Here is a 72,089-nt window from a genome sequence, read left to right on the forward strand (position 1 = left end):
CTTGAATCTCTTTCCATACTTGAGATAAGGTGAGCTCATACCTTCAATCTTTCCGTTTGTAATCTTTCTGCCTATCTAGGCGTAAGGTGTCAACAATACAAGTTCACAATCGGTAGTGTATATCATTCCAAGTGGTTGTCTCAGCTACCAAACATAGCAATTCCCATTCACAAGTTTGAAAATATTTTTCGACATATATGTATTATCGCGACAGTATATGCAAAATATTTTAAACGCAATTCAAACATAATAAATATGCCAATTTAAAATTGTCACGATATTTATTTTTCCCAAAAATAATGCTCTTTCTTAAATATTTTCCCAAAATTATGCATCTCGCATATATAATTTATTTTTCCAAAAGATGCAGCTCGTACGATCTTCTAAAAATCCACAATTCTCTCAAATAAATATCTCGTACGATTTTTTCCCAAAATATGTGTGCCGTCCAAAATTAAGATGACGCAATAATTTTACAATCATAAAAATATGTGACTCGCACGAATTTTATCACTAAATATTTTTCTTATAAAAAATTAGAAGAAAAACATAATATCTATGCATTCATCACGTAATAATAAATTTGCAGAAATAAATCAGGAGAAGAAAAATCTTATCTTTATTTTCCGCTTCTAACATGCTGTGAATTTCCGAGTGTCACCATTTTTCTATGGTGCGTTTCAGTGTTCCTCAAGTTTTTTATCCTTTTCTTTTTCCTGCTGGCCCCGCAATCTCAACATGACATGTTCATTCGTCATTCTTTTTACTCCATGGTTGCTTCCCTTTTTTTTTATTTCTCCTTGTCCGCCCGTGTATATTACCTTAACATGTCCGTCCGCGTGTGACTACAAACGCCTGATCGTTGGGTTTTCTTAAATGCCACGGGTCGCTCCATGTTAAATATTATTTTTTCGCCAAGTTTGCATGCCGCCGTTGGGTCTTGTTATTCATCATGAGACTGCCTTTGCTGCACCATATTGCACCGCCTGGACTCCGCTGAATTGTGTGTTATTGTACATCCATATAGGATATATCTGCCACGAGCCCCTTTTTTTTTCACCATCGGTAATTGACTATCGATCCCCCATTGTATGGATGAACCATAAACCCACGAGTTTTGTAATATTATTCGTCCTCCTCGAATAATAACCCCTCCTTCTAGCGCCAAATGTTGTTGGAGGAATTTCGTAACAACACGAAATCGGAGGGTTGCTGGAATATTAGAGCAATTTGTGTGTAGTTGTGAGATTAGGGTTTATGAAAAAGAGGGGCTGGACTTGGGAGGTGTCTCGATTTGTCTCGTTGTATCGGATCCCTTTGCCAAGATGTCTGCGTACCAATTTATATTGGATCAAGCCTACGCAGTTCTGTGAAATTTGGGCTTATCCCTAAGAGACTTTAGGGATAAGTTTCGTTAATGTGGTAATTACCGATTTTATCTGATTTAATCTGAGCGTTGTGATATCTTCCTGATTTGAAGAATATCGTTGAGAGATATTTTCCGTTATTGATTTATTGAGATTGATTCTTTCCTCGTTTCGGAGAGAGGATAACTTGGGGCTTAAGCAATTAATTATTAGCCGTAATTAATAATTAACAAATTACGAAATTATTAAAAAGTATTTGTCATGCCAAAACGTGGCATAACAGTATCAAATAAATTATTTTACCATTTTTTTTTATAATTTAAATATTTTATTTTTTACCGGAAATCATATTGTTGAGTTTAGATAAAAGTATCTCAAATAATATTGCCACGAAAAGTTGCGATATAATGTTAGTTTTGTTTTTTTGTTGCTAATATAAAAGAGAAAAATAAAAATTTCAAATTAGACAATAACATAAATTAATTAATGTGGTTTAATTTTATGAAGAAAATGTATAGATACCAAATTATAGCCAAATTGAAATACAATTGACACATTTAATATTATTTTATCATGCACCAAAAAGTTTCGGTTATTATTTTTACTACAACTACAAAGTAACTATCACTTGAATACAAATCGTAGTTATTATTGTTATTCACCGTGTCCATTTTATTACTTCCTCCTCTATATGCACCCTTAAATCATTAATTTTTTTCACATATGATATTATATATGATATTTTTGTGTATATATTTAGGTTTGTTGAACATTAGTAATGAATGATTAGGTAATTGTTCGAATCTGATTTTATTCATCCATGCATATTCTTCATATCATAGAATCAAATAGTTATTAAGTAAACATATAATGATTTAACAATTATAGATGAAAATGAAGTATATTTAAAACTTGGGGATTGAGTTTGAGTTGAAAGAATACTTTGTACCAAATGTTACAATAATACATTTGAGCAATCCATAGAATAGTTAAACGCAGAACAAACATGTTGTAATCCAACTTGTACTTATAATACACATATAATGTCTGTATTGTGATATAGGTATTTGATAAATACAGTTTGGAAGAAAAAATTTGAGTGTTACATCTCATGGAGGTACATATTTGTTGTTTTGTTAATTTACATGCAAAGTGTTTATCAATTAAACTGCAACAACCAAGTACGATCTGACAACATTTTATGATCTTGTAGCGGAGGATTTGGAGAAGAACAAAACAGAAAATGGGCAAGATGAAGATGTAAACGATATATTTTGCATTTGATATATTAATGTAACACCTTCATCTGTCCCAAACTTCCTTACAGGACTAAAGTCTGCCTTCTTTTTTGTTGTTGTGTGTAGATGGAAATTGAATGTTTAGATGTTACACGATTCATCACTATTCTCAATCCTTATTAAGGTAATAATAATATTATGGTACACCTATATGTACATCCAAGAAATCACTATATGTTAAACAAATGTATAAGATATCCCATAATTTAATGGCTTAGAAATATGATGATCTCGTACTATGTCAAATAAACATTTTTAAGTATTGTTGAAATAAAATATTTAAGTTATGTATAAACAAAGTAAGCTTTTATTTGGCAAAAAAAAAAGTAAGCTTTTTTTAATTTTCCTTATGTATATATATAGGAAATTTCCATGGAGACCACTATTTAATCGGAGATCACATATGTTCTACAATCAAAATACTATAAAATATATTATTTTGTGAAGTATGTTCTATGAATATCCCCAATTTATTAAAATTATATAAATATATATATATATATATATCTTAATATGTATATTTGAAGTACTAAAATATGTATATTTAACAAAAAATGTGAATTAAAAAATAATACAAAATTTTGTAGTTCACAATTTCGGTCATTATATTTTATAAAAATCAGATCATGTCAATTTTTTGCTTAAATATTTTCTCAATGATTTTGAAATTTGATTAAAATCAAAATAAGATATTTATTGATAATTACACATCGTCGTCTTTGACGATGCCTCGTATTTTGTCACTAAAAAAAGTATAATAGAGAATAAATAATAATTTTAAAAATTGGAATAATATCAAGATAAGATATATATTGATAGTTTCTCGGCATCGTCGAAAATGACGTCTCATATTCTCCAACTAAAAAGGTATGAAGAGGATATACAATAAATTTGATATTGGAATAAAATTAAAATAAAATATTTATTGAATGTTTCTCGGTTTCGTTTTCGAGATGTCTCGTATGCTATAACTAAAAGGTATAATCTACTATATACAATAATTTTGAAATTAGAATAAAATCAAAATAAGATATTAATTGACAATTTCTCGGCGACGTCTCATATTTTGTAAATAAAGAGATATAAAATAATTTGAAAATGGAGTAAAACTAAAATAAAATATTAATTAATAGTTTCTCAAATTTCTTTTCAACGCCGCCTCATTTTCTATCACTGAATATTTTAAATGTAGTGCTAGGTCCCCAAAATTGGTTTCAAAAATGAGTTTCAAAATTATGTGTCATTAGTGATGTGGTAATTTAGCCTATTCTATTTGGAAGGATTGATGTGAATGCATGAGGCTCATCTTATTTAATTATGCCATAACCAATAAACCCGTGACACATGAAATTTTGGAATGGTTTTGGGATTCAATTTTGGGTACCTAGCATTTCTAATATTATAACAAAGGATATACAATAATTTTGAAATTAGAATAAAATCAAAATAAGATATTTATTGACAGTATCTCAGCGTCGTTTTCGATGACACCTCATATTCTGCAACTAAATAGGTATAAAAGAGGATATATAATAATTTTTTAATTAAAATAATATATTAATTGATCGTTTATCTTCTTCACATTCGACGACACCTCGTATGCTATAACTAAAAAGTATAATAGAGGATATACAATAATACTGAAATTAGAATAATATAAAATTAAGATATAAGACGCCTCCTATTATGCAACTAAAAAGATTTAAAATATAAAAAGTATATTTTTTAATTTCAAAGTTATTAAATTAAAAATCTAGCATGTTGAATTCTTTTTATGTATATTTAACAAAATGTATGAATTAAAAAAGAATGTGAAACTAATGATGCACATTTTTTGTCATTATATTTTACAAAGTCATATAAATCAATTATTTGCTTAAATATATTTAAATTAGAAAAAATGCATATTTTATGAAAGAATGAATCGAAAAAAGATGTGAAATTAATGATATGGAGTTTCATTTATTATATTTTACCAAAATTAAATCATATTAGTTTTTTTCCTAAATATATTTCTGAATAATTTTAAATTAAAATTAAAATAAGATATTTTATTGGCGGTTTCTTAGTGTCGTATTCGACGACCAATCGAATTTTATAATTAAAATGGTGTAATAGAAAATATGTATATATCATAATTCGTTGCATTATATAAACAATACTCTAATATTAAAGAACATAATACAACAGAGTTACTATAATCTCGTAGTATGTCAAATAAAAAATTACAATTATAAATGAAATAAATTTTAAGTTATAAAGAAACAAAATTAGATGTTTCTCCTAATATACGTATATTCGAAGTAGAGAAATATGCATAATAATGAAAAAGTATTAGTCGGAAAGGATGTTAAAATAATTGTGCACATTATCATATGTTCAATTTTATAAAAAAATCGGATCCCATTAATTTGTTGCTTGAATTTATTTCTCAATAATTTAGAAATTTAAACCAAATCAAAATAATATTTTATTGACGGTTTCTATTCTGTAATTAAAAAGATATATTAGAGACGTCAATTTAAATTCGTCTCTACATCCTCTTCTCTTTCTCAAACTATAGGGACCTTACCCGCGCGCTAAGCGTGCTAACAAAAATTTTGTAATTTTTATTTTTCTTACAAAAAATCGATAAGAAAATATTTTTCATTTAGTTTAGTGATTTAAATTTTAATTTTATGGTAAAATTTAAGATGTGAGATTTACAGAAATAATTTAAAATGATAGAGACACGATTGTTGCGATACGCGGCGGACCAAAATTTTTGTTACAAATATATTATAAAAAATAATACCCAAGTTAAAAGCCAAAAACATGTATAAATCCCAAATTTGCTACCAAAATACCTATCCAAAATAATGAATACATGGCTTTTCCACCAAATAATTTGGCTTTCATTTCCATTTCGAGTACGACTACAAAGTAACCATCACTTCAAACATGGAGGCAAAATATATCGATTTCTTAATATATATATATATATGTATATATATATAGTATAAAAATATGTATATTTAATAAAAATATGAATTTAAAAAAGAACATAAAATTTTTGGGAACTTTTTTTATTATTACATATTATAAAAATATGATTAGATTTAATTTTTACTTATATTTCTTTCTTAGTAATTTTGAAATTTGAATAAAATCAAAATAAGATTCTTACCGAAGGTTTCTCGATTTCATGTTCGACGATACCTCATGTTCTCCAACTAAAATGAGATAATAGAGGATATAAAATAATTTTGAAATTAAAAAAAATAAAATAATAAATTTATTTAGTGAGAGTTTCTCGGCTTTGTCTTTGATTACGCCTCGTGTTCTGCAACCAAAAATATTTAATAGACGATATACAATAATTTTAAAAAACGTTTAATAAAAAGGCATGAATTAAAAAAGAATGTTTCAATTATTATTTTTATAAAAATCTGAGCAGATTAAATGTTCGATTATCTTTCTTCATCAATTATTTGAAATTGGATTAAAATTAAAATAAATTTTTTATTGACGGTTTCTCGACGGTGTCTTCGACGACGCCTCGTGTTCTGCAACTAAATATAAAAGAGTATATGCAATAATTTTGAAATCTGAATAAAATTAAAATAAGATATTTGCTCACAGTCTTTCGTCTTCGTCTTTAACGTAATCTGCAACTAAAAAGTACAATAGACGATATACAATAATTTTGGAAGAAATTATGTACATTTTTGATATATAATAAAAAAGTATGAATTAAAAAAATGTGAAATTTATGGTGCACAGTTTCGATTATTACATTTTATAGAAATCGGATAATAATAATTTTTTGCTTAAATTTCTTAGTAATAATTTTGAAACCAGAATAAAATTAAATTTTATATTGACATTTTCTGTGCGACACCTCATGTTCTGCAACTAAAAACATATAATAGATGATATACAATTATTCTGAAACTGCGAAAAAATAAAAATAAAAAACTTATTTTATTTCCTTACTTAACTAATTATTCTTTGTAACTAAAAAATAAATTGCCTTTTCTATTTTTCCTTTTTTCAAAAGTATCGTGGAAAAATAAATTTATAAATTAATACAGAAAAATTATAATTACTAATAACTAATAATATTTTCAATTAAAACACATTTAATTTTCTATTTTTCAAAAATAAAACTCCCTTCTTTTCTTAAACTAACATAAGTTTAATGCACAAAATAAAGTAGTAATATTAAAATTACTCGTAATTAATCCTATCTTTTGCATTATACTTTTTTTTATTTGTTAGGTCACACAACACTATAGAAGGGGGTTGAATATAGTGTTTATACAATAAAATCGATTTAGAACACAAGTATGTAACATTATTCAAGTTTATTCAATATAATAAGCTCTGTTACAAAGTAGGTTAAACTACTCTCTCAGTGATGAACAATATCACTAAGAGCTGCTAGGGTTACAATGAATAATCTTTCTCGTGAATGATAACACATATAGTGTAAACCCTAAGCTGTGTTTATATAGTACACAGTTACAAGATATCTTCTAATTGATATGGAATATAATTTTGTCTCATAAAATATATCAATCAGATATTATCTTCTACAAGTCTTCTAGTTGTCCAACTCTTCATGCATATCTTCTTTTATTTTAGTCCAGATCCTCTCCTGTAAATCAACTGCATTCCTTATCTGAAGTATCCGCACTTAAGTCCTGATATAAATCCCGACGGCCTTAAGTTCTGATATAAGTTCTGACTTCAGTAAGTTCTGATTTCCAGTAAGTCCTGATAATAAATTCTGAAACTAAACACAACAGATTAGACATGACATCACAAATATATCTAACAATCTCCCCCAACTTATAAATTATGAAAAATATACAAGTTAATAGATTTGATGATGTCAAAAACATTTAAGTACAAATGCAATGAGAGTTTATTTAGACAACTAACTACAACTTACACTCCTTGCAGCTTTTACCAAGTTTACTGAGTCAGTCTGAATCCAAATTGATTCTTGACAAAGTTTGATATCAGCTTATCTTTTGCATTTCTCAGGACTTGAGCTAATGTAGCCTTGACTTACTTCATTTCTTCATCTTGACTTCCAATCTGGTAGATTGCAGTCCTAAGTGCTGAGATGTGATTTCTTTCCAAACCATCACCAAGTCTGATTATTCTTGGATGAGTTGAGTCTTCATTATAGCATAGACATTTCTCCTTCAGAATAACTTCAAGTTTAGCAGAATTCTTCTTTATTGGAATTTCACTTCCATCATCTTTAACTATCTTTGGAATAAATTTTGCAACCCTTGATTTAGAGATTCCGGTTTATCCTTTATGGTCTTCATTATGAAATTTGACCATCTTCTGGTAATCTCAGACTTTATCTCCAAAAGATAATGAAAGAATTAAAGTTCTTTCAGGGATTTGTTCAGCACATCTGATTTTGACATTCTATATGTTCTTCCATCTTCAAGAAATAGAATCAGCTTTTCTTTAACATTACTCTTATCATGAGCATCCAATACCACTTGAACAGATATAACCTTGTCAAGGTGTTTCTGTGTAACTTCCTCAAGTGGTTTGTCAGTTAATAAAAATGGATCTCTGGTAATTACTTCAACTCCTGTTTTGATCTTGGCTTCTTCAGAACCTAATCCAGCTCTGTCTCTTACTTCTCTGGCTTTCAATCCAACAGCCATGAAATCAGATAGCAGTTGACTTTTCTTAGGATCTAATGGATTAACATTTTTCCATAGAAGTTTCCTCTTATCAGTAACTGTCATCTTGTTCAAATCAACTTGAGCTCTGTCAGAGGTTGATGTCTTGATGACTTGTTCAGGATTTGCAGATTCTTCCGTAGCTTCACTCTGAACAACTTGAGCTATGTCAGAGGTTGTCTTTGATTCTTCTGTCATCTTTCTTCTTTTCAGAGTTTCAACACTCTCATCTTCTGTAGAGGTATTATCATAAACTTAAACCATTTTGCACACAGGTTTCATCAGGATTTGAGTAATCTTCATCTCCTGTTTTTTTGTTGATTCATCAATCTTTCCTTTCCCTTTTTCTTTGGGATCAATTTCAACTTGTGATCTTGACTTGGGCTTTGAAGCCTCAGAAGTTGACCTTTCCTTGATCACAATGCCTTTTACCTTAGGCCTTGAGGTTTCTTTACATTAGAAGCTTTATACTTAAGATTTGTCTTCTCAGCTGCAAATCTAGCTTCTTCCTCCGTTAGAGTCTCTAAATCCATTCCAGGATTATGCTTGAGAAATAATCTTCTAGCAATCTCTTCATCAAGTGTCTGAATCTTGGGATCCTTATAGTAGACAATAGTCTCCCTTTCCTTAAGATTCAGAGTTTGTAAAAACTTCTGAGAGTCTTGACTTCCTCCTTGAATGAGAATATCAGAACATGATATCAGATTTTGATCATCAGAACTTGCTTTCAGAACTTGAGCATTCACAGCATCAGAATTTGTATTCTTCTGTGTAGAAGATCTACTAGAATCAGAATTTAGTTTCTGTGATGGAACTTTGCTGCTTTGACCTTGATCTTGACCTTTGCCCTTGCTAGGGTTTCCCTGGTCATCTTCTTTATCATCCTTCTTCTTCATTGTTTGAATAGTAGAGCATTTGGACTTAACTACCTTCTCCTCTTTTTTGGCATCATCTGGTAGGAGTAGAGAGAGAGAGAGGAAGTTCCACTGAAGATTGGATTGCATTCAGTTGAGTATGTTGAGAGGCTTGATTCTGCAGGACCTCATTCAGTTGGGCATGTTGCTTTTCTTGAATTTTTTCAATAGCCTCTACTTTTTCATGAATAGGTCTGATAAACCTGTTCTTGTCTAGCTTGAGCATCAGGTCCAACTTATCAGCATTTTCCTGTAGTTTATCAACCTTGGCATGAGTAATGGAGTGTTGACTTTGAAGACTTTTAGTATTGAGAGCTGTGACTTTAAGTTGAGCTTTGAAGTCAGAATTTGTCAACAACTCATCAGCTTTTGCAATATGATCTAATAAAACTTTTGAGCTTGGAATGAAATCAGATTCATTCACTTCTTGGTCCATTTAACTCCTCTGTGAGTTTCTTCCCATGAAACTGGAGCATCTTCTTCAATAAACTTTTTAAGCAGTGCCTCTTTTCCAAGAATCGGAGCATTTACTAGAGCACTGTCTCCAGAACTTGAAAAAATCTCATCATCTTCTGATAGTACTAAAGTGTGTGTCACTGAAGGTGATTCTGATATAACTTCATATGTTTCCACATCCAGAATTGGTGTGGTAGGAACTTCAGCATTTAGTGGAGAAACAAGTGGAGTTGTCTCCTTTGCTGGTGCTTCGAGATACAAGACAGTTGGTATGTTCAGCCTGTGAATATCAATTTCAGGGCTTAATCCTGAATCTTCAACTGTAACAGTGTCTTTGAGTGGAGAGACAGGAGGTGTGATCACTATATCTTGAACAGTGTCTTCAGCTTGAGGTGGAGGTGGAAAAGCTTCAATCACTATTGGTTCTGATGAGATCAGAGATTCCTGATCCCCTTCCCCTGCTTCTTCATATTGAGCTTGTGTAATTTCACACCTGCTCTCTTCTTCTTTGATCTTCTGGATGGTGGAGGAGTTGTTTGAGCAGCATCAGAACTTGAAGTTCTTTTCCTTTTTAAAGTACCAGAATCCTCAGCTTCATTTTCCTTCTGAGGAGTTACCTCTTCAACTACTACCTCCTTCTGAAAAAATTCTTTTTCAACTTCTAATTCTACAGGTTCTGATGTGGGAACATGTGCCTGCTCATCTTCATCTGATTCATCTCTCAGAATCAGCCTTCTCTTTCTCCTTGGTGGAGATTGAGGAACATATTTTGCTCTTGAAGGTTTGGTTCTAGATGTTGTAGCAGATTTTACAACTGGCACCTTTTGGGAAGTACCAGAGGTTGGATGATTGTGGTTGAGAAGATTGTGCTGGTTGAAAATAGGTTCTGATGGTAGGCTGTGGTTGAGAGTTGGAAGGTTGTGTTGGTGGAGGTTGAGAGGGTGCAACTTCAGGAAATTTGGGTGTATATGTGTTGGGGTCAGAGTTTACTAAGAACTGTTTTACAGAGTCAGGAATTTGAAGGGGTCTTAGTATCTCTTTCTTGTTATCAGTAGATAACAAGTCTGTGAAGGCCCTTTTAGCAAATTTAAAAGGTTGAATTGTCTCACAAAAGTTTTGAGGCTTATCAGGATAACAAAAACTATAAATGAGTTGACAAAATCTAGCAAAGTAAACAGTATTTGGGTCCTCATTCATCTTATCCCCAATAAAACCCAAAATAGCAGTAGCATAATCAAAGTGAGTTTGATTTAGAAGTGCATACCCTATTTGCTGACTCAGAATGGAATGGAATCAAAGTTGGAGCATTTGTTGGCAAAAGCTCTGGTGATGCAGTCAAAGAAGTAGCTCCACTCCCTTCTGATGTATGGCCTCTTCAGCTATCCCAGCTTGGACAGACTTCTCTCATAGCTAAGATTGGCCATCATACCCTGTAGAAGTGGTTCTTCAATTTGAGCATTGAAAGTGAAATTTTCTGGCAAGTGTAGAGCTTGTCGAACAGTTGACAAGTTAACTAGATGCTCATCTTCCCCTGTTGTGAAGATAATCCTTGGTAGAGCTGTAAACGAACCGAGCTGTTCGTTAAGCTCACCCGGTTCGTTCGAGTTCGAGCTCGATAAGCTCGTTCGATAAGCTTATCGAACTCGAGTTCGAACAACATTTCTTGTCCGATAATCTTAACGAACCTAACCAAACTTTTAAGGTGTTCGACTCGAGTTCGGTTCGTGTTCGATTTGAGTTCGGTTCGAGTTCGGTTCGAGTTCGGTTCGTTCTTTAAGCTCGAGTTCGGTTCGAAAAAATAGTATATTTATAATATTATATGTATAAATAATATATATATATTATTAATAATATATATTATATATATTTTATAATTATTTCAATTAAATATTTTATTTATAAAAAATATATAATTAATAGTTTAATATAATTTTTTACTTAAAATAATATTTAAAATTATTTTTTTAAAAAAATATAAATGATGTTCGCGAACAGTTCGTGTTCGTTCGTGTTCGGTTCGGTTCGATATGTTCGCGAACAGTTCGTGTTCGGTTCAAATATTACCGAACTCGAGTTCGGACAAGAAATTTTGTTTGATAAGCTTATCGAATAGTGTTCGGTTCGTTAAGATTTTGTCCGAGTTCGTTAAAAGTTCGTCCGAGTTTGGTTTGTTTACAGCTCTAATGCTTGGGGACCCATTTTCACCACCATAATAATATACTCCAGTCCTCCAAAACTCTAGTATTTGTGTTCCTGGGAGTAATTGTGTTTGGGTCAGAGCATACCCAATCTCACTATTAGCCAGAAAATCTTGAATAAAATGAAGATCTGATGGAGCATTATGGACGAACTTGGCTCCATTAAAGATGATGTCCTTGGGTGCCATTTCTGTAAGAAATTAAGGGAAAAGTTGTGTGTATGAAAGGTGTTTGATAAAATGCCTGTAAGAAATAGCTTCAGAGAATATTAGAGAGTGAGAGAGAATAAGAGAGATTAGAAAATAAGAATAGTAGGTAAAAGATTGTAAAATCTTTTAACTCTCTTATTTATACACTTCACGTGACAACGACTATTTTTGTGAAGCAGAACAGACTTTTTACACCTAGCAGCATGGAAACAGTCAAAACAGTAATGAGTGGGCACAGTAAACGTGCAGTAATTATTGCTCACATGCTGTTACCAAAACAAACACGCAACCCATTAACCAAATGATTATCACTGTTTTTATGTCACCTAATTATTTTCTGATAAAATATGACCGTTACAATAAATACCAAAAATAAAACATCAGAGTTTCCATCAGGATTTACATCAGAACTTGACTATTATCAGAATTTAATGGTCATCAGAACATTGTTTATGTACTCAAAAAGTGAATGACTATTTCTGTGATTCTTCACATAAATACTTACTGGTTTTTTCAGAGTTTAATCATCAGAACTTATCCTCAGAATTTATGCAAATAATACTTAACTATTTATCAGAAACAACTTAACTACCACAGTAATTTTCATCATTCATATGGAGTGATAGTGTGTGCATGTGCAAATGATCAAATAAAGATTAAAGTCTGATAAACTTCTTAGAAATAAGGCATAATTAAGACAAATGCTTAAAATCTGTCTTTAATTGTGAAGTCTATTATAGAATAAAGTTATGCAAGAGTCCACCTCAACTGTTTGTGCTCATTTTATGCATCTTTTGAAATTCTTTTCACAATGGCTTCTCAGTGTAAATGAGTTACAACTGCTATCATAATTTATGCTGTTATCAGAATATTTCTCCAGTAATCAGAGAATGTGAAAAGTCACCAAGAAAAATTTGCTTTTCTAATGCATATTACTTAATACCAGCAATGCACTTGGGTCTTCTCTCTCACATAAATTACTCTATATCTCAAAGGAGTACCTGATTTTAATTTTTTCTTTTGTTTTCTTCAGATAAGTGAGGCTTATCAAGCATGTAGTTCATCCTTAAGATTTACTGACATCAGAATTTAACAGATAAGAAGCAATAATCTAGTTTGTGACTTATTAATAAGATACACAAAGTAAATTTCACTAAGATCAAAATCAGAATTTGCTTGTGTTATTGATTTCCACATAAATAATTAATTCAAACATGGGATACATAGTTTGTTAAAGACTACTAAGTTAACATCTAACAAGATAATCATCATTGGATTGAATAGTTACAGAACATTCAAAACACTATCAGAGTATATAGAATCACATCAAATAACAATCAGTATTTAATATATTACAATTTAAGCACAGATTACATGAAGATAAGACAATCTGCAAACACTGATCATAAAGTCTGATGCATGAGAACAAAAACTAAACAGATTTTGAGAAAGAACCTGAAACCATTCCAAGTTCATTTACCAGTCTTGTAAAAGTAGCTTCACATTATGGTTTTGTGAAGATATCTGCTAGTTGTTGATCTGTTGGAACAAAATGCAATTCCACTGTACCTTCCATCACATGTTCCCTTATGAAATGGTACCTAATGCTGATGTGCTTTGTCATTGAGTGTTGAACTGGATTACCTGTCATAGCAATAACACTTTGATTATCACAGTAAATGGGTATTTTAGAAAATTCTAACCCATAGTCCAGTAGCTGATTCTTCATCCAAAGAATCTGTGCACAACAGATTCCTGCAATAATATATTCTGCTTCTGCAGTTGATGTGGAAATTGATTTCTGTTTCTTACTAAACCAAGAAACCAATCTGCCTCCAAGAAATTGGCAGCTTCCACTAGTGCTTTTCCTGTCTATTTTGCATTCTGTAAAATCTGCATCTGAGTAACCTATTAGCTTAAAATTTGATTCCCCAGGATACCATAATCCTAGATCAGCTGTACTCTTGAGGTACTTGAAAATTCTTTTCACTACTATTAGATGAGGTTCTCTTGGATCAGCCTGAAATCTTGCACAAAGACAGGTAGCATACATGATATCAGGTCTACTTGCAGTTAAATAGAGTAAAGAACCAATCATACCCCTATATTTTGTAATATCTACTGATGCTCCAGTATCTTTATCTAACTTGGTGGCAGTGGCCATGGGAGTTGTTGCAGTTGAACTGTCTTGCATTCCAAATTTCTTGAGTAAATTTCTGGTGTACTTGGATTGATTTATAAAAGTACCTTCTTCAGTTGCTTGACTTGAAGTCCCAGAAAATAGCTAAGTTCTCCCATCATACTCATTTGATATCTTGACTGCATTAGCTTGGAAAATCTTTCACAAAGCTTAGTATTTGTAGAGCCAAAAATGATATCATCAACAAATATCTGTACCAAAAGTAAGTCCTTTCCATGGTTGAGGTAGAACAAAGTTTTATCAATTGTGCCTCTGGTAAATCCACATTCTAGAAGGAATTAAGCTAAAGTCTCATACCATGCTCTTGGAGCTTGCTTAATGCCATAAAGTGCTTTGTCAAGCCTGTAGACATGATTTGGAAATTTTGGATCTACAAAGCCTGGAGGTTGTTCAACATATACCACTTCTTCCAATTCTCCATTGAGAAAAACACTTTTCACATCCATTTGAAAGACTTTAAACTTCTTCTGAGCAACATAAGCCAAAAAGATTCTTATGGCTTCCAATCTAGCAACTGGAGCAAATGTTTCATCATAGTCAATACCCTCCTGTTGAGAGTAGCCTTTAGCAACCAGCTTTGCCTTGTTTCTTGTAATTATGCCATCACTGTCAGTTTTGTTTCTGAACACTCATTTTGTGCCAACAATTGATATGTTCTTTGGTCTTGGCACTAGGGTCCAGACTTTATTTCTTTCAAATTCAATTAACTCTTCCTGCATTGCTTGTACCCAATCAGCATCTTGAAGAGCTTCATCCACTTTCTTTGGTTTAGTCTTAGATAAAAAGGAGTGATAGAGACATTCATTTCATGTTGTTGTTCTAGTTCTGACACCTGTTTCAGGATCTCCAATTATTAAGTCAGGTGTGTGTGATTTGGTCCATTTCCTTGCAGACGGAAGTTGATCTCTAGAACTGGATCCTCCCCCATGATCCATGTTATCTCCATCCGCATTTTATGATACTCCCCCTGAAGTTATGCTCTCTGAAATTTCAGAATTTAGGTTTGATCCTTCAGGACTTGAAGAATCAGAGTTTCCAGAATTATCAGAATTTGGCTTATCAGAACTTGATGAATCAGAACTTGAAGAGCCAGTGACAGGTTCTGATGCTTCTTGAGAGTCTTGAGATGTGGTATATTCATCAGCTTGCTCCCCCTGAACATGTGCATTTTCCTTTGGAGTAGTTACCACAGTTTCAATGACATCAGAACTTAACCCGTCAGAACTTACAGAATCAGGATTTAGGTCATCAGAATTTACAGAATCAGAATTTATATCTTCATTTTCAAATCTCAGCTGATCATGATCATTGAGATCTTCAAGTCCAGTAATCTTTTTATCATCAAAAGATACATTGATAGATTCCATGACTACCCTTGTTCTTAAATTGTAGACTCTGAAGGCTTTTGTGGAAAGTGGATATCCAACAAAAATTCCTTCATCAGCTTTTAGATCAAATTTTGACAGCTGTTCAGGATAAGTCTTAAGAACAAAACACTTGCATCCAAATACGTGAAAGTATTTCAGATTTGGCTTCTTTTTCTTCACCATCTTATATGGTGTTTTTCCATGCTTGTTTATGAGTGTAGCATTCTGTGTAAAATAAGTAGTCTGCATAGTTTCAGCCCAAAAATAGGTTGGTAGCTTTGCTTCATCAAGTATAGTTCCTGCAGCTTCAATAAGAGTCCTATTCTTTCTTTCTATAACTCCATTCTGCTGTGGAGTTCCAGGTACAGAAAATTCTTGCTTTATTCCAGGCTCTTTGCAGAACTCTTCTATGATTGAATTCTTAAACTCAGTGCCATTATCACTTCTTATTATTTTAACGGAATTCTTTGACCAACTTATCCAGCTGTCTGACATGATGAGTTAGAGTAGATGCAGTTTCATTCTTCTCGTGCAAGAAATACACCCAAGTGTATCTTGTGAACTCATCCACTATAACCATAGCATATTTCTTCTTTGCAATGGACATGACAATGATTGGACCAAATAGATCAACAAGCAGTAAGTGATAAGGCTCAAGAATTGAGGATTCAGTTTTGCTCTTGAATGAATATTTTCTTTGTTTTACCTTTTGACATGAGTCACAAAGACTATCAGGAGAAAATACTGATTTTGGCAGTCTTCTCACAAGATCTTTCTTTACTAGCTCATTTATGTTGTTGAATTTAAATGAGATAGTCTCTTGTGCCAATTCCAGCTTTCTTCAATTGATGCTCTGCTTAACAGACAGATTGTAGAACCATCAGAGTTTGTTAAAAGTATGGCTTCATATATATTACCATGTCTTTAACCTTTCAGAACCACTTTACATGTAGAATTACTTACAACTTCACAGTGTTCTTCAAAGAAATCCACATGATAACCTCTGTCACAGATTTGACTCACACTTAGCAGATTGTGTTTAAGTCCTGAGATAAGAGCTACTGTTTCAATGATGACATTCCCAAGATTGATATTGCCATATCCCAGAGTCTTTCCCATGTTGCCATCTCCATAAGAAACTCATGGGCCAGCTTTCTCCATAAAGTCTGATAGCAGGGCTTTATTTCCAGTTATATGTCCTGAACATCAATTGTCCAAAACCAGGATATTTTTCATGTTGCCCTGCAATCACAAAGACCACTATTGGTTAGTTTTAAGGACCCATACTTACTTGGATCCTTTGACATTTTTAAGTTTGTTAGTATTTGCAGAGGATTTAGTTTCAGAGTTTATGCTAACATGTTTTTTATCAGACTCTATATCATACTTTGCATCAGAATTTACACTAGAAGGAATTACACTAACTTTCTTTAAAGAAGGTTTTATTTCATAATAATCATAGTACAAACTATGATATTCCTTACAAGTATAAATGGAATGCCATAAACTACCACAATGAAAACAAGGATTTTGTGGTTTAAACCTAACAGACTGACTCTTAACTCCTGATCTAGGAGGTAAAGAGTTTATATCTTTATTTTTCCTACATGAAGAAGAAAGATGGTTAGAGTTTCCACAATTATAAGATTTCTTTCTAGGAGCATTAGGAACAGGCATATAATTATTCCTTTTATTCACACCTTGCTTTCCATTCCTATTTTTCCTAGCTTCCTTGACCTTGTTCACATTTCTAATCTCTTTCAGCTTATGCTTAAGCTGCTTCTTTGTCATTAAGCCATTTTTACTATAGCTGGTTTATCCTATTTTATTTTGTCAGAGGTTGACTTTCCTTTGACTTCTGTTTTAGAATCATTCATCTTTTCATATTTTGACACTTCAGTTTTTGCAACAAATTTAACAGGATTTACCTTTGGCTTTTCAGCTTTCTTGGTAAAGTTTGGTTTAGATGACACAGTTTCCCTTTCTTCTTTATCATCGAGGTAACCTAGACCTTCTTTCCAATTTCCATTTTCTAAGATTTTCTGAGTTGTTCTTCCAGAGTTAGTCCAAGTTTTGATTATCTCCTTTTCCTTTTCCAGTTCAGATTTAAGAGATTTAATCAATTTTAGCAGTTCATCTCTAACATACAAAGCCTCATCTCTTTCTTTCTGAGTTTGATGGAATATAACTAACTCTTTTTCTAAGTAGTCATTTCTGTTTCTAAGAGTAAGACTTTCAGATTTTATTCTTTCATTTTCTAAAGTCTGATCTCTAAAACTAATGAACATGGTTTTCAGATATAATCTTAGCTCAGAAATATCATCAGTATGAAAAGCAAGAGTTGAATGAGGTACCTTCAATTCAGCAGTTTCAGTACTGCTATCAACATTTGCCATCAAAGCATAGTTCACCTCTTCTTCAAAATCTGAAGTGTCTGCCCAATTTTTCTTCTTTGTGATAAGTGCCTGGCCTTTATCACCTTTTCCTTTCTTGCAGTCAGGAGATATGTGGCCTCTTTCACCACAATTGTAGCATTTGACATTTGAGTTATCTCCTCTGTCAGACTTTCCTCCTTTGCCTTCAGACTTTCTGAACCCTTTCTTTTCAGAACTTCCACCTTTCCTGGAAAACTTCTTGCCCTTTCTGAATTTCTTGTAGGCTATCTTTATGATACCCTTCACCATAAGAGCACACAGTTGTATCATCTCTGCATCAACATCCACTTCAGATAAATTTTCAGATTCTGAATCATCATCATCAAAATATGATGACTCTGAATCAAACTGTATGATGAGAGCCTTTCCTTTGCCCCTCTTTGAGACAACCACTTTCAGAGATTCCTCCTCAGCTTTAAGAGCACCTATCTTTGACTTTCTTCCGTGCATTTTTCTCCTTTGATCCATCTCAAGTTCATGAGTCTAGAGCATACCATAAATTTCATCAAGAGTAGTTTCAGTAAGGTCATAGTTGTCTCTTATGGTAGTAGACTTCAAATCCCAATTTTCAGGGAGAGCTAAAAGGAAATTTAGATTTGAATCTTCAAGATCATATTCCTTGTCCACCAGTAACAGATCATTCAAGAGTTTAACAAACCTGTCATATAAATCAGTTAATGACTCATCAGCTTTTGAGTCAAAATGCTCATACTCTTGTGTGAGTATAGTCTTCTTGTTCTTTTTGATGGCTTCAGTTCCCTGGCATCTTGTCTCCAAAGCATCCCATATTTCCTTTGCAGTCTTGCATCCAATAACCCTGTTTGACATGACATTGTCAATTGCACTATGAAGCAGATGCCTTACCCTTGCATCCTTGGCAATAGATGAGTTGTCTCTTATGGTAGTAGACTTCAAATCCCAATTTTCAGGAAGAGCTAAAAGGAAATTTAGATTTGAATCTTCAAGATCATATTCCTTGTCCACCAGTGACAGATCATTCAAGAGTTTGGCAAACCTGTCATATAAATCAGTTAATGACTCATCAGCTTTTGAGTCAAATTGCTCATACTCTTGTGTGAGTATAGTCTTCTTTTTCTTTTTGATGGCTTCAGTTCCCTGGCATCTTGTCTCCAAAGCATCCCATATTTCCTTTGCAGTCTTGCATCCAATAACCATGTTTGACATGACATTGTCAATTGCACTATGAAGTAGATGCCTTACCCTTGCATCCTTGGCAATCTGATTCATCTCTCAAAATCAGCCTTCTCTTTCTCTAATACATTCTATACTAGTTGAAAAAACAACTCTGAGTTTAAATATCTTGGTGTGAGGTGTAAATGCGATTTGCCAGCACCATGTCAAGAAGCGTGGAAAGAGGGCACACTAGATCTTGGAAGGCGATTTTTTAGGTGTTCATAATACAAGGTAACATTGAGTTTTTTTTATAATTTAAAACTTTTGAGATTGTTGAATGTGATGATTTTTCTATTTTATTGGTAGAATTCTAGTAAGAAATGTAATTTTTTCGTTTGGGCTGATCCACCCTATTCGAAAAGGGCTGGAGAGGTGATCAATGTTTTAAAGTCGAAAATGCAGAAGAAGGAAGATGCTTTGAACAATGCTGGAGTTGATGTCAATTTTTGTGAAAGAAAAATGCTTGTGTTACATGAAGAAGTGTGCAAACTTCGTCGTAAAAATGAGGAGGCAGAAGAGTTGTTAAAGAAATTGATGAGAGCAAATTGTATTTTAAAGAAGTTGTTGGCAGTTGCAGTAATATTTATATTTATATTTTGGTTGGTGATATAGGATGATTGTAGTTGTAGTTTTATTAGTGTAGTTGGAGTAGTTGGTTGTTGAAGTAGCAGTTTGTTGGTTATAATGGTGATATTAAGTGCAAGTGAATACAATATTTTGGTTTATTTTGATTGTTTTAATTTGTGAAAGGTAAAAGAAAGAAAGGGTGATTTCTGTCATTGCATAACATGAAAGATTCCTTACAAGATCATAAATTCAACACCAAAAGACAACTATGATTCCCCACTTGGAGCTTACAAAAGTAATAAAATAGGTTCCTTGACCATACAAAAGACATAAGCTAAGTTCATAGAAGCTTACAAAAGCACTTAAACTAAGCATGACTGTCACTTAGTCTAAACTTAAACTTAGACATGACTTTGATAAAAACAAATACTACTTCTTCCTTGGGGCTTTGAATGATTTGACTAGACCCTTGCTTTTCTTCCCCTTTCTCACTCTTGATGTTCCTGGAATGTCTGCATCTGGAGTGCCACTAGTTCTACCATTGTAAACCAAACCAGGTGTAGGCATTTGCAATAATAAGATAGTAAACATTAGTAATGGGCTAATAAATTACAAAACTTGATAGAAAGCTTTAAGATCTTACAAAAATAAGCCGGTTGACTTGAGTGCTTGGAGTAACATCTTCAAGTGTGCTTTGAGTGGACTGTGCAAGCCTCTGGCTTCTCCTTGGTGTGTTAGGTTTTTGACTTGAAAACATTTCCTCATTTCTCATTTCCTCCTCCATAAGCTCATCTTCCCCTGTTTCTTTTTCAATGTCATGCCTCTCCATCTCACTTGCAATTTCTTCTTCTTCTTGAGTTTTCTTCTTCTTTTTCCCTCTCTATTTTTTTTGTTGAAGGGGTCCTCTGAGTTTCTTCAGGGCATTTGGTGATGTTATGTCCCGGTTTCTTACAATTACTGTAGTGCATCACCCTGCCTTGCCTATTTAGCTTGCTTAACTTACTATTCCCACCCCTGTTAACTGATCCTTCCCAACCTTCTCTCCTTCTCTGCCTTTTAGGCCTTCCTCTCAATGTCTTCATTCTTGGAGGTGGCATAATATTATCTCCATCAACCTCTTCCCAAAAAGGCTCACCCCTTATCACTTCCAAAAAGTGAGAGTAAGCCTTCATATAAGTTTCTTTCTTAAAATAATGGGACACAAAATCAGTTGGATTAAGCCTACTTTTCTGTATAGCAGCAACAGCGTGACAACATGGTACCCCTGTTAACTCCCAGACCCTACATGAGCATGTCTGTCCTGTTAAGTTTACACAAAATCCAATCCCCCTCCACTCCACTTGAAAATTATGTCTTCCATCCCAAAGCACACTACATTCAGAACTTGCTACAACCGCATCATTTAAAATTTTATGAGTTCTAGGAAGAATAATACAATCTACATTTTGCATTGCATCTCTTTTCTGATGTAATCTTTCCATAATCTTATCATGGATATCCGTCAACATGTCAATTAAAGGCATGAATCTGGATTTCAGAATCCATGAATTAAAATACTCCAAGATGTTATTCTCGGTGCTATCTGTCTTGCAATGTGTCCAAAGAAAGCTTTAGACCATACCTATGGTTTAAACCTATTTATTATCACCCAATCCCTCTTTGATGCCTTCTCAAGATCCCTCATTGCAGCTTTAAAAGCTTCAGGATGTGTGGCATCACTAGCATCATAAAAAGCATTCCTCACAGCCTCACTTCCATGTTTCTTTCCAAGGTTGGAATATATATGCCTTGTGCAATTCCTATGCTCTATATATGGTAGAAGTTCTTTCACAGCCTTTATTATCCCCTATCAAAAAATTATCCAACAAAATAAAGATCTATAACCAACAAAAAATTATCCAACATAATAAAATAATAAAGGGACTGATGTACCTTTTGTTGGTCAGAAGTGAAGGTATATCCATAACCAGTCCCTAATCCAAGATCTTCAGCAACAAGCATTAAGAATCACTTACAGCGATCATATGATTCAGTCTCAACCACAACCATGGCAACTGGAAAAATGGAGTTATTTCCATCCCTCCCTACAGCAGATAAAAGTTGTCCCCCACATACTGTCTTCAGGAAGCTTCCATCCAAACCAATGATAGGTCTGCAACCTTCCTTCCATCCCTTTCTCAACTCTGCATAATAGACATAAAATCTTTGAAAACAAGGAGAATCTTGTTCATTCATCCTGGTTGTGGATATTTTAACAGTATTCTCCTTGTTACTCCTCAAAATCTCACCACCAAACCTCCTCAAACCAACATAGTATTTCACCATCTCTTCTGCAATCCCACTTAAAGCTCTTTTTCTAACCCTGCAACATTTGGCATCACATACTTCCACCTTCAAAACTCTCTTGAACTCCTCTTGCATTTCAGATAGCTTCTAGTTTGGATTCCTCCGTATTCTATCCCCATACAGATCTGCTAGATAATTTATCGTAACAAGGTTGTTTTTGTAGTGATAAATGCAATTATGCTCATCATGTACTGTCTTTATTTACCATCCCTTATACTCCACCATATATGATAGCCACAACCTAAAAGGGCACCCCTCAGTACATACTATATGCATCCTGTGCAAGTCATCTACACGGTATTTCAATGGTCTCCCAGTAGCAATATAATACTCCCTCACTGCATTTTTAAATTGTTTTTTACTACCAAAAATGAGTCCAGGCCTCCACTTTATGTCCTTTCCAGTTGTAGAGGGGTTAAAAGGCAACAACATTTTAAAACCAAGGTCAGGAGTAACCCCATTTTTGGCATAATATAGCTTATCATCATCTTTTACTACATCATTCACTATCTCCCTAATCTTCTTCACAGACAATTCTTTAACTTCAATTCCTTTAAAACACTTTAACTTAGGTCCAGCATATTGATATTTCAGGCAAGTCATAAAATGACCACCATAATATATTACTAGATCTTGAGGCCTGTAAAACACATGTATATCGATTTAGGGTTCATAATTATACTACCAATTAGGTAATAATGAGTACAAATTAGGGTTTCAGAATTGTAACAACTACCAATTTAGGGTTTAACCTATATATCACAATAAGATCGAAACTTACATATATAAATCACATATATATACATAGGGTAAATATGAGCATAAGATCGAAGCTTACATGATTACTAGGTTGCCTTCAATCTTCGATCACATCTGTCGTCCGTTTCGATTGATCGATCGCCCCCTTTCTCCAGTCGTATGTGTTGGTTTAGATGTAAGCAATAATAAACACTTGATTTTCTTTAGTAAATCGGGTTAATTTGATATGGGTGGTTAATTAGGAATGGGTCGGGTTATTACATCTGGCACAGATGTGGCACCGACGTGGTTAAAGTTAACGACACGCCGTTAAAGTCAATGGCAATTTAACGGACGTGAAAATAATTTGAAATCAAGTGTTACGATTGACAATATTGTATGAAACTGTTATGTGACTGAAAGTTTTTTTGGGTTGGTGACCCAAGTGAAAGTTTTCGAAAAGACAGTGATGAATTTGCCCATTTACCCTAATGAAATGTGAAAAAAATCATTATAAAATTTGGTTTCCAATATTGGAAAATTATCAATTAGCGTGATTTAATATAATTGTAAATTTTATAATACGTCGTCTTGTTATAAATTTTTGAAAAGGTATTTGAATAAAAAATGTATTATGAATATGTTTTAATTAAGTATAAATATCTAATTGTATAACAATTCAGTATCTTTTTAAATGATCTTTCTAATATTTATTAAATATTAAATTTGTATTCATTTAATTTAGTTAATTATAATATGAATGAAATGAAATCTAAAGAATTATTAAAAAGATATTTTAGGGTTGATTCCCAATATAGTGTATAGAATATTTAATTAAAAGTAGTTTGATTAGTCGAGACTTGAATATGATTAAATGGCAATTGTTCATTCATTAATTAAAATTTTATAATATTTTAAATTAATAATAGTTTAACATTTATATATGGCGATATAATTTTAACTAAATCAACTTAGTTGAAAATAATTTATAAATTAATTTATCTTTAAAAAAAATCATATATATTTATATAATAAAGGAGCAATTGCCAAAAATATCATCAAAATTAAAATAAAAAAATTGTACCTGCAGGCGATACAAAAGACACTTTTTTTCTTTTTAAATATGACTCTCAATTCATTATCTTTGAATATATTTTAGAAGATTTAATAATATTTTTTTACTAAATTATTTGTTATCTACCTTTATTGTGAGAAAACATTTTCAATCAACTTCATCTCTAAAACTTGTTTTCTAGTCTTGTATCACATATAGATCCATGGCCACAATAATTCCAATTATTAACTAAGTGAGGGTCTTTTTTTGCTCTATAAATTTTGAAACAAATTTATTAAGTGAATCTTGTCAGTTGTAAGTGCTTGTAACAACAGGTTATACCACCAGGAAATTTAATATATAAAGACAAAACGTATAAAGAATAATGCACACAGTTTGACAATTTTATATATCAGTCTGTCTAATGTAACGAGGACATAAGAACGGGCTCTGATCATAGCTGGGCAATCATCCTCAAATTTTGTATCAATACAGGATCCATCTAACAAAGTATAAAGTATATTTATAAACTTATATAACAAAAAATAAATTTTGAGTAATGTTTAATGACTAACACGATATAACTCCAATTCCTTTACTCACGTACAACAATTCCTGTATCCAACAACTTTACCCCCTGTGAATGTATAGCTTTCTTGTTACGTGATGTGGTATCCCTTGATCTGTTTTGAATACAGAGACAACATGAACACTTACAAACATACCCAGCACATCCCCAAACTATGAAAGTATTTTACAATATTGACAAATTTAGTAAAATTATTTTAAGATTTATAATTATACCCATAAAATATATGGACATATTTGGGAGAAAAAAAACTAAGGTGAAACGTATATATGTAGAATACATTAGCAAGTGATATGTAGAATAACTCTGCAAGTGTACTGTAGTTTTTGTTCCTTTTGTTGTATGTTCTCTAACGGTAGACAACGCCTCACAATCTGAGTAAAGCATTCTACGATATTGCTTTCAGCGCCACTCCTTCGCTAACCATCAAACTTCAAACCTCTATAGCTTCACACTAATATTCTGTATACACCATGACTTTGCAAGCTCCATGGTAAAGAAATTGAAACGTGCACCAGTACCTTTCTTATACATTGCATTTATGTCATGTGCCTTGACAGTGGCCACTTAAACCAATACAAGATTTAGTGCTGGCAGTGACATATAATATGTCGGTCCTGCTTGATGTTAATGTGGAAGTTATATTTAATGAGCTTATGTACATCGCCGCGCATATTAAAATTTATAGACATTACCGTATTTATGTTCAGTTAGAATCCATATAAACAGAAAAAAAATCATGTTAAGACCCTATGCAAAATGAATTACCTTAAACTATTAGTACCACCCGGATTATATAATGCTTCAAACCAGCACCTCAGGATAATATCAGAACACTGCTTTTTAATCCCACTACCCCTATCTGAGCGTACATCAGGCCATGCATGGAAGAATTTAGATAATCAGGCAGTTCTCTTGGACTTGGTTACAAAACCTCATACTTTTGAATGAAAATAAATAAACCCATATATAACCTCTTAAGTCTCCACTCGATTCCTCCAAAGTTTTTGATTTCTAAATTTCTTACCAACAAATGAAAGATAATTAAGAAAATAAATTCTTTTACCTTTAAAATTAATAAGATAAATATATGTAATCAATAAGATAAACAAAACTAAGTTATTATTGTTAAAGACATGAAACATTAAATTTTATAACAAAATTAATTATACTTTAATTTTTCTATGAAAACACCAAGAAATCACATCTCCTGTTCTGGGGTCCAAATCTTAAAATGTATTCCATGTAACAATGCCCATGTTCATGCATGAATTGCATCTATCCGACATGTCAAATAGTGGAAGAAATTATTATTTGTGAAACATCTCATGTAATATTGCTTTGTCCTTTCTATGTACCTGGGTGATTGTATACAAACTTTATAATTTTCAACTGATACAACATCAACAAATTGTCCATGAGCCATCTTGGAAGTTGTCGATATAACGGTGCACGTGCAATACAAACCTGAATAGGAATAGGCTAAATGTGTTAGGCTGTTCTCATTTTCACATGCACATATTTTAACATCAAAATATATTTTACATATTATTTTCAAAATCAGATAAAGACATAAGCTAAGAAAACATGTGTTACTTAACATAGTTGATAGTACAGAAGCACATTTACCTGGATATGAGGGATTCCGCATTTATTAAAGGAGCTAGACCACATAAAATTAGGCATCATATACTTTGCTTCCATAGTCAGCATATACAATAATATTTTTCTTTGATAATCATTATGAAATTGAATAATTGCAAGATTTTAATAAAAAAATCATGACAAAGTTACATTGCATTCAATAATTAACTTTCTTAAAATTTAAATATTCTGAAAAAATATGACGAAATAGAGTTCACGTATTATAATATTCAAATAATATACGCAATATGTGATAAGTGGATTTTATATCCACTTCGAATGCTTTATTACAAGCTTAAATTGGTGTTTTGGACTCAAGTTGTTGGTATTTTGATGTATTTTTGTGTTATTGCATTTAAGGTATCAGTTATATGAAGAAATGAGATTTTAAAGGAAATATGATGAAAAGTGATCAGCATCGGAAGCCAAGGCCATTTTCAAGTTGTAGAGAATCTCAATAGCTTCGCGTGGGCAGCTGAATCGCCTAATTCTGACGAGTAGAACTCAAGTTATGGCCAAAACAAGATTCATCAAAATTTTTTCCAGAAGCTGTCTGAGCGCCCGCCCAGGAGAGCTGAGCGGCCGCCCAGAGAGCTGAGCGCCCGCTCAGGAGAGCTGAGCGGCCAATCAGGGCGCGGCTGTCGCTGATTTCGCTGAAAAAGTCTTTTTTTAGTGGAATTTGACGATTTTAAGGGTCCAGGTCCACTAGGGGCGTATATATACTTAAAAAAAGGGTTTTCATCATCCGGGAAGATTGGGATACCAAGGGGAAGACCTAGAAGCACAGAACAACTCCGAAAAAGAAGATCTTGTTTTTAACTTGTGATTCTTTGAATTAGTTGTAACTTTGGATGCTCGTTTTCGTTCTTGTTGAACCTAGATCTCGTTTATTCATACTTTAATTATTATTCTGTTTATTAAGACCTTGTTTTATACCATGCTTCCATTGGAACCCATGGTGACGATGAGTTCGATTATGGGCTAATCATTGTCATGGGGATCTAGCAGATTTACTTATGGATTTCAATAGTTAATTTGTTTTGTTATCTTGGTGTGTGGTGATTGATTGATATCCTAGTATTGGTTGTGCTTATTCGTCTTATGTGCGTAGCTAACATATAAGATAGCGTGTTAATCTCTATTGAAGCGACAGTGAATATAGAGGTTTAGAACTTGCCATGCTAGTATAGGTTCATGTATGTGTATGCATGATTCGTAGGTAACTTTAACCGTTTTACTTGCCCCATGTAATCATTATGGATAACTTATGCTTAAACCGTTATGTTGTCAAATTCTATAGACATATAGGGACTCAATATAATTGGTGCCTATTCAGCTTCTATCACTTTTGTGGATGTCTGGTAGAATGGTACTCGTGCAACGAAAGTTGGCGTTTATCAGTTTCGTGTTATCTGATTAGTGTCATCACCATCACATGCCAAGGTTAAGAACGAAAAGGCTATTGAATGAAGTAGTAATGAAGTTAGAATCCCATGTTTGTCATATATAGTAATTCAACCCTTAATTTTTTTAGTTAATGTTATTTAGTATAATCTCTTAGTTTAATTAATACCCAATTTGTTATTTGTCTTAGCATTGAGCGATAACCATACATTGTTGCATAGGTGCATAAATTGAACTTAACCTAAACCAGTCTCTGTGGGAACGAATCTGATTTATATCTTATACTACTTGCGAACACGTATACTTGCGTGAATATTAGCGCGTGTTTTCGCCCTAACAAGTTTTTGGCGCCGCTGCCGGGGACTCGGTGTTAATTTTTAGTTTATGTGCTTGTCATCAGTGGTCGTTAAAGTTCACTGACTCGGATTCTTTTACTTTCACGGTTTATTTGTTTGCATTTCAGGTACTCATTACAATGGGAGATCCAGCAGCACGAACGAAAGCCTTGATGGATTTTTCTCAACCCAAGATCAATTACATTCAATCTAGCATTGTTCGGCCAGCTATCACAGCTAATACCTTTGAGATCAAGCCTCGCATAACTCAATGGGTGCAGAATTCAATCCAGTTTGGGGGTTCCCCAACGGAAGATCCCGATACACACATTAGGGATTTCATTGAGATATGTGACACCTTCAAGTTCAATGGTGTTTCTGAAGATGCTGTGAAGCTGAGACTGTTCCCATTCTCTCTGAGGGACAAGGCTAAGAGCTGGTTACACTCTCTACCAGCTGGTTCGGTTACTACTTGGGAAGATCTTGCTCAGAAGTTTCTTACTAAATTCTTCCCTATGGCGAAGACAACTGCATTCAGAAACGCTATTACTCAATTTGCGCAGCAAATGGGAGAATCTTTATATGAAGCTTGAGAGCGCTACAAGGAGATGCTTAGGAAGTGTCCTCATAATGGAATTCCTGATTGGATGATCATCACTTGTTTTTATAATGGGTTGGGAGCACAGTCCAGACCCATGCTCGATGCAGCAGCAGGTGGAGCATTATGGGCAAAGAGCTATAAGGAAGCTTATGATCTAATTGAATTGATGGCTGCTAATGAATATTAGTATCCAACCCAGATATGTCCACAGGTAAAGGTAGCAGGAGTTCTTGAAGTGTTTGTGAGCTGTGTGCAGGTCCGCATGTGACAGAGCAATGCGCTATATTTAGTGAATCAGCTCAGTTTGTGAGCAACTTTTAGAGATCGCAACAACCAGTTCCAGACACTTATCATCCTGACAACTGGAATCATCCTAACTTCAGCTGGAGCAACAATCAGAATGCGATGCAACAACCATTCTAGCAGTTTGGAAATAAGCTATTCAACCCTCCTGGTTTTCAACAACAATTTGCACCAAAATAACAACTCCAAATTCAACAACAAAATCATGATACTTGTCTATCTTCAAATGAAAAATCTGAATTGGAGGAGTTGAGGCTTATGTGCAAAAACCAGGCTCTTATATGCCAAAGTCAGGCTATTTCTATCAAGACTCTGGAGAACCAAATAGGGCAAATTGCTAATTCCTTATTGAATCGGCCACCAGGAATGCTTCCTAGTGATACAGAAGCCAATCCAGGCAAGAGGGAAGTTGAAGAACAGGTTAACGCCATCACCTTAAGGTCTGGAAAGGTTGCAAGCCCCCAAATTCAGCAAGACGAAGAGCCTGAAAAGTCTCAAGTTCCAGAATCTGAAGTTTTGGCTGAAGAAGATGTGCAGAAGGAAGTAGAGGTGGAACCAAGGAACATTTTCCTAAAAGGCTGCAGAAGAAAAAGCTGGATAAGTAATTTGCTAAGTTTCTGGAGGTGTTCAAGAAACTTCATATCAACATACCTTTCGCTGAAGCTCTTGAACAGATGCCTAACTATGTGAGGTTTATGAAAGGTATTCTCTCTCGGAAAGTGAAGCTCGATGACTTAGATACCGTTGCTCTAACGGAGGAATGCAGTGCTGTGCTGCAATAGAAGTTGCCTCCGAAGCTTAAAGATCCTGGAAGCTTCACTATTCCTTGCACAGTCGGAAACTTGTCATTCGACAAGTGTTTATGTGATTTAGGAGCTAGCATCAATCTGATGCCCTTATCTATCTTCAAGAAGCTTGGTCTGCCTGATCCGAAACCAACATACATGTCATTGCAACTAGCTGACCATTCCATCGCTTATTCATGAGGTATAGTGGAGGATTTCTTGGTCAAAGTGGATAAACTCTTCTTCCCTGCTGACTTTGTAATTCTTGATTTCGAGGAAGATAAGAAGATTCCCATCATCTTGGGAAGACCATTCTTGGCTACAGGCCAAACTATGATCGATGTGCAAAAAGGAGAGCTTTAGATGAAGGTTTACGATCAAAAGGTCACTTTTAATGTGTTCAAGGAAATAAAGTTACCCACAGAAAAAGAAGAGTGCTTTAAAATAGAGCGGGTCGACTCAGTTTTTGAAGATGAAGGAAGAGTAGAACAACTGCAGGTTTTGAATGCACCTCCATGGGAGAAGAAGTTGGATATGTCATTCGATTCTCTTGGGTTAGCAGAGCTGAAAATTTCTTAGGAGCATCTCGAGCCGTCTATTGAAGATGCTCCCACACTTGAGCTTCATCCACTACCAGATCACTTGAGTTATTCATTCTTAGGTGCACCCCATGATAAGGGGTTGGGATATATTTTTGATGATGTAGAGAGTGGCTGGACGGATCTTCCAATGCCTACAGAGGGTTCTTCTCATGTACCACAGTTAGTTGATAGGACTGGTGTTGGTGATGAGCAGTATAGGCGAGTGACTAGGCGTATGGAGGCCATGCATGACATTCACCATCGTTTTGCTGCAGATTTAACACATGTTTTGGGTACTATTGTTCGAGACACTGGTGGCGAGGTTAATTGGCAACCTGATCCTCCACCCGATGAGGGTGACTCTCCCGCTAATTAGTTATGCCTGAAATCCCTATTATTACCTTCAATGATGACATTGAAAATTTTAAGTTTGGGGGTGATAATGTATGGATTAGTAGTGTGTGTCCATATAGATTCATATAGATTCATATTACATGTTTAGTTGTAGTTCATTCATATTTTTGCATGATTGTTCATTTAGGACATATTTGTTTATTTTTATGTGATTTCATATAAGTTGCATTTGCATGCATATTTAGCATGATTCCTTAAGATGAACTATGATATTTGATAAGTTGATGTTGATTTCAGTGTGGTGATGACGAATAAAGGGATGTTTAAGTCTTAATGAATTGATTTGCATGCCAAAAACAAATATTTTCACAAAGTGTTATAGGGTTGCTTTTGATCTAGATCATGATCATACTTGTTTGTTGTTGAGATTTAATCACTTGGTTATATTTAAAATTTGTGATATTCTCGTAATGACGTAAAAACACTGAATCTTTTTATCTGGAGAAAAACTTGGATTTCATTGCTAGTTGTTGTAAGGCTAGGCGTCAAATGGCTAGTAGCCGGCTCATATTTTTATGAGTAGTCTAGGGTTGAATGAGATGGAGCGAAACACACTCATTCAGAAATTATTGAAAAAAAAGAAAAAAAAAGAAAGAAAAAGAAAGAAAAAGAAAGAAAAAAGTATATGTTTATGCATAATTAATCAAGAGTGAGCTCTTTAATACTCGAGTTATTAAGTTCTAAGGGACTTTGTGCCTAGTGACCTAAGGCTTTTATAGTCTGGGATCCGCTAACCTAACGCTCGCTACATGGGTATTATTACATAAGTCTTTTGGGACCTCATTCATTGCACGATCAAATAAGCATCTTTGCTATGTGTTCAATAATAGTGTGAATCCTTGTATAACTCTAGTAGAAAGAGGTGTTGTGAGTCATAATGTGTTTATTGTCTATTCTGTTTATAAACTTTTGATTGTTTCGATGATAGATAAGTTATGGTTATTGATCTAGTATCGAGAGATATATGTTAAGCATTCCATATACACACGTTTCTGGTTTGTGAGTTGGTTTGTGGGATTTATTCGAGCTCTGTTTAAAGTCATTGCATTTTTAGAGGCATTGTCTTATTCATTTGGTTATGGTTATTCTGAGGGGATCAAGTGCATTATCATTTAATTGCATTCACGTAGTTGCATTCATGCATTAGGTTTGTTTTGTAGTTTTGAGTCTGTTTATGCTTGAGGACAAGCATCGATTCAAGTTTGGGGGTGTGATAAGTGGATTTTATATCCACTTGGAATGCTTTATTACAAGCTTAAATTGGTGTTTTGGACTCAAGTTGTTTGTATTTTGATGTGTTTTTGTGTTATTGCATTTCAGGTATCAGTTATATGAAGAAATAAGATTTTAAAGGAAATGTGATGAAAAGCGATCAGAATTGGAAGCCAAGGCCATTGTCAAGTTGTAGAGAATCTCAATAGCTTCGCGTGGGCAGTTGAATCGCCTAATTCTGACGAGTAGAACTCAAGTTATGTCCAAAACAAGATTCATCGGAATTTTTTCCAGAAGCTGTCTGAGCGGCCGCCCAGGAGAGTTGAGCGACCGCCCAGAGAGCTGAGCGCCCGCTCAGGAGAGCTGAATTAGGGCGCGGCTGGTCGCTGATTTCGCTGAAAAAGTCTTTTTTGAGTGGAATTTGACGATTTTAAGGGTCCGGGTCCACTAGGGGCATATATATACTTAAAAAAAGGGTTTTCATCATCCCGGAAGATTGGGATACCAAGGAGAAGACCTAGAAGCACAGAACAGCTTCAAAAAAGAAGATCTTGTTTTCAACTTGTGATTCTTTGAATTAGTTGTAACTTTGGATGCTCGTTTTCGTTCTTGTTGAACCTAGATCTCGTTTATTCGTACTTTAATTACTATTCTATTTATTAAGACCTTGTTTTATACCATGCTTCCATTGGAACCCATGATGACGATGAGTTGGATTATGGGCTAATCGTTATCATGGGGTTCTAGCGGATTTACTTATAGATTTCAGTAGTTAATTTGCTTTGCTATCTTGGTGTGTGGTGATTGATTGATATCCTAGTATTGGTTGTGCTTATTCGTCTTATGTGCGTAGCTAACATATAAGATAGCGTGTTAATCTCTATTTAAGCGACAATGAATATAGAGGTTTAGAACTTGCCATGCCAGCATAGGTTCATGTATGTGTAGGTAACTCTAACCGTTTTACTTGCCCTATGTAATCATTATGGATAACTTATGCTTAAACTGTTATGTTGTCAAATTCTATACACATATAGGGTCTCAATATAATTGGTACCTATTCAGCTTCTATCTCTTTTATGGATGTTTGGTAGAATGGTACTCGTGCAATGAAAGTTGGTGTTTATCAGTTTCGTGTTATCTGATTAGTGTCATCACCATCACATGCTAAGGTTAAGAACGAAAAGGCTATTGAATGAAGTAGTAATGAAGTTAGAATCCCATGTTTGTCATATATAGTAATTCAACCTCAATTCTCTTAGTTAATGTTATTTAGTATAATCTCTTAGTTTAATTAAAACCCAATTTTTTATTTGTCTTAGCATTGAGCGATAACCATACATTGTTGCATAGGTGCATAAATTGAACTTAACCTAAACCAGTCTCTGTGGGAACGAATCTGATTTATATCTTATACTACTTGCGAACGCGTAGACTTGCGTGAATATTAGCGTGTGTTTTCTCCCTAACAATGTGCATATATATAACCTGGATGGTTGCAACAGTATAAATTTTCTCTTCAAATCTCACATCTATTTTCTCGAGATCTTGTAATCCCTATTGTCCACATAAGGGGAGATGTCTCTTCAAAGTGTCCATTCTATATAAAAATAATAATAAAATATCACGTAGTCATGAAACTAAAAATTGAAGATATATGTCTCACAAAACTTTAATTCCTCTTAAATAATAAGAATACAGAGTCAAAAGGCATTAAAAATACCAGAATATATATATAAAATTACGAAGTAAAGGGCCTTTTCAAGATTCTTCACCGGGCCAAGTTTTGTAATGTACCATATTAACAAAGTACTGATCTGGAACCTCTATTTCAACATGTAACATGTCCACAATAGTGCTTTAGCAACTGCTAGTGACCTATCCTCTAGAAGGGTGAGAAAACTTGATTTGGTTTTTAAAAGCAGAATCTATAAAAAATGAAGTAGTAACCTGAAGTTTGCATTGTGTGTCCTCCACCATTACAGATAATTGTACCACTGGTTTGATATTCTTATTGAGTCTAAAATCAAAATATAATAAAAGAATTTTGTTGCATACTTTGCTGAGCCAATCCTAGCAGTGTTGATTTGCTGATCAAGCTTTGTTACGCGACAATCCTAAAGACCTGAAATAAAAGAATTTTGCTGCATCTGAGCCACTGCCATTCATACATCAAAATTAACTGTCCAAAATACATACCTAGATATGTCAACATAATATGAAAAATATAATAGCATATATAAATATTGTCCAACCCGCTGAACTCTAATAAAAATGAAAGAAAATAAATACATGTGTCAAATGTTTAATCTGGACTCTAATAAAAAATTAAATTCTTGCGAGGTTGTAAAAAACCTCCTCAAAAAAATATTTGATGTTATATTCTTGCTTGATCAATTTTTTTTTAATGTATTGAGCTAACTATTTTTGAGTGCATGATGATAGATATATCAATAAAGCCTTAGAATATTAGGGTGATGTGATAGGAAGATGAGAAAACTTGATTCAGTTTCTATAAGCAGAATCTACAAAAAATGAAGTAGTTACCTGAAGTTTACATTGTGTGTCATCCACCATTGCAGATAATTGTACCACTGGTTTGATATTCTCGATGAGTCTAAAATCAAAATAAAATAAAGAATTTTGCTGCATACATTGTTGAGCCAATCCCAGCACTGCGGATTCGCTGATCTAGCATTGCTACGCGATAATCCTACAGAACCAGAAATAAGAGAAGTAAAAGAATTTTGCTGCATACTTTGTCGAGCCATAGTCATTCATACATCAAAATTCACTCTCCAAAATACATAGCCTAGATATGTCAACATAATATGATATATACAATAGCATATACAAACATTATCCAACCTGCTCAGCTCTAATAAAAATTAAAGGAAATAATCACATATGCTAAATGTTTAATCTAGACCCTAATAAAAAATTAAATTCTTGGAAGGTTGTAAAAAACTCCTAAAAAAATACTATTATATTCTTGCTTGATCAATTTTTGTTGATGTATTGAGCTAACTATTTTTCAGTACCTGATCATAGATATATCCATAAATCCTTAGAATATTACGGTGTTGTGATAATTTTGGATACCTTCTTTGTGGCGTAGTTGATGCTCCATCAGGGCCAACTCACTGCGCATATAATTTCCAATCACCACACAATCATCAAAAAACTGATATTTAGTTCTTTCCAAAATAAAAAGACAACATATGGTGGGAAAGTAGATGGAGATCATGTATATTATGAATCCAAATGCTTATACGAAAATAACATAAGTTCAAGAATCTAAATATTGAAAAAAGGATTGGCCCTCTTTTTTTCAGTAGATACATATTCCCAAACTTTCCTCTTCCAAAAGGCTTCCCAATGTCAAAATCAATAAGCGTCAACCATTTTTTCTTCGCAGATGCAACCTCATCAAACTTCAGTCTCATCAAACTTTAAATTTTAGCTAAAACCTACGAATACGAAAATATATCTATTCCCAAATTCAAATTATAAAAATGAGTCAACATCGTAAGACAACATCTACATATACACAATCAATAATCAAATAATTAAACTCAACCTTATTTTGACAAACTCTAATAATCACCTACTTCGTAAAAACACGAAAAACCATCTTTGGTTCGACTAATAATCTACAACAACATTGAAAATAAATTAGTTGAAACAATAAAAAAACCATCTAATACAAACATACATAAGATAAATTAGTTTACAAACTTATATAAGATAAATTATTTTACACTTCCTCATCCTTCATTTTAAAATCATTGTTCAAGGAAACAACCAAAATAACAAAACAGAGTTATTTAAAACCATAATCAAACAGTTGGAGCGCAAAACTTAAGTTTTTACATAATCGAAAAATTAATGAAAACAGAGATATACTTTTGAATCGTTAATGAAATAAAATGATTACCCGCTTTTCAAAAGCAGCCATCGGTAATCATCTGCGAAAATACAATTCAAAATTATGAGGATCATAGAAATAAAGAATCAAATATATGGATAAGCATATATGTGTGTACATATTACAGATTCACAGTGATATGTATGAATAATGATATCGTGATTGTAGACGTAGTCGACAGAGCATGAAATGAAAGAGACGATCGAAGGAGGAGGCTAGAGTTATACAATATTACCATATTTAGATAGAGTACAATTCAAAAAATTCAAATGTACTATTCAGTTGCTATAATCAAGGAGCAGTTTAGGTGTATAGATTGATATGTTAGGCTAGTTTCCATATGTGTTAATATTAATTTAATCCATGGATATGTGTATAATATAAAGTTTTATGTGTAAAAAAATTGGGTCATGGATCATGGGTCATGGGTAAATTAGTGGGTAAAAGTTATATGGGCAATAATAGCCTTTAAGATTATATAGATAATGACAAAAATAATATTTTTTGGGATTAAGTGACAAAAATAACAATTTTCAATATTCTGGCCATTTTTATCAATCAAATACCTATTTTCAGATTGGGTATCTCAAAAAAAAATCTTACTTTTTTTTTGTAGAAAAACATTTTTCAAAAAAAAAAAATTAGTTGAAATATTCAGTCTGAGAATGGGTATTCGGGCATATACCCAATCTGAGAAAACGTATTTCATATACCCAATCTTAGTAAGCGTATTTCAACTTTAAAAAAATAAAAAAAAATGGTTGAAATACCCAGTCTGAGAATGGGTAATGGGGCATATACCCAATCTAAGAAAGGGTACGTATTTCATCGTTATTTTTGGCCGCATTTCTCGAATTTGGTATTTTGGTCACCTATTTCAAAAAAAAGTGGTATTTTTGGCCATCATCCTGTTTTATCCATTACTATATACTACTACATTATATCTTGTGTGGGTTTTCATTAATAATTTAATTTTTTTTAATCTTGTTATATTATAATTTTAAAATATTTATATACAAATATAATAATAATAAATTTTAAAAAATAATAGGATAACATGATAAGTATATTATATCTACTAGTTCAACAATTTAGTAGTTTAATAGATATATAACGCTATTTATTTCTTTTTTTAATAATAGGATAAGTTGTGAATGTAGTTTAGAAGGGGAAGTAAAGTATGTGTGTAGTAGTTTAATAATTTAGTAGTTTAGCGGATATATAACACTATTTGTTTATTTTTTTAATAACCAAAAATTAGGAGATAAATGTTGAACCAAATTATACCCCATTCCGTTTATTTTAGTATAGATAGATTATTTTCACAAGATTTATATTATAGGTTTTATTATTTTTATATATTATATATTTTGTATACTACACTCTTTTTCCTTGACGAGTCCTACTGATTTACTATTGTGAGTTTTAACGAGATATATTAAAATTTTATTATCTAAACTTTTGAGGACATTACTGCATGACCTTCGGTTAGATGATAAATTTTGTGGATGGAAGACATGACATTTCAATGATTACTGTTTTTGAATACAATTCACTAATAAAAACGCTGTTTATATTTTAAAAAAATAACCGAGAGTTAGATTTTTCCTAAATATATAAGAGTCATCATATATATACTAAAAAATATTCTTGATTTAAGAAATATTCATCTAAAAAAAAATTTAGAAATATTCTCTATACAGGGTAATATACTAAAATGATTGTTAATTTTTTTATAAACAAATAAACAGTTAGATCTATACTAAAAAATATTCTCTCTTTGAGCCATCCTATAAAAAATACAAGGTCTCAATTCTCTCGACAATAATTTTAAAATATTAGTTTACACTCGTGCCATGCACGAGTTTCTATTAATATATTTATATATTTTCACTTATATTATTTATATTTTAATGAATGTTAAATGTAAATAACTAAATACGGAAATCGATAATTATATAATATGAGCTTAATTTAAATGTGTATAATTTCAAGTTAAGATCAAATAGTATATAATGGTATCTGATTGACATTTTAACCATTAATTTTATTTGTAACCTCTAGAAATCATATATATTTTTTATGATATACATTCCCCTTTGATCCATATAAGTATCTTTTATGATATACATTCCCCTTTGATCCATATAAACATTGTAGTTTGGTTCTGTGCCCATCACGAGATTACATATTCATTCCCCTTTGATCCATATAAGTAACTATTATGAAAATTGATTTTTAAGCCTGAATGTACTTCAAATAATTTGAGATTAAATTTAATCACCTTGATTGAGTGCAAATCATCCTTCAAAAATAATATCGTATCATCTGCAAATTGTAGATGTGTGATATCAATCTTTGAGTTGATTAAGATACCTTGAATGATGCTTAAATTAGAGGCTTTCAATAAAAAACTGCTCAACATTTCTCATACTATATTGAATAAAAGAGATGATAAGAGGTCTCCTTAACGGGAACCTCGAAGCATTTTGAATTCTTGTAATGGAGATTCATTATTTAACATTAGAGGCCTTGCTGAAGGTAAGATTGATTTGATCCATGCGTTTCTTTTTTCTGAAAAATTAAGCTTATCAATGATATTACAAGAAAACTCCAATATATCGAATTAAAAGCTTAAACAAAATATATCCTAAAAATTACTCTTGAGCATTCATTTTTGATGATGCTATGTGCAACTTCATTAGCAACCAAAATGCTATATGCTATACTTCTTTTCTTTATGAAAGCTGGTTGTTATTCCGATATTATGCCTTCAACAACTAGACTTAATCTGTTAGCTAAGACTTTTAGAAGAATTTTCACAGTGAAATTAATTAAACTAATCGGTATAGAATATAACGCCTCATAATTTTGATATTAAAGTGTAATTATTAAATAAATAAAATATGTTATGGTTCTGTCAGCTAGATGTTGTATTTGATATTAGTTGTATGTGCTTCGTGGTATACGAGTATTATTTGTGTGATTAATTGTTGAGTCGTATTGGTTTATTTTTACTTTTAAGAGTGATTTTATGGAGAATTTATTTTCAAAAATATTGGTGTTATCTCTAAAATTATTTTTATGACTTTATAATTTCAATAATTATTTATGGGAATTTATAAAATTTAGAAAACATTATTTCATCAATTATTTATCCCTAAATAATTTTCTGAGTGTATTTTAGTGTAAATTCAGTATTAAATTCTAAAATGTTTCAAAAATTATGAAACTCATATTTCCTTAAGTTTAGAATATTTTGAGAATTTTAAAATTATTTCGAAAAAAAATTCGGATTAAATTCTGTTAGGTCACACAACATTGTAGAAGTGGGTTGAATACAGTATTTATACAATCAAATCGATTTAACACGAGTATGTAACAAAGATAAAGTATATTGAATAAACTCTATTACAATAAGAACTGTTGTTCTCTCTCAGTGATGAACAAATATCACTAAGAGCTGCTAGGTTACAATATATAAACTTCTCGATAATGATAACACATATAGTGTAAACCCTAAGTATGTGTTTATATAGTACACAGTTACAAGATAACTTCTAATCGATATGGAATATAATTCTATCTCCTAAAATATATCAATCAGATATCTTCTACAAGTCTTCCAGTCTTCTAACTCTTTCCATGCATATCTTCTTTTGTTTAGTCTCGATCTTCTACTGTAAATCAGCTTCCTTCCTTAACTGTAAGTCTCCCCGCACTTAAGTTCTGATATGACCTTAAGTTCTGATATTAAGTTCTGACTTCCAGTAAGTCCTAATTTCAGTAAGTCCTGATTTGTCCTATTTTTATGTTCTGAAAACTAAACACAAACCATATTAGATACGACATCTCAAATATATCTAACAATCTCCCCCAACTTGTAAATTATGCAAAATATACAAGTTAATAGATTTGATGATGTCAAAAACATTTAAGTACAAATGCTATAAGAGTTTAACTAGATAACTAAATACAACTTACAGTCCTTGTAGCTTTTACCAATCTCACTGAGTCAATCTGAATCCAAAATAATTCTTGACAAATTTTGATATCAACTTTTCTTCTTTAATTCTCAGGACTTGAGAAAGTGTAGTCTTAACTTTCTTCATCTCTTCATTCTGACTTCCAATTTGGTAGATTATAGTCCTTAAAATAGAGATATGGTTTCTTTCTAAACTATCATCCAGTCTTATTACCCTAGGATGAGAAGAATCTTCATTGTAGCATAGACATTCTCATTCAGTAACACTTTAAGCTTAGCAGAATTCTTCTTCATTGGAATTTCACTTCCATTATCTTCAACAATACTAGGAATAAATTCTGTACCTCTTGAACCATAAATTCTTGCTTTATCTCTGATGGTCTTAATATGAACTTTGAGCATCTCCTGGTAATATCAGACTTTACCTCTAAAAGTTAATGAAAGAATTGAAGTTCTTTCAATGATTTGTTTAGCACATCTGATTCTGACATTTGATATATCCTTCCATCTTCAAGAAATAGAATTAGATTTTCCTTGACATTGTGCTTGTTATGAACATTTAGTACCAGTTGAACAGATATAACCTTATCAAGGTATTTCTGTGTAACATCTTCAAGAGGTCTGTTAGTCAATAGAAATGGATCTCTAGTAGCAACTTCATGTCCTATCATGATCTTAGCTTCATTAGAATCTAGCCCAGCCCTGTCTCTTGGTCCTCTAGCATTTAACCCAATAGTCATGAAAGTAAACATCAATTGGCTTTTCTTTGGATCTGATGGTTTAACATTTTTTTATAAAAGTTTCTTTTTATCAGCTACTTCCATTTTGTCTAAATCAACTTGAGAACTGTCAAAGGTTGACTTGATGACTTTATCAGAACTTGCTGTTTCAGTTATAGCTTGCTGTTCTTCACTCTGAACAACTTGAGCCTTGTCAGAGGTTGTCTTTGATTCTTCAGAAATCTTCTTTCTTTTCAGAGTTTGAACATATTTATCTTCAGCAAGATTATCATCAGTAACTTGAACCATTTTGCACAATGGATTTATCAGAATTTAAGGAATTTTCGTTTCCAATGGCTTGGTTGGTTCATCAACTTTTCCCTTTCCCTTTATCTTTGGGATCAATCTCATATTGTGATCTTGTTTTGGGATTTGATGCCTCAGTATGTGACTTCTCCTTGATCACAATGCCTTTTACCTTAGGCCTTGGAGGTTTCTTTGCAACATAAGCTTTTGGCTTTAGATTTTTCTTTTCAGCTTTAAATCTAGCTTCTTCCTCCTTGAGATTTTCTAAATCCATTCCAGGATTATGCTTCAGAAATAATCTTCTAGCAATTTCCTCATCAAGTGTTTGAATCTTGGGATCCTTGTAGTAGGCAGTAGTCTGCTTTCCCTTGAGCTTCAGAGTTTGCATGAACTTTTGAGAATCTTGACTTCCACCTTGTATCAGAACATCAGGCATTGTTAGACTTTGCTCATCAGAACTTGAAATCAGATTTTGAGTTTCAGTACTTGCTATCAGATTTTGAGTTTGAGCAGCTTCAGAACTTGTCTTCTTTTGAGTAGAAGATTTGCTTGCTTTAGTAATTAGTTTCCTTAAAGAAACCTTGCTGCTCTGCCCTTTACTTTGAACTTGACCTCTACCCTTGCTAGGGTTTCCCTGGTCATCAGTTCATCATCTTTCTTCTTCGGTATTTGATCATTAGAGCATTTGGACTTAACTAACTTCTCCCCTTTTTTGGCATCATTTGATAGTAGGAGTGAGAGAAGAAGTTCCACTGAAGATTGAATATCATTCAATTGAGCCTGTTAAGAAACTTAATTTGCCAGAACCTCAGAGATTTGGGCATGTTGCTTCTCTTGAGCTTTCTCAATTGCTTCTACTTTTTCAGAAATAGGTTTGATTAACCTCTTTTTGTCAAGATTGGCCTCCATATCTAGCTTTTCAGCTTTTTCAAGAAGCTTATCAACCTTTTCTTGAGTTTGTGAGTGTAGACCTTGAAGGTTCTTGGTAGATAGAGCAGTGATCTTGAGCTGTGTCTTGATATCAGAATTTATCACAAGCTCATCAGCTTTAGCAATGTGCTCTGTCAGAACTTTAGAGCTTGGAATGAAATCAGTTTCATTCCACTTCTTGGTCCACTTTACTCCTCTATGAGTTTTATCCCAAGGTACAGGAGCATCCTGTTCAACAAATTTCTTGACCAATGCTTCCTTTTGAAGTACAGGAGTTGGAGTATGTACCGAGACACTATCTCCAGAGCTTGATGAAGACTCATTAACCTATGATAACACAACAGTGTGTGAGGCAATAGGAGTTTTTGATTCAACTTCATCTAAATTCTGATCTTCAGGTTCTTGATCCAGAATTGATGTAGATGGTATCTCAGAATCAACATTTAAGATTGAAGAATTATTAGTAGATGGCTGAGCTGCTGTAGGAGCTTCCAAATACAGAATATTAGGAATGTGCATCTTATTGATGTCAATTTCAGGACTTAAGCCTGAATCTTCAACTATAACATCTTCATGAAGAGGATAAATAGGAGGTGTAACCACTGTATCCTTTACAGTGTCTTTGTCTTTAGTTGGAGGTGGCAGAGAGTCAATGATAATTGGCTCTTTTGAGATAAGATATTCCTGATCTCCTTCCTCAGCTTCTTCAGTATCTTCTAATGGAGGCTTAGCCAAATGCCTCTTAGCCCTCATTTTCTTCAATCTCCTTGCCAAAGATGGAGTTGCTTTATCATCAGAGTTTAAAGTTCTTTTCCTCTTCAAGGTATCAGAACCTTCAGCTACAGCATTTACCTAATGGGTTGACCCTTCAGCTTCTATATCTTTCTGAAAAACCAATGTTTTAGCTTCAACTGTCACAGGTTCTGATGCATGAACCTGTGCTTCCTCTTCACTATCAGATTCATCCCTGAGAATCATTTTCCTTCTCTTTTGTGGAAGCTGAGGAACAGACTTTGTCCTCTTAGGTTAGGAAGATGAAGGTCTGATGGTATGTGCTGATGCTTGTTGTTGTTGTTGTTGGGATTGAGCTGATGGTTGGAAGTAAGTTCTGATTGTGGGTTGAGTTGATTGAGGTTGAGAGGTGGTTGGTTGTGTAGGTGCTGATGGAGGTTGGGATGGTTGGACATCAGGATATAGAGCAGTATATGTGGATGGGTCAGAGTTTACCAAAAACTGTTTGACACATTTGGGAATTTGGAGGGGTCTCAAAATAGTTTTCTTATTATCAGCAGATAATGTCACTAAATGCTCTCTTAGCAAGCTTAAATGGTTCAATTAACTCACTTTCTAATTGGGGTGCATCAGAACAATAAGAACTATAAATAAGCTGACAGAATCTAGCAAAATAAACAGTGTTTCTATCTTCTGTCATCCTATCCCCAATAAAGCTTAAAACAACATTTGCATAGTCAAAATGAGTTTGATTTGTGTGAGCATACCCGATTTGTTGACTGAGAATTGGGATTGCATCAAAATTTGAGCACTTGGTTGCAAAAGTCCTGGTGATGCAGTCGAAGAAGAAACTCCATTCCCTCCTTATATGAGGTCTCTTCAACTGTCCCAACTTCGCCAGAGTCTTCTCATAGCCCAGATTGGCCATTAGCTGTTGAAGAACTGGCTCTTCAACTGTTGAATATGTGCAGTTTTCTGGCAGATGGAGTGCTTGTCGAACTGTGGCCAAAGTTACCACATGGGCATCCTCCCCTGTAGTAAAGACAATACTTGGGGACCCATTGGCACCACCATCATCATACATGCCTGTCCTCCAGAACTCCAGCACTTGAGTTCCTGAGAATGTGTCTGGTTGGGTCAGTGCATAACCTATCTCAGAGTTAGCGAGAAAGTCCTGAACGAAATGAAGATCTGACGGGGCTTCACTCTTGCTAAGAATAGCCAAGTAATTGTTGGGGACAAACTTCGCTCCATTGAAAATAATATCTTTTGGTGTCATTTCTGTAAGAAATAAGTGAGAAAATATATTGTGCACAAGGTGTTTGATAAAAGTCCTGTAGGAAAATGCTTCAGAGAATATTAGAGAGAGAGAATAAGAGAGATTAAGAATAGAAAAGTAGGTAAAAGATTAAAAATCTTCTAACTCCCATATATATACTCTCTCCACTCAACAGTCCTTTTTAGAAGTAAAACTGACACTTGTACACCTGTCAGCCAGTAAATAGTTAAAGCAGAGTTAGTGGGCACGAGAAATAAGCAATAATTAACGTGCACATGCAGTTTTTCAAGACAAACAGGTTTACCACTAACCCAAATGATTATGACTGTTTTTATCTCACCTAAATATATTCTAATTAAATATGACCGTTACAGTATTTACCACAAATAAGTCAAGTAAAGAATAATGCCACGTAAGCATCAGAGTTTCCATCAGAATTTAATATCAGAACTTGACTATTATCAGATTTTAACAGTCATCTGAACATGACTTCTGTACTCAAAAAGTGAATATCTGTTTCTGTGATTCTTCATACAAATACTGACATGTTTCTTCAGAGTTTAATCATCAGAACTTCCATCAGAACTTGTCCTCAGAATTTATGCAAATGACACTTAACTGTTTGTCAAAAACAACTTAATCACCACAGTAATTTTCATCATTCATATGGAGTAAAAGTGTGTACATTAGCAAAATATCAGATAAAGATTAAAGTCTGATATACTTCAGTACATCTTAGAAATAAGGCGTAACTAAGAAAAGTGCTTAAAATCTGTCATTAATAATGAAGTCTACTATAGGATAAATTTGTGCATGAGTCCACCTCAACTGTTTGTGCTCATTTTATGCATCTTTTAGAATTCTTTTTCACAGTGGCTTCTCAGTGTAAATGAGTCACAACTGCTATCAGAATTTATGCTATTATCAGAGTATTTCTCCAGTAATCAGAGAATGTGAAAAGTCACCAAGAAAAATTTATTTACTTTTCTAATGCATATAACTTAATACCAGCAATGCACTTGGGTCGTCCCTTCCACATATTTACTCTAGATCTCAAAGGAGTACCTGACTTTAATTTTCTTTTCTTTTCTTTTCTTCAGATAAGTGAGGCTTATCAACATTTAGGTTATCCTTAAGATTTACTAACATCAGAATTTGATAGATAAGAAGTAAGAATCTAGTTTTTGACTTAGTAATAAGATACACAAAATAAATTTGACTAAGCTCAAAATCAGAATTTGCTTGTATTAATGAGTTTCCACATAAACAACTAATTCAAACATGGGATTTCTAGTATGTTAAAGGACTACTAGATCAACATCTAGCACATGTATCCTCATTTGATTGAATAGTCACTAAATATTCAAATCACTATCAGAGTATATAGATCCACATCAGATAATAATCAGCATTTAATGTATTTCAATTTAAGCAAAAATTTCATGAAGATAAGATAATCTGTAAACACTGATTATAAAGTCTGATGTAGGAGAACAAAAACCAAGCAGATTTAGTGAAAGAACCTGAAACCATTCCAAGTTTATTTACCAGTCTTGTAAAAGTAACTTCACATAATGGTTTTATGAAAAAATCTGCTAGTTGTTGATCTGTTGGAACAAAATACAATTCCACTGTACCTTCCATCACATGTTCCTTTATGAAATGGTACTTAATGCTAATGTGCTTTGTCATTGAGTGTGGAACTGGATTACCTGTCATAGCAATAACACTTTGATTATCACAGTAAATAGGTATTTTAGAAAATTTTAAGCCATAATCCAGTTCTGATTCTTCATCCAAAAAATCTGTGCACAACAGTTTCCTGCAGCAATATATTCTGCTTCTGCAGTTGATGTGGAAATTGATTTCTGTTTCTTGCTAAACCAAGAAACTAATCTGCCTCCAAGAAATTGACAGCTTCCACTTGTGCTTTTCTTGTCTATTTTGCATCCTGCAAAATCTGTATCTGAGTAACCTATTAGCTTAAAATCTGATTCTCTAGGATACCACAATCCTAGATCAGCTATACCCTTTAGGTACTTGAAAATTCTTTTCACAGCTATTAGATGAGGTTCTCTTGGATCAGCATGAAATCTTGCACAAAGACAGGTAGCATACATGATATCAGGTCCACTTGTAGTTAAATAGAGTAAAGAGCTAATCATACCTCTGTAGTTAGTAATATCTACTGATGAACCGGTATCTTTATCTAACTTGGTTGCAGTGGCCATGGGAGTGGATGTAGTTGAACTGTCTTGGATTCCAAATTTCTTGAGTAAATTACTGGTGTACTTGGATTGACAGATAAAAGTACCTTCTTTATTTTGCTTGACTTGAAGTCCCAGAAAATAACTAAATTCTCCCATCATACTCATTTGATATCTTGACTGCATTAGCTTTGCAAACCTTTCAAAGAGTTTGGCATTTGTAGAACCAAATATGATATCATCAACATATATCTGTATCAAAAGTAAGTCCTTTCTATGGTTGAGGTTGAACAGTGTTTTATCAATTATACCTCTGTAAAACCCACTTTCCAGAAGGAATTGAGCTAAAGTCTCATACCATGCTCTTGGAGCTTGCTTAAGGCCATAAAGTGCTTTATCAAGCCTGTAGACATGATTTGGAAATTTTGAATTTACAAAGCCTGGAAGTTGTTACACATAAACCTCTTCTTCCAATTCTCCATTGAGAAAAGCACTTTTTACATCCATTTGAAAGACTTTAAACTTTTTGTGAGCAGCATAAGCCAAAAAGATTCTTATGGCTTCCAATCTAACAACTGGTGCAAATGTTTCATCATAATCAATACCCTCCTGTTGAGAGTAGCCTTTAGCAACCATCTTTGCTTTGTTCCTTGTAATTATGCCATCATTGTAAGTTTTTTTTCTGAACACCCACTTTGTGCCAACAACTGATCTGTCCTTTGGTCTTGGCATTAGGGTCCAGACTTTATTTCTTTCAAATTCAATTAACTCTTCCTACATTGCTTGCACCCAATCCCCATCTTGAAGAGCTTCTTCTACTTTCTTTGGTTCAGTCTGAGATAGAAAAGAATGATAGAGACATTCATTTGTTGTTGCAGTTCTAGTTCTGACACCTGCTTCAGGATCTCCAATTATTAAGTCAGGTGTATGTGATTTGGTCCACTTCCTTGCGGATGGAAGTTGATTCCTAGAACTGGATCCTCCCCCATGATCCATGCTATCTCCATCAGCATTTTATGATGCTTCCCCTGTAGTTATGCTCTCTGAGACTTCAGAATTTGAGTTGTATCCTTCAGGATTTGAAGTATCAGAGTTTCTAGAATTATCAGAACTTGGCTCATCAAAACTTGATGAATCAGAACTTGAAGAGACAGTGATAGGTTTTGATGCTTCTTGAGAGTCTTGAGTTGTGGTAGGATCTTCAGCTTGCTCCCCCTGGACAAGCACATTTTCCTTTGGAGTTGTTACCACAGTTTCAATGATATCATAACTTAACCCGTCAGAACTTACAAGATCAGAGTTTAAGTCATCAGAATTTACATAATCAGAACTTAAATCTTCATTCTCAAATCTCAGCTGATCATGATTATCAAAATCTTCAAGTTTAGTAATCTTCTTATCATCAAAAGAGACATTGATAGATTCCATGACAACCCTTGTTCTTAAATTGTAGACTCTGAAGGCTTTTGTGGAAAGTGGATATCCAACAAAGATTCCTTCATCAGCTTTTAGATCAAACTTTGACAGCTGTTTAGGATGAGTCTTAAGAACAAAACACTTACAACCAAATACATGAAAGTATTTCATATTTAAATTCTTTTTCTTCACCATCTCATATGGTATTTTTCCATGCTTGTTTATGAGTGTAGCATTCTGTGTAAAACAAGCAGTCTGCACAGCTTCAGCCCAAAAATAGGTTGGTAGCATTGCTTCATCAAGCATATTTCGTGCAGCTTCAATGAGAAACCTGTTCTTTCTTTCTACAACTCCATTTTGCTGTGAAGTTCCAGGTGCAGAAAATTCCTGTTTGATTCCATGCTCTTTGCAGAACTCTTCCATAATTAAATTCTTGAACTCAGTGCCATTATCACTTCTTATAATTTTAATAGAATCTTTGACCAACTTATCCAGCTGTCTGACATGATCAGTTAGAGTAGATACTGTTTCATTCTTCTTGTGCAAGAAATACACCCAAGTGTATCTTGTGAACTCATCCACTATAACCATAGCATATTTCTTCTTTGCAATTGACATGACATTGACTAGACCAAATAGATCAACATGCAATAGGTGATAAGGCTCAAGAATTGAGGATTCAGTTTTGCTCTTGAAAGAAGATTTTCTTTGTTTTTCCTTTTGACATGAATCACAAAGGCCATTAGGAGAAACTACTGATTTTGGCAGTCCTCTCACAAGATCTTTATTTACAAGCTCATTTATGTTGTTGAAATTTAAATGAGAGAGTCTTTTGTGCCAATTCCATCATTCTTCACTTGATGCTCTACTCCACAGACAGATTGCAGAACCATCAGAACTTGTTGAAAGTCTGGCTTCATAAATATTACCATGCTTGTAACCTTTCAGAACCACTTTTCCTGTAGAATTTCTTACAACTTCACAATGTTCTTCAAAGAAATCCACGTGATAACCTCTGTCACAGATTTGACTCACACTTAGCAGATTGTGTTTAAGTCCTGAGACAAGAGCTACTGTTTCAATGATGACATTCCCAAGATTGATATTGCCATATCCCAGAGTTTTTCCCATGTTTTCATCTCCATAAGAAACTCCTGGGCCAGCTTTCTCCATAAAGTCTGATAGCAGGGCTTTATTTCCAGTCATATGTCCTGAACATCCACTGTCCAGCACTAGGATATCTTTCCTATTGCCCTACAATCACAAAGACCACTAATGGTTAGTTTTAAGGACCCAGACTTGCTTGGATCCTTTGGCCTTTTTAAGTTTGTTAGCGTTTGCAGCGGATTTAGTTTCAGAGTTTATGCTAACATGCTGTTTATCAGAATTTATATCAGACTTTGCATCAGACTTTACACTAGAAGGAATTAAAGTAACTTCCTTCAAATAAGGTTTTATTTGATAATAGTCATAGTACAAACTATGATATTCCTTATGAAAGAGATATGTCCTAAGTCCAATCATGTATGAGGATTTAGGAATAACTTTTATGTAATCTGTTTTTGATTTCATTGATATTAATAAAAGACTTGTTTTGTTTTTTTATTGCGGGCTCTATCTATTTTAAGTGTTTAAATAAGATATACCACATTTTAGAGTAAAGCTTTTTATGGATTGTGATGAGATCATAATAATGAGATCTAAAAGATGATAACTCTAAACTTAAATAGTTCCTGGTCGTAGGATTACTAACTGGTAATTAATAATCCACAAAGATCGGTACATACTATGCTTGCTTCATTATGAAGGATGTCTGTTCTCATAGACATTTGTGTGGTGACACTATAGCTAGTATGTAGGTGCTTATTATAAAATAAGTTCACTGAACATGACTCACACAGCTGAACAACTGATGGAGTTCACTCACGTGTCAGCAGTTGTTCACATAGTGATAGTTGTACAAGTATCCTTAGACTTAAGGTCATCATAGTCATCTTGTGTACACTGAACTATGCTTTGGTTTAGTTCTTAGTCTCCAGGGACAATTATAAGGGCTCTACTGGGTATAGGAATTTGTACACGAAGATAGTGTATGATCAATAAAGGATCTACCCCTTCCAGTGTAGGAAGAGAATGTTCAATGCTGATCCACTTATGTTAGTTCAGGAATCTCTGGCCAGAGTGAATGAAATTAGAAAGGAGTTTCTAATTTACATTAAATAGAACTAAGCATAGTGAATGGGAAAGCAAGTGATTAAATAAGATAGGCTTGACACAAGTTCCATGCCTTGTATTTGATCGTGACATTGCAGGGTAGAAGGAATTGATTGTACGGTAACTACTCACTGAATAGGTTCTTGGTATTCTAAGCAGTGAATTCGTATTATCCGGATAGTCGCGATATGCTGAGAAGTATCCCTCACGATGTAGAATAAATATGATTAATTTATTAATTAATCATATTTAATGAATTAGAGAATTTATATAAATAATGATAAAATAGTTTTATTATTATTTATTTCTACTACCTGCTTAATATTGAACCTACTGGGTCACACCATAAAAGAGAATGATTTAATGGTGGAGGAATGAATTAATAATGGCTGGTAATTATTTATTTGTGAAATAAATAATTAATTAGAAATTTAATAATTGATTAAATGAGATTTAATTAATTCTTAATATTATTAATTAAGAATTTAATTTTGAAAATTAAATCAAGTGAGAGAATTATTTTTCTAAAGTGTTTAGAAAAGGGATTAATGATTAAAAGGTGTTTTAATTATTAGTTAATTGGTTAATAAGAATAACTAATTAAAGGGTTAATAATAATAATATTTTATGGAAAATTTTCAGCTGAAAATTTTGCCTATAATTATACTATTATAAACCCTATTTGCCTCAACCCAAATAATTAACCCTAATTCTAAAGTAGAGCAAGAGGGAGGCAACTAATTCTCTCAACCTCTTCCTCCTCCATTACATCATTTTCTTGGTGGATACCGGTGGAGTGCTTCACACTTGAGGAGCAGCTGCTAAGGATCTTCGTTCATTGTTTTTGGATCGCCATTAAATACCTCCATCTTTCCATTAACGTAAAGCTTCTTAAGGTAAACATACTGAACTACGAATTAAATATTATTTTTCGCATGGATCCTGCGGAGGGTTTCGTTTTTTTTAAGATTTAAATTTATGTTTTCCCTGCATTTATGTGCTAAAACCCTTCAATGGCATCAGAGCTACTTGCGAAAAGTTTTTAATTCGTTTATGTGTTTAACTGTTGTCGATATATCAGCATGTACGTGAATGTACGTGATTAGCCATGATTTGATGTTGATATAATATGCTTATTGTTATAGGGAGAATTTCGTATAACAATGTTGTGGAGGTTAATGGGCGGAACAAAGATCAAGGACAGTGTTTGAGGGCGGAGGAAGGTTGTTTGGTGGTGGCTGAGCTTGTATGTGGACTCCTTAAGAAAGAATAGGGTTTGTTATTCTCTATCAAGTGTCGACTCATCTCTCATACAAGTGCCTACGTACCCTATTTATAGGGATCAAGCCTTACGTAGTTCTTGGGGAACAAGTCACGTAGGCTAGGGTTAGGACTCTTCAGCCCATGCAGCCCAAGCCCACGATAAAGTCAGGCCTTCAGCCAATTAGTCACGTAAATCTCGATCGGCTCCACACGCTTCCTACAATCTCGCGGCATCTCCGCAATCCTTCCCGTGATCGTAGGAACAACCCGTGTCGACCCCGAAATCTACGAGCAACTCAGTCATCTATGAGTCACTTTCCATGTTGCACTCAAAGTCTTTCGATGCGGCCCGGCCTGGTCACCTCGGCCCGCACCGCCTTCAAATAATAAATATAATGTTACCTCTATTTCCATAAGATGTGGGCTCATGAGCTCAGCCCGCGTATGGGCAGCTAAGCCCACCTCGCATGAAGGCACCTGAGCCCACCTCGCGTGGGCACAACCGAGCTCAGCTCGCATATGAGAGCCCAAATGACAAATATGAGCTCACCTTACATGTGTGAGCCCAACTCGCATGTCCTCACTTGAGCCCAGCTCGCATGTTTGAGCCCAGCTCTCATGTCATGAGCCCAGCTCGCATGTAAACTCAGCTCGCATGTTACGAGCCCAGCCCGCATGTGCTGCCCCAAGTCATATAAATCCATGGTTCTAGCCCACACACAAGAGTCCAGCTATTTAGTGCACCCACAGGGACCTGTTTAGGGCCCATGGCCGAAAGCGGGCATAACAACTACCCCCCAAAATTCCTGGTCGCATCTTGAGGCTAGGTATTTTCTAATCTTTTTATGGCCTCGCAAGTGTGAACCCACCAGGCCGCACCAAGCCGCCTCGCGTGTCTCGCCTCGCATGCCTTTCATCTTTGCATTCATTTTGACAGCCGTTGGACAGCTGGCGTGGGGATTCGTGTCATCTTATGAGATGACGACACGTGTCGCCTCCTCCTTTCTCTCTCCTATCCCCTATAAATATGTGAGATTTCAATTCATTTCTCACATTTCCAAGAACACTTCCTGAATTGCTGCTCAATTTGCTCAAGGATCTACCACGGCGAAGATTATCATTTCAACAAGAACCGTCTACCGGCGGCGATATTCTCCGGGACCAGATTCATCAGGATCTTCATACACCTCTCCCACAGGTATTCTTCGATTTGAGCCCGTTTTTTATTCATGCTTTATTCACGCACACCATGCGAGCACACACCACCTGTTCGATGTGAGTTCACACACAACCACAACGCGCGATGCGAGTCCTTTTGCTCGTTTAGATACTTAGGTGCGATCCCGTGTGAGATGTGAGGACACTTAGGTGCGATCCCATACTTGTTTTTTTTTTTTAGGGCCACACACTAATTTTCACCATCTTTTACAGATGTCGAGTGCGTCTTCAGCCCGCTCCTATGGATCATCTCGCTCTTCCTCGAGCCCGGCTCGCATCTCTGCTAGCCCGGCTTGCTCTTCAGCTACTCCATCTCCATTAAACCAATACCCTCCTGAGCAGCGAGGCTCCAAGGACTTCCAACGCGAGCTGACCTCTCTTTCTGGTCGTCTTAGCCAACCTATCTCTCCCGGCTCAGCTGTCACCCCTCAAGGGGCTTTGAACATTGCCAGAGTTGAGAACTCGATGCGAGCAGCTGGATCCGGCTCGCTTGATATTCACCTCGACCCGAACCCTGAGGATTTTACCAGGGAGAAGAATATATATAATTGGAGAAATAGGCCCGTGGACCTCTCTCATATTCCAGCCTCCCTTGGGGTAGAAGAGCTGCTAAACCGCGAGCCTGCTCCCTTGGATAAAGACCGAGCCGAGGAGATTTTAAGAGAAATGGCTGAAGAGAGGGCATCCCGTCTGAGGCAAGCAGCAGCTAACCACCTCGACCCCATTCACCTTGACTCGGAATCAACTGACAGCGACCTGGGGAGTGCATACTATGACACCAGGAAGAAAGGAAAAGAGCCTGTAGCTGCTGAATATCCCATCCTGGGACTCGAGGGTGAAGAGGACGGCTCGCATTGGTCCTATGACTCTCCTCAGAGCGAGGAGGTGGCAGATGTTACAAGTCTGTACAAGATTTGTAACTATAATTATGCCCCCACGGCCTCTCCTGAGCCTTATGTGCCTCCTGCCCAGCCCGAGCTCGAGGGTGAGATTGTTTTCAAAAGGCAGATCATTCCTGATGGGGAGGAGAGCTCAACTGCAAACGAGGAGGTTAAGGTGCTCGCTTGTCGCGACCTGCCTACCTCGCTGACTCAGAAACATCTGGCCGAGCACATTGAGCAGTTTCAGCTCGAGGGCCATATTGTCTTGCCCCTACCTCATATGAGATGCTATAGATTCAATCACTTGGAGAATGGAGGCAGGGTGCCTCGCATGGTCTTGTCCACCTTCCTATTAAGGCTGGGAATCTCCTCTCCTCTTCATCCCTTCATCAAAGATGTTTGCGAGTACTTCCAGCTCGCACCCCTTCAGATCAATCCAAACGGATACCGGGCCGCCCTCGCATTATACATCATGTACCACAAATGCGGGTACCCTTCTCTAACCGCGAGGCAGCTGGGTTACTTCCTCCATTTGAAGCATTCTCCTAACGACTTTGGATATTTCTACTTCTCTGTCTGGCCGTGCTTCAACAAGAAGAACCTCATCCACAACGGGCCGAGCAACTCAGGGAAGTGGAAAAGCCCTTACTTCTATATCCATGAGGTGCCTCGAGTCCAGACTCATTTTTATTATAATCCATGTAAGTTTTCTCCTGCCCGCTCTCGTCTCTTCTACCATAGCTCTTTCCTTTTAACAAGAATTTCTTTCATCTCCAGCCACCCCGCCTCGCACTGTCCTTGTGGGACAGGAAAAGATAAACGCGGACAGTCTTCTAAACCTTGCTAAGGCGGACCGGGACATTCGAAAACTCATAACGACCTCCAATCTGGTCGCATGTGGGTTTTTGAAGGAAGGAGTGAGGCTGACTCCTCAGAAGAAATCTAGGAAGAGATCCAGAAAGGGTAAGAATATCGGGCCCGCACGTCCGGGCCTGGCTGCTCGCATGCGCGAGCTCGTGTGCTCACTTTTCCTGCATGCATCTTGTTTCACATCGCACTTTAATTCTCCATATTTTTCACCTGCTCGCATTACTTCTTTCCTTTGCATCATGCTGTGACTAATCTATTGCTTTGTTGTTTTCTTTTTCAGAAATGGCCATCTCCCCTATCCCCTTCATGGAAGAGGCTGAGCAGGCTGCGGCCTCGGGCCCAGTTCAGCCCGCAGCTTCGAGCACAAGGGCTCGATCTCAGGCCAATCCTCCGGCCCGCATGACTACTCTCTCCGAGCATCTCAAGGATTCAGGGCCCTCTCCTCGACTAAAGAGGCATAGAGGTAAAGAAGGAAAAACTGGCGAGCCTGAGCCAAAGAAAGCTGCTCCCTCTGATGTTCCTCTTCCCTCTTCTTCTTCTGCCAATGTGGTTGCGACCACATTCGGCCGGCTCGCCCAAGGTCACATCAGCGAGCAGGATTTAAAGGATTGGTCTTCTTCTGCTTTCGAGGTTAACCAGGATGCACTCTCCCGAGCCGCGGCCGAAGTATACTATCGTCAGTTATCTAAGGCTCGAGAGATGCGAGCCCTCAGCCAGACCAACACAAAGCTCGAGGCTAAAGTCAAGCCCCTTCAGAGTAAGGTCGCTGAGCACGGGCAAGAGAAAGTTACGCTGGTGAACAACTATAATCAGAAGATAGTTAACCTGAACGCTGCTCACGACAAGGCCCTAAGGGAGCAGAAGGAGGCTCATGACCTGGCTGCTGAGGCATGTAAGAAGGAGAAGGATGCCCTCGAGGAGAGGGTGCTTGAGCTGGAGGGATCAGTTTCTGCCCTGACCGAGGGCCGTGAGGCCGCCCTCGCTGATGCTAGGAACCTGGGGGCCAGGAATTTCATGAAAGTCTTTATGAAGAAGGTTCCTGACTTCGATTGGGCGGCTCTGGGTGCGAGCACAGCGAGGCATGCTGACAAGTTGAAGCTGAAGATGGAGAGGGATGCCCAAATTGCTGAGGAGGCTCGGCTCGCGGCCGAGAAGGCCCAGGTCGCTGGTGAAAATCGTGAGGGAGCAGAGGCTGATAACCCTTAATGTAATTTTGATTAGAACTAGACTTTTGACTGGGTAAGCGGGCACCCCTCTCGCCTCGCGCTTGTATTTGAAATATTCTGCCTCGGGGCATAACTTATTTATCTTTTGTTTGTATAAAATGTCTAAGTTTTTTGTGCCCGCGTATGTCTTTACGGTGCTAGCTGTTTTTTTTTTACCATGCTTCTACTGACCAAAAAGTAATCATAACTCTGGCCGCTTATGGCGGGCGTTACCCCTTCACTGCGAGCCCAATTTATTCAGCTCGTGTCATTTGTTCAATCAAACAACCATTGAAAGAGAATGCCAAGTGGAACAAGCCCACATCGACTCGCAGGTGTTGTAGGTGTGCTCGCACTAGGAGCTCGCATGTGTCTTCTCCTCGCATCATGCAACTTTGAGTATGTTTGATGGAGGGCTGGGCCCCCTGGGTCGCATTTATGGTTTTGAGGGCCAGGGTATAAGCTCGCATCACGGGCCTATATCTCTATCCACATCTTTTATCTACTATATGTTCGTATTTGCCTAAGCGGGCCGTGGCCCGGCTCGTTTCATGTTCTTGGCATCAAGCGGGTCGGGGCCCAGCTTGATTTAACATGTTAATAAAACAACTGTTCTGTCCTCGCATGGGTTCCCAAGGATGGGGTCCCCTGCTGGGTATTTAATCTATTAACAGAAGTTAAAATATCAAGTGCACAAATAGAGATCAATCGTTTATTCATAGATAATGGGAAGTGAAAGGAATACATGCTTGTGGTCTCAGGGAGGCACCTATATGGCACTACCCCCCGAGACTTAGGAATATTTGAAGATAATACTAAGTCTGAAAAGAATAATATTACTGATAATACTTGCGAAGGTGTTCCGCGTTCCAGGCTCTTGGGATCAACTTGTCTTGCATATCATTGAGGTGGTAGGTTCCCTCCCAGAGCACCGATTTTATCTTGTAAGGGCCTTCCCAATTTGCTCCCAAGACTCCGTGACTCACCACCTTGGTATTTGGCATGACCCGGCGCAGAACTAAATCTCCCACCTTGAAAGTTCGGGCTCGAACCTTACTGTTGTAATGCCTAGCTGTCCTCTGCTGATATGCCGCAATCCTGATCTGAGCCTCTTCTCGAGTTTCTTCGATCATATCCAAATAGAGCCGATGATTGACCTCGTTTTCCTCTGAGTCATAGTTGTCCCTTCGAAAAGATCCTGCTCCCACTTCAACGGGCACCATAGCTTCACACCCATACACCAGAGAGAAAGGGGTCTCTCCAGTTGTGGTTCAGGGTGTAGTGTTGTAAGACCATAGGACCTGGGCGAGTTCTTCTGGCCATGCTCCTTTCTTCTCTTCAAGCTTTGCTTTTAAGGTATGCTTAATGATTTTATTAACAGCCTCTGTCTGCCCGTTACTCTGGGGGTGGCAGACTGCGCTAAAGCTCTTCTGAATCCCCAGCTGCTCACAAAACTCTCGCATCTCCTTGTTATCAAATTGTTTTCCATTGTCAGATATCAGCTTGTAAGGGATGCCATAGCGACATACAATAGCCCTGTATACAAACTCCCTGAGCTTTCTCGCTGTGATAGTGGCTAGGGGCTCGGCCTCTGCCCACTTAGTGAAATAGTCTACCGCAACTACCGCGTACTTGACGCCTCCCCTGGCCTTCGGGAGTTCCCCAATCAGATCAATTCCCCACATGGAGAAGGGCCAGGGGCTCATGAGGGATGTGAGAGAGGCCACGGGGTTGTTGTAATAATTGGTATATCGCTGACACTTATCACAAGCTCGGGAGAATTCAAAGGCGTCTTTTTTCAGCGTTGGCCAGTAGTAGCCTTGACGGAGGATTTTCTGAGCTAGAGAGCTACCCCCGAGTGATTGCCACAAATACCCTCGTGTACTTCCCTTAGGATGTAGTTGCATTCCTCCCCATGTATGCATCTGAGAAGAGGAACACTGAACCCTCTTCTGTATAGAATCTCATCGTATATCACATAGCGGGCTGCTTTGTATTTTATTCTCCTTGCCTCGTTCTTTTCGTCCGGAAGTGAACTTTCTCTTATGTATGCCAGAATAGATGTCATCCACGTGGGGCCGAGCTCATTATTGAGGCTGCCCACCTCGTGCTCAGGAACACTAGGTTGCCTCTGTATATCAAGGGGCACGGTCCCTAGCAAAGTGCTCTCGCGGCGCGAGCCGAGCTTAGCTAGCTCGTCCGCGCCTTCATTCTGTCCACGCGGGATTAGTTCCAGCCTCACCTCGTTGAATCTTGTGATTATCCTCTGTGCGCACTTCAGGTAAAGCTCTGTTCTCGGCCCCTTAGCTTGATACCCCCATTTATCTGATAGACCACAATCATGGAGTCACTAAACACATTCAAATTCTCGACCTTCATTTCCAAAGCTAGCTTGAGACCGTTGATCAGGGCCTCATACTCAGCATCATTGTTGGTTGCATGAAAGGCCAGATGGGTCGCATGTCTGATTTTGTGAGCCTCTGGGCTGATTAGCTCGATTCCAGCTCCTGCTCCATCACCGTTAGAGGCACCATCCACATATAGGCTCCACCATGGGGCACTATTTTGTCTTTCCAGTCCAACTTCTTCCGTGCTAGGTATAACAATAAGGGCTCCCGGCTCCACTTCTTGATGTGGGGGAAATTCTAGCACAAAATCGGCCAGGGCTTGGCCTTTGATCGCAGTCCTTGGCTTATAATCCACCTCAAATTGGCCGAGCTCAACCGTCCACTTCAACATTCGACCAGAAGATTCTGGTCTATGCATCACTTGTCTGAGGGGGTAGGAGGTTCGCACTTCTATCTTATGTGCCTGAAAATAGGGCCTGAGTTTTCGGGAGGCCAGAATCAGAGCATACGCTAGCTTTTCGAGGCTTGTGTATCGAGTCTCGGCATCGGCTAGCCTTTTACTCACATAATATACCGGGAGCTGGACACCATCCTCCTCTCGGACTAATACTGCACTTATTGCAAAGTCGGAGACGGCCAAGTATAGAATCAAAGTTTCTCCTGCTTTTGGGTTGGACAACATGGGAGGGCTACTGAGATGCTTCTTTATGTTCTGAAAGGCTTCCTCACATTCTTCGGTCCAATTAAAGTTCCTCCCCACTCCTTTGATTGCTTTGAAGAACTCTTGGCATTTATCGGAGGATTTTGAGACGAAGCGGTTTAAGGCAGCCACTCGTCCCGTTAAGCTTTGAACATCCTTCACCCGTCGAGGGGATCTCATCTCGAGTAGGGCTTGTATCTTGGCTGGGTTGGCCTCAATGCCTCTATGGTTGACAATAAATCCCAAAAACTTCCACGATTCAACCCCAAACACGCATTTCTGGGGGTTGAGTTTCATTCTGTACTCCCTTAGGATCTGGAACATTTCTGCCAGGTGGCGGACATGATCCCTCGCTTCTTTCGATTTCACCAGCATGTCGTCTACATAGGCCTCCATAGTCTTCCCCAATTGATGTTTGAACATCTTATTCACCAGCCTCTGATAGGTTGCCCCCGCATTAAGGAGCCCGAAGGGCATCCCGATGTAACAGTAAAGGCCCCGATCAGTAATAAAGGAGGTGTGCTCCTGATCTGGCCCATATATGGGGATTTGGTTATATCCCGAATAAGCATCCATAAAACTAAGCAGCGCGTGCCCAGCCGTGGAATCAACCAGCTGGTCGATTCGGGGTAGAGGAAAGCTGTCCTTCGGGCAAGCTTTGTTCAGGTCGGTGAAGTCTACACATGTCCTCCACTTTCCATTGGGCTTCTTGACAAGCACAGGGTTGGCCAGCCACACGGGGTAGAAGGCTTCTCTCACAAGTCCTGCCTCCATTAATCTATCCACTTCTTCTCTGAGGGCCTCTGCCCTCTCTCCACTAATCGGCCATCTCTTTTGCCTAACCCCCTTCTTTTTCAGGTCCAAGTTGAGCCGGTGGCACATGACATTTGGGTCAATCCCTATCATATCGGAGTGTGACCATGCAAAGACATCCAAATTCTCCCTTAGGAAGCGGGCTAGATCCTCTCTCAAGTCAGGACTTAGGTTAGAGCCTATTCTGAGTACCTTGGAGAGATCATTTGAGTCTACCAAGATCGGGATTGTGTCCTCTGCGGCCCCGGCCCTCTCGACCATTGAGGGCATTCTCGGGTCTAGATCTGCTCGAGCCTCGCTAGTTTTTTCCATTTTCGTGATTGCCAAACCTTCCGCATTCTTGAGCTCGGTTTGGTGAGCTTGGGTCGGGTTTATCAAGCGTTCAGAGGTCACAGTTACAGTTCGAGTGATTCCATCGGGTGGGTCCATAGTGATTGTTGTTTCTTTATGTGCCCACTTCCCTCTCCTAAGTGTTGCAGTGATTTGTTCTGGGCTCTCTTCTTCATCACTTGCTTCCTCTACAATCCCCTCTTGTATCAACATGATGGGCTGAGATGCTTCCATTAGTAAGGCCCCTGGGCGTGGTTCCACATGAATTCCCATGTGCTCGAAGTAGTTCTCGGGCAACTCCTCAATTGAAATCAAATTACAAGTCTCGTGGCCCTCAGAACGTATTCTTTTCCTGCCCTCTGCCTCTTCCATGGGGATGTCGCACTCACCTGCTTCAGCTATCTCCCTTGAGGCATTTCTTGACTCGGTCGCTTTGAGTGCCTGGTTGTAGCAGACCCTGGATTCGTATTGACAGCTCTTCAAGATGCCTACCCCCGTGGGGGTTGGGAATTTTATCGTCATATGATGGATCGAGGTCACCATCCTCATTGCCCTCATAAGGGGTCTGCCCACTATAACATTGTAGGCACAAGGCTGGTCTACGACTGTAAACATAGCGATCTGGGTGGCCACATGAGGCTCCTCTCCTATGGTCACCGGGAGCCGAATTGTCCCTTTCACTCCGATCGAGTCTCCCGTGAACCCGTACAGGTGCCCACCTGTTGAGGTTAATTCTCTATCCAATAATCCCAGTTTTTTGTAGGCATCATAAGTCAAAACATCAGCCGAGCTCCCGGTGTCCACCATTGCTCGGTGAACATTCACCGTCCCAATATTCATTTTTATGACTAGGGCATCGGTATGAGGGTAATGCACCCATTTTGCATCATTCTCTTTAAACACGATATCATCGACCTCCCTTTCAAAGAGCTCCGGGGGCCTTTGGCTTAGATGATTGACGTTGGTGAGCGGCTTGTCCTTTGCTTCCCGAGCATATCTGTCCATCGCCTTCCGGCTGTCTCCACCAATGTGAGACCCGCCTAGAATAATATGAATACTACCAGCCCGAGGGACCCTTTCTTTGTCTTCTGGGGGTGGAGGAGGGACGGTATGATAATCCGTCCTGTGTCTTCGAACCTCCTTGACAACCCACTCCGTAAGCTTCCCCTGTCTAATCAAAGTCTCGATCTCATCCTTTAGTTGTCTACAATCAGCTGTATCGTGTCCGGTGGCCTCATGGTATGCACAATACTTCGAAGTGTCTCTTTTATTGTAGTCTGTGAGAGGAGTTGCCTTCCTGAATACCCCCTTCCCCACATATGTAGCATATATGTGGTCGATAGAGGCTACCAGAGGGGTGTGTGTCTGCCATTTGCTTGTATAAGGCCTTCCCGAATCTTTAGTGGTCTCTTTGCCACGGGCAGACTTTTTCGGGCTCGAACTACGCCGATATGTCTTCCTCCTTTCGTCAGGGCTTGAGGATCGGTCCCTCTTGTCTCGATAGCTTTCGCTGATTTTCAGCTCTCTCATCGATTTCTCTACCCTCTTGAAGGGTTCGGCTTGCTCATAGAACTCGGCCAAGGTCCTCGGCTCACTCGCTTGGAGGCTCTTCCAAAATTTCGATCCTTCTTTCAGCCCTGCTATCAAGAAATTTTTGATGGTCTCCTCACTGGCTCCTCTCACCTTGGGGACCTCGGCGTTGAACCGACGAAAGTATTCTGCCAAGGGCTCCCCCTCCCTTTGCTTGATGTTGGCTAACGTGGCCACAGGAGGCGAATAGTGGAGGGTCGACTGAAATTGTCTGACGAACAAGTCCTCTAATTGCCTCCACGTTCTTATGCTAGCCGGTCCCAACTTGGAGAACCATTGTTGGGCACTACCTCTGAGTGATGCCGCGAAGAGTCTGCAACGGGTCATCTCCGGCACCTGATAGACTTCCATCTCAGTGTTAAATTGAATAAGGTACTCCGCCGGGTCGGCTTCGCCGTTGAATAGAAGGTCGGGGTTGTGCCTAAACACCCGAGGTAGGGGGGACGATCGGATAGCAGCCGTAAACGGAGAGGGAGCAGACGAAGCAGGGGGCCCTCTCTTCTCTTGCTCCATCTCATCTAAGATCCTTCTCAGGTCCCTTACTCTAACAACTTCTCCTTCTCTGTCACCTCCCGCATTACTCGAATGATGTGAGCCTTGAGGTCGTTCGCGGCGTCCCCCTCCTCCAGCTCGGTCCTGCGACTCCTCTTCACAATTGTATCTGCGTCTATGTCGCTCCTCCCTCCTGGGTGAGGTGTGTTGACGTCTTTCCGGAGGGGTCGTTGCCCGTTCCCTTTTCGAGCCTCTTTTATCCACGGGCTCTTTCTCTTCTCTCTCCTTCTTACAATTCTCCAATTTGAGCCTGAGGTCATGTTCGCTTAGTTTTCTACCCACTCGGTCTAGCACGCTAGTTGACCTTGCCTCAGATGAAGCTGGCTTCGGCCCCGATCTCGTAGAGATCTGGCTGCCCCGCTCATCATGGCCTCGGGGTATATCTTCCTTTTCGCGTGATGTTTCTTTCTTCTGTTTGGTCTCGGTTGCCACGTCATCAAAATCGTGGATCAGCTTCTTCTGAGGGCCTTTGCCCTTCCAGCTACGCTGTGAGACCTTGAGGCGGCGCGCCTTACGCTTGGCGTTCCGGACCGAGCTTCTTTCTACCTTTGACATTCGGGCGTTGATCTGATTCATCTGATCGGCCAGCCCTTCGAGATACGTCATCACAGCCTGCCCGTCCACGGTTGCAATTGGTGGAGGTGGCGCCTAATTCTCTGGGGGCGTGTGTTCGAAAGTAGGGTCCTTCTTGCCTCCGCTCCCTGGTGTCGTCGCTTGCTTGCTTTCTTTGGTCATCTTTCTCCCTAAGATGAACGAGCCCCTCCTTCTAGCGCCAAATGTTATAGGGAGAATTTCGTATAACAATGTTGTGGAGGTTAATGGGCGGAACAAAGATCAAGGACAGTGTTTGAGGGCGGAGGAAGGTTGTTTGGTGGTGGCTGAGCTTGTATGTGGACTCCTTAAGAAAGAATAGGGTTTGTTATTCTCTATCAAGTGTCGACTCATCTCTCATACAAGTGCCTACGTACCCTATTTATAGGGATCAAGCCTTACGTAGTTCTTGGGGAACAAGTCACGTAGGTTAGGGTTAGGACTCTTCAGCCCGTGCAGCCCAAGCCCACGATAAAGTCAGGCCTTCAGCCAATTAGTCACGTAAATCTCGATCGGCTCCACACGCTTCCTACAATCTCGCGGCATCTCCGCAATCCTTCCCGTGATCGTAGGAACAACCCGTGTCGACCCCGAAATCTACGAGCAACTCAGTCATCTATGAGTCACTTTCCATGTTGCACTCAAAGTCTTTCGATGCGGCCCGGCCTGGTCACCTCGGCCCGCACCGCCTTCAAATAATAAATATAATGTTACCTCTGTTTCCATAAGATGTGGGCTCATGAGCTCAGCCCGCGTATGGGCAGCTAAGCCCACCTCGCATGAAGGCACCTGAGCCCACCTCGCGTGGGCACAACCGAGCTCAGCTCGCATATGAGAGCCCAAATGACAAATATGAGCTCACCTTACATGTGTGAGCCCAGCTCGCATGTCCTCACTTGAGCCCAGCTCGCATGTTTGAGCCCAGCTCTCATGTCATGAGCCCAGCTCGCATTTGAGCCCAGCTCGCATGTAAACTCAGCTCGCATGTTACGAGCCCAGCCCGCATGTGCTGCCCCAAGTCATATAAATCCATGGTTCTAGCCCACACACAAGAGTCCAGCTATTTAGTGTACCCACAGGGACCTGTTTAGGGCCCATGGCCGAAAGCGGGCATAACACTTATATATGTATGGTTTTGAATATATGATATTCATGTGAGTTGTATAATCATAAGATGATTATGTAATCTGTATATATACTGATATATACATGTTTTATGTTTGTTCTAATTATGAGAATCATATTAGATACGGATTCTGAATTGGCTGCTGCAGATTTGCTGAAATCTGGGCCGGGTGTCCTATTTACGCAAAACGAATACCCTATTCCATAGGTAAACGAGCGTCTGAACAAAACTGATAGCTAAAGCTATCAACGACTCGTCTGTAAGGCATTTGACGTCGTTTACTACTCGTAAACAGTGATTCTTGTTGTTCTGATTTGATTCTGATTTTTCTGATTTTTGTCATATTTTCTTTTTATGATTAGATCATGGATAATATGATATGTTAAGATCAGATTATGTGTTTTAACATGCTTTTATGTGTTGTATGAGCATGGTGGATGGTTATGGCCTTTCGACCTTAGTGTAATAATTTTGGTTTTGGTTTTAAATACGACTTGCATGTCGTCAATCTTTGTAATCATAAATCTCGAATGTAACTTGAGTTATTCTTGTAAGTTCATTAGATTAGTTTTACTTTCAATCATGTAATGTAACTGAAGACTCAAGAAGGCTATCCAATGGAGGTGATACAAAGAAGAAGACGAGGCATACAAGAAGTCTAAACAAAGAAGAAGACTTATGTAATAAGTAGTTGTATTTATTTCCATCACCATATTAGATTGACCTTGATCTTTATCATGAGCTTGATAAAGATCACATAGGATGGGGCCATAACCAAACACATTTACTTTATTGCACTTTACATTTACTTGTTTATTTAATTTTATATATGAGATATATGCCTATGTTTACCATGCGATGATAGATTTAGGTGAACTTAAATCAATATAAGGCGTGCTCTAGGAAATCTAGAATAGGAATCGTTTTTTGCTTTAACAATAATATTATGAATACAATCATGAGATTCTTGTGTTTATGAAACACGTAATTGAATATGAATTTTCAATATTGAGAGAAAGGATGATTCTGTCAACAACAGATTTCTATCTGTAAGAAAGGGTTATTAAGTGACGCCTCTTGACAATGCTCCACCCGATCTGGGAATCATCTGATTATCGAATATTGATTTAAAATATTTAATTTAAAAGGAAGAATATCTTTATAATATGATTATGATTGTAATGTAATATAATCCCTCTAAAATTAAATAATATCAAGTAGTAATTGGCCAACGACACAACGGGCTTGTGTCAGTCAAAGCCTTCCAACATGGTAGAAAGTAGTTCTTATTTTTGAATCATTGTCGTTTCGTGCTACAGCCGATGGCTTTGATTTCGAAATAAGAAATACTTGTCTATTACATAGAGATGTGTACATTGAATTAGAATCTAAAGGTCGGTACGTGCCACAGCCGTGGACCGTTGGAGACTGATTCAATTGTACGAAATGTTGGGTTAGAATTGACTTAGAATATTGAGTTTGTCGTGCCACAGCCGTGACTCAATTATTCAAGAGGCTAAAGTTATATTAGGGAATAACATAAGATGTAATTGACAAGAGTTGCCTGCCTATTGAACATCACATGACGTTTTGTGCCACAGCCGAGGTTGTGTGATGGAATGTAGGATCCCTATTCCCACTAGCATTATGAATGCTTAATTTTCACTTAGGGGGTTGAAAAAATTAGATAAACTAGTGGGAGACACTTATGAATAAAGACCCAATTCATATAGTGTTTTTGAAATGAAATTGAATATTTGCTAAGTGTTGTTATGTGTTTATGGTGGACGGTGATGAATATTCTTGAGTCCTATAATTTATAAAATAATAATAATAATTAATAATTAACATTTATACCGATGTTTGGGAATGTGAATTGTGAATGGTTGTGGATCGTTTTGCGTCGATTATGTTTCAACAGGAAGTCTGATAAATAAAAGTGTTAGTCCCTTAACAATATGACAAGAATTACAGAAGGGGGGTTGAATGGAATTCTTGAAACTTTTTCTCAAAATAAAAATGTTCTAACTCGAATATATATAAGTGTGAATTGATTATCACAATGCGGAATAGTTACTTAAATGAATCAAATCACAAGTAATTAAAAACAAGAGTCTTTAAAAACTTTCTGGTGGATTTGAATGATTCCACCAGAGATATATATTATATATCGAGAGAACCCTGTGTGCAAAATGCTCACAGCTGCTTACACCAATTGAACAACTAAGAGTACAGAGAAATGCTAAGAATTTTTCTTACAAATGTTTCTCTGCTGTGTTGCTTAGTTCGATAGTTCCTTAGTTGCTACTTCTTGGTTTATATATCACCAAGATTACAAAGTAATGAGACAGGATAATAAAACAAAAAACTATCTAGTCTATTACAATGCTACTTCATTACTCTATTCCAACATCTTTGAATATCTTCATAATAGCATGGAAATAGAAATGCTTCTTTGTTCTCGAAAACCCAGTTGAATAGGATACCACATTCCATTTGCATCCACTCGACGCATGTGACTGTGTTGTCACTGTAAATAGATATTTGAATTCTTTATCCGTCGGGTTCATGATCATCCGTCGAGTTATTGATCATCCGTCGGGTTGTCTAGTTGATCATCCGTCGACTTCATTGTAGTTTATCCGTCAGGTAGCAATCTGGCACTTGACTTCATTTCATTTATACAGAATTATAAGACATTATTATTAATTAACCTATTCTGCATATCTAGTTAAAGTCAACATGACTTGAATACTACTTACAGAATCTATACAATGGTTTATGCATAAATGTGCTACAGACTTATTGTTACATAAGCTACTCACTCGATGGATAATAAGTCATCATCCGTCGGGACTATAATGAGTCATCCGTCGGGACTATAAATCTTATCCGTTGAGTGCTACATAATTTCACCAAGTAAAATCTACCAAGGTGTTTTGTTCATGAAATCATCAAGTACACAACATATACACAACAATCTCCCCCAATTTATGTCTACTGGAATTGTAGCCATAAATTAAGAGATACTTGATGATAACAAAACACCCTAAAAATACAACTTTAAAAAGAAAGTAGATATTACTGAAAAGTGCTTCAAATAACAAAATGTACAAAGTTTTGCTCACAGTCATTTTCAAGATGCTCCTCTAGCCTGAGCAGATTTATCTAGTTCCTTGAAGGTCTGGATCTCTTTCCAAGCTTTCTGTTGTTTTCTTCAATCTAATTTTGGAGCTGCCCGTGGAATTCCAGTTCATCAGATTTTGAGAGATTTAGCTTTCCTTACATTTCCAAAAGAGTCTCATTGCTGGAGATGCTCAATTGGTCTTCTAATCTGAAAAATCTTCTCACACCTTTGTCATCCATGAACTCCATCAACCAGTAGGGCCTTAGATGCACTCTTCTCCCTGTGTAAGGGATAATTAGAGTATTTGGAAGTGCATCTTTAGCTCTAACACTCCTTAGCTTTTCAATCTTCTTCAGTACCAATCTTCTTGCAGTAATGTTGAACCCAAAGTTCTTCTTGAAGGATGAATAAACTTTAATCAATACATCTTGGCTTTCTTGAAGGATCCCGTGAAGTGGCCACTGAATCTCCTTTCCTCCTTTGTACTTGAACACTAACCTTTCAGGTAGGTTTCTGTATGCATCAATTCCTCTCACTTTATCTAGTTCATCTAGATAGAGGTTTAGATCAGAAAATTCTTTGATGTCACACAAGTACATGTAATCTTCCCTACTGACTTTGGACTGAGCTTTGACTACAGATTTGGATTTGAGAGGTGACAGCTTCACTTTCTTGACTGCTCTTGACTTTTTTCTTCTTGGCTTGCTAAGGATTGGTAGATTGAAGTCAGGAATTGGTATGTTCTCCCATTCTATTGGCTCATCCTTGGGCACAATAGGTTCACCATGAATATTCCTGTAGGGATCCACCACCCTTATATCTTCAAAAACCACAGAGGGCTTTGATGCTTGAGTTGTAGATGGTGTGGATTCCTTAGGAAATTGATCTTCCAATTCCTTATCAACAATATCCAGTTTCCTTTTAGTTCTTTTAGCCAATTACTTGATTCTTGGAGATTTCTTCTGTTGTTCAACTTGCTTCTTTGATTCAGTAATTTCAGATGGCTGAACATGAATTTGTTGTGATGAATCTATAGCATGTAGCTTGGCTAAGATAGCAATTTGCTCTTTCTTCTATTTAGCCTTTTTAGCATCTAGAGCAGCTTGCTTCTTTTCCTGCTTCAATCTAGCCTTTTCTTCTCTCTTTGCTTGAGCAAATTGAGGATGTCCAGCCACCACACAATTTTTTTTCCCATTCCTGAAAATCTTGGCAATTCTCCTTTCAGAAGCTGAATCAGCTGGATCTTTGTCTAAAGCAATTGATCTTGACAGAAGCTTCTTTTCATCAGGCTTGGGTGTCTCATACACAGTATCCAAGGGGTTCTTCAATGATGATTTTGAGTAGTTCACCCTTGGTTTAAGAATTATTTCAGCCTTTGGAGATTTGATGCAGGAAGGCTATCATCTTTCCAGATAGTTCACGCTCATCTCATTCACACTAATTTGCTTAACTTGAGAGTGATGGATGGCTGACTTAACTGGCTCCTTGACAAGTTCAAACTTCTTCTGTATTTCCTCATCAATCTTCTCTCAGTTGACTAAACTCAACCTCTCCTTATCAGCTGCTCTTATATTGGCTGCTGCTGCATTGATCAAATCTATACTATCTGTAACTGATGGCTTTTAGACAGTAATTGAAGGCACAATTACTTTACTGATTTGAATTTGAAGCCTCTCCCCCTCACTAGGTCTCCCACCCTCATTTGGTCCTTTCTCCCCCTTTTTGTTATCATCAAGTTGAGGTGAGGAGGGGGTTTGAGTAGCCCCCAGTTTTTGTAGTAAATTTGTCTGTTGGGCTTGATGAAGATTAATGGCAGTTAAAGATGCTTCCATGGCTGACATTCTTGTGTCCAAGGCATCTATCTTGGTTGACAGATCAGAATTTTTCCTTAATTGCCTCTTGATGTCAAGCATTGTAGCTTCTGGAAGTTTAGAATCTATCTTGTCAGAAATGGCCTTCTTCATCTCCTCAATATCACCCTTCATGGTATTTACATCCCTAGCATGCTGGAAGCCCTAGATTTATTGAAGTTGCAGGGAGGCTAGATGTGCCTGAAGGAGCTTCTTGGTGCTGGCATTAGTAGTGGTTTGAAGATCAGTATTTGTCTGATTGATTAGCTGGATCAGGGTTTTCTTGAAGTAATGCTCATCACAGTGCTTTGAGAATGCCCATGATGGCATACCTGATCTTGAACTTGAGCCTACTTCTCCCCCTATGTCCATTGCTTCATCTTCACTATCCCCACTCCCATCTCCAAAGAAATCAGCTGAACCACCAGGCTCTCCACATCACCAGCTGTAGAAGGCAAAGCTATGATGGCATCCTTAGCTCTCATCATAGACTGTGTGGTATGCACCAAATTCAGCATCCTTTTTGTATTGTCATTGCCCTGTTCAACTAGAAGTTGATAAGCTGGAACAGGGTGAGTAAATGCCTCAGCATCAAGGGAAGTAAAATCTATAACAACTTTAGGATGCTGAGATAGTCCTTCCCTGTCTGCATCCTGGACATTCATTGACTCACTAGCAATGACATCCATCCTTATAGCTCCAGTACCTGCATTTCTCTCGTTTTCTCTCTTTTGTTGCATCAGGGTCTCACCTTGACTCCCCACCCTCACACCCTCACCTTCACCTACTAAGGTGGGACTCCTCTCACTCTCTTTTGCCAATCCTGAAGAAATGGATTGCATAGTTTCACTCATTTCCTCTCCTTTTTCCTGGGAGCAATCCAGACTCTCACTCAAAACACTCATCTCTCTCAATCCTAAGAGTGACTGTACAACCGCTAAATCTTCTGCACTTGAAATAAATGAAGTTTGAAGATGTGCAGAGATACTCGACGGATGAGTGATATTCATCGAGTGAGTGGTTTTGCTATCCGACGGATAACTGCCGTCAAGCTTATCCGTCGGGGTACAATCACTACTCGATGGATAAGCAATATCCGTCGAGAGAGTAGAAATGAATGAGATGGGAATATAAACTATTGTTGACTCTGTGCTGATTGAAGATATTTTGGGCACAGATGATACAACAGTTCCTGAAAGAATTGGCAAGTGAGCCAACAAATCATCTAAAAGATGATGCTCACTTGTACTAGATTTTGGCTTCCCCAACAGAGTTAAAGAAGGGGAATCAGGAATTGATGTGTTTATGATATCCACATCCAGAGAATTTGTTGGTGAGTTGGGTGTTTGAGGTGCTTCTATAACTAGAGATTTTGGCTATGACTCCACATTTATTGGAGCCACATCAAACTGAATTTGTGAAGGTGCAGTGACTGTGTCTTTTGCACCAGTTTGCACTGTGTGTGTACCCTGTGCATCCCCAAGGGTTTTAGACTTCTTCTTTCTGGCATAAGTCTGGGGTGAGCTTGTGTCCCTAACCCTCTTGGCCTATGCTCTTGGTTGAGAGCTTTGTTCAATAACTACATCCTTTTGGGAGGATGCAGCTAGAAATGAGCTTTTGTCCTTTTTAAGCACTGCAGTTTGTTGGGAAACCGCAGTGTGGCTAGGCTGGGATCCACTCAACTCTCCAACCTTATTCTTGGGGTTTCTTTTATGTTCACCCTTCCCTCACCTAACTTACCCTCCTTCACACTCCCCTCTTTGGCTTTAGTGGATTTTGTAACTGGCATCTTTTGAGAGATACCAGAGGGGGCTTTCTTTGATTTGGATTTTAAAATAATTATAGGTTTGGTAGCTTGGGTAGACAACTGTTTGGTCATTGACACAGTTGTCATAGTTACACTAGAACTCAAAGAAATTGTTGAGGTTGAAATAGTTGTAGGGATAAATGAACTTACCTCACTTACCTGAGGTGCTTGCAATGAGCCTTCTCTCTTGAACCCAACAATCTAATTTATTGTTAGGGTTCTCAAGCACAATCTCTTCACAAAGGTGGTTAGCTAACATCATAAGGAATCTAGCATAATACACATTCTTACCTCTTTTATTTAACTCTCCCAGTTTAAAACCTAACTCAAACAAAACAAGGTCACTAAAATTAAAATACTTATCTGTAACTAGCATGTAGAGCATGAAAATATTCACTGAATCAAAATTACTGATCTTTCCTGAGAAAACCTTTGTAGCTACATCACACATGAAACTCCATTCTTTCCTAAGACCCATTCTCCTAATGTCACTCAGTTTAGAAGTAGGAAGTGCATAGTTCATGGAATTAAGCATATTGATTATATCAGTGTCAGTGTGTGGTGAGGTCACATTGTCATCAGGAATTTTGAAACATGCTTTTATAACATCACTATTGATACAGAATTCTTTACCTTTAATGGTGAGTGTGATGGTCTTATCTGTAGAGTTGTAGGTAGCAGTGGTCCACATCTCTTCAACAACTTCACAGAAGATTGTGGGTGATTCCAGCATGGCATAATTGAGCTTGCAATTCTTCACAAAGTCCATCATCTTATGATAGTCACCAGATTGCTGAATACCCTTGTTCACTAGTGCAGTGAAATTGTTCTTCTCATAAATGAACCCAGTTTGAGACATAATCTTTACAACATGTGCCATTGTTAGAGAATAAGAGCTTGAAGAGAAAAAGAGTAAGTGCTTTGAGAGAGAATGAAATTAGAGCAGTTGAATTTAGAATGATAAAAGAAAAGTGATTGAAATGAAATAAGCTTTTATACTATCTAAAAAATAACTGATAAAAATAATAAAGTAAAATAAAGTAACCAATAGAAATTGCCTAAAATAGCCATTTAAAAATAAACTGTAAAAATTCCACCCATTATCGGTTGTGTTATGCTTACAAACTGTAAGTATACTCGATGGATAATGTACAGGGAATTAACGGCTGAGATTAAGACAATTCGACGGATGAGGATAAACTATTATCCGTCGAGACATAAAATATTCAAGAAAAATAATTGATTTTTATTAGCAAATAGTATACCGACGGATGATCAAACTCGATGGATAAAGATCATCCGTCGAGATGTAAATTTTGACTTAGCAAAAATTTTATGCAAGACTGAAAAATCAATTAAATTTCTGGCTGCATTTTAACTTGCAAATTAACTCATATAGATTTAAGAGTAATTAATCATACCTGACTCACTTACCAACCTTGAAAAGGTGGATTCATCCAGTGGCTTGGTAAAGATATCTGCAAGCTGCTTCTCATTTGGAATAAAATGTAGCTCCACAGTACCATTCATTACATGTTCCCTTATGAAATGGTACTTGATATCTATATGCTTTGTCCTTGAATGTTGTACTGGATTTTCAGTGATGGCAATTACACTTGTGTTATCACAGAAAATAGGAATCCTCTCAACTTGCAAACCATAGTCTAGCAATTGATTTTTCATCCATAATATATGTGCACAACAACAACCAGCAATAATATATTCAGCTTCAGCTGTAAAAGTAGAAACTGAATTTTGCTTTTTACTGAACCAGGACACAAGCTTGTTTCTTAGAAATTGACAGGTTCCTGTTGTAGTTTTTCTATCAATTCTACAACCTGCATAATCTGCATCTGAATAACCAGTTAGATCAAAACCAGAATCTCTAGGGTACCAAATGCCAAGTTTTGGTGTTCCCTTGAGATATCTGAAAATTCTCTTAATAGCTATTAAGTGAGATTCTCTAGGATCAGCCTGAAATCTAGCACATAAATATGTAGCAAACATTATATCTTGCCTACTAGCTGTTAAGTACAGAAGTGAGACAACCATGCCTCTATAACTTGAAATATCCATAGCTTTTCAGTAGTGTTTAATTCAAGCTTAGTTCCAGTGGCCATGGGAGTATTTGCAGATGTGCAATCCACTAGATCAAACTTCTTTAAAAGATCAAAAATGTATTTAGTTTGACTAAT

At 36.7% G+C, this 72,089-nt stretch overlaps 1 protein-coding gene and 1 non-coding gene across 2 annotated transcripts; both read right to left on the bottom strand.

Annotated features, from left to right (window-relative positions):
* Nucleotides 1-20,731: 20,731 nt before the first annotated feature.
* Nucleotides 20,732-26,279, bottom strand: LOC141680086 (uncharacterized). The gene is made up of 7 exons (XM_074486405.1): nt 26,258-26,279; nt 25,987-26,095; nt 22,453-22,887; nt 21,917-22,263; nt 21,834-21,874; nt 21,536-21,747; nt 20,732-21,428 (listed from the first exon to the last, which is right to left on the bottom strand). Exons 1-7 carry the CDS (start codon nt 26,277-26,279, stop codon nt 20,732-20,734), a joined length of 1,863 nt encoding a protein of 620 aa, XP_074342506.1.
* Nucleotides 26,280-28,541: 2,262 nt separating this feature from the next.
* On the bottom strand, nt 28,542-28,648 carry LOC141682157 (small nucleolar RNA R71). Its single transcript, XR_012559559.1, has one exon. It is a non-coding gene; the product is annotated as a small nucleolar RNA R71 (small nucleolar RNA).
* Nucleotides 28,649-72,089: the final 43,441 nt, after the last annotated feature.

The sequence above is a fragment of the Apium graveolens genome, chromosome 8 (genome assembly GCF_009905375.1).
Source record: "Apium graveolens cultivar Ventura chromosome 8, ASM990537v1, whole genome shotgun sequence".
Taxonomy (NCBI): Eukaryota; Viridiplantae; Streptophyta; class Magnoliopsida; order Apiales; family Apiaceae; genus Apium; species Apium graveolens.

Bases quoted from the DNA above. Each gene is read 5' to 3' on its own strand.
- LOC141680086 (XM_074486405.1), bottom strand. From the start codon at position 26,279: ATGCGGAATCCCTCATATCCAG. The intron at 21,748-21,833 runs GTACATCAGTCC...ATTTTTTGATAG, and splicing joins TCACTTCTGACCAACAAAAG to GGGATAATAAAGGCTGTGAA. The intron at 21,429-21,535 runs GTTTAAACCATA...TCTGAAATCCAG, and splicing joins GATTGGGTGATAATAAATAG to ATTCATGCCTTTAATTGACA.